Source organism: Drosophila ananassae, chromosome 2R (assembly GCF_017639315.1).
Source record: "Drosophila ananassae strain 14024-0371.13 chromosome 2R, ASM1763931v2, whole genome shotgun sequence".
NCBI lineage: Eukaryota > Metazoa > Arthropoda > Insecta > Diptera > Drosophilidae > Drosophila > Drosophila ananassae.
Window position 1 is genome coordinate 14828502 of NC_057928.1, and position 61083 is coordinate 14889584.

General features: G+C 41.4%; 3 protein-coding genes and 1 long non-coding RNA gene across 7 annotated transcripts; 3 read left to right on the forward strand and 1 right to left on the reverse strand.

Moving 5' to 3' along the window:
* Window positions 1-8176: 8176 nt before the first annotated feature.
* On the reverse strand, window positions 8177-9896 carry LOC116655869. The gene is made up of 3 exons (XR_004310948.2): window positions 9784-9896; window positions 8672-9721; window positions 8177-8609 (listed from the first exon to the last, which is right to left on the reverse strand). It is a non-coding gene; the product is annotated as an uncharacterized LOC116655869 (long non-coding RNA).
* A 171-nt stretch (window positions 9897-10067) lies between these two features.
* On the forward strand, window positions 10068-21987 carry LOC6506671 (UNC93-like protein). Of its 4 annotated transcripts, none has more exons than XM_001957407.4 (5): window positions 10068-10507; window positions 10673-11526; window positions 11586-11782; window positions 11830-12038; window positions 17942-21723. In XM_001957407.4, exons 2-5 carry the CDS (start codon window positions 11323-11325, stop codon window positions 17971-17973), a joined length of 642 nt encoding a protein of 213 aa, XP_001957443.2. In that variant the 5' UTR covers window positions 10068-10507; window positions 10673-11322; the 3' UTR covers window positions 17974-21723. The 4 variants fall into 4 exon arrangements, 3 of the variants coding, with proteins under 3 accessions (XP_001957443.2, XP_044570389.1, XP_032309983.1); XR_004310845.2 differs by having other exon boundaries at window positions 10068-11526; window positions 17942-21328; window positions 21382-21987; XM_044714454.1 differs by having other exon boundaries at window positions 10069-11526; window positions 20801-20838; window positions 21063-21723.
* Window positions 21988-34346: 12359 nt separating this feature from the next.
* On the forward strand, window positions 34347-34855 carry LOC6506672. Its single transcript, XM_001957405.3, has 2 exons — window positions 34347-34494; window positions 34543-34855. Exons 1-2 carry the CDS (start codon window positions 34471-34473, stop codon window positions 34765-34767), a joined length of 249 nt encoding a protein of 82 aa, XP_001957441.1. The 5' UTR covers window positions 34347-34470; the 3' UTR covers window positions 34768-34855.
* A 17049-nt stretch (window positions 34856-51904) lies between these two features.
* LOC6506673 lies at window positions 51905-57603 on the forward strand. Its single transcript, XM_001957404.4, has 9 exons — window positions 51905-52089; window positions 52145-52410; window positions 52471-53018; window positions 53223-54265; window positions 54327-56466; window positions 56545-56688; window positions 56747-57024; window positions 57088-57249; window positions 57323-57603. Exons 1-9 carry the CDS (start codon window positions 52067-52069, stop codon window positions 57501-57503), a joined length of 4785 nt encoding a protein of 1594 aa, XP_001957440.2. The 5' UTR covers window positions 51905-52066; the 3' UTR covers window positions 57504-57603.
* The last annotated feature ends 3480 nt before the right edge of the window (window positions 57604-61083 follow it).

The following is a 61083-nucleotide window of genomic DNA, read 5'->3' on the forward strand; positions in this document are numbered from 1 at the left end:
AAATGGCTTAAAAAAGGGGTTTTGGGAAGGTTTTAATTATGAAATTATATATTTTTGTTAAATATAAATACTATATTATTTAATAGTATTTTTTAAAACATTTATATCAATTTCCAAATGGCCAAAATATATACTTGAAAAGTGGCGATATTGCGCTGCCCAAAATGTTGCGCCAATTCCTCGAAATTCGTATGGCAGAAAATCTGAAGTACCAGGCGAACAGAAATCAGCAGAAGGTGGATTTCCACCACCCCCTCACCCTCACTTCGCCAGAAAAATGTCTCGATTATCCCTTCACTGGCCCCATGGGTTTAACATTCTAAGACCATTTTCGCAAGCAAAGCCTTATTAATACCCCAAGAAAAAAGCACAATACTGCTTCCTTTTTAAATTTCCAGCATTTTTAACTCGTTCTGTTTCATTGATGGGTTGTTTTTTCGTGAAGTGACATATTTATAACTTAAAATAAAGATTAAATAATGTTAAAGACAGGCGAAGGGTTAATATAGGTATTCTCTCATAAATTGAGAGAAAACGGTACTGAAATCCATGATGGCCGACAGTTCGCCAATCCCTGCATTCAAATTTCCAGTCCAGAACGGTAATTTTCACTTAATGATGGCAAAGTTAAAACGACACGCGTTGTTTTTCTGCGCGTGTCACGATTTGGGGCCAGCGTGAGCGAAAATTCATTGTTTTGTATGGGGGCTGTTGCCGCGTGCCGAGAAGTCGTGACAACCGTGGCTCCAAAACACTCAGTACTGCCATCCCCAAGAGAGCTTAATTTGTCAACCTGTCTCCCTCTTAGTGCATTGTCCCATTCCCCCCCATGAAGTCTAGGTTGGAGCCTCCATTGCATTAGGCGGAAAGGGAGGCCGTTACATATTTATATCTGTTTGTCCCGTTCCCCCCTTATGACCAGAAAATAATTATTGCTCTGACGTCACTGAACTGCTTGCACTGCTTGGTTTCGGCCACCTTCTGCTGGTTTCTGTTCGCCTAGTACTTCAGATTTTCTGCCATACGATTTCTAAGAAATTTGCGCCGCGTTTTGGCCGCCAAGGCGCTTCTTTCCGAGCTCATATCTCGGCTAATACTTAACGGATTTTGGAAAGGGATGTCATTTCGTAACCAGGGCATCATTATCCTTCGATCTGCATCAAAAGATTTTCAAAATGCGACAATAAAATTTTCGTCGATTTTTGCGAAAAATCCTGATGGTACCCCTTGCCAAAATCGCGAAAAACGGGTCGAAATTTATTTGCCCGATTTTCAAAATCTTGGGATGGGGATACAAGGATATCGAAGTCCTGATTCAGAAATGGTATCCCGTTCCGGAATCGGTTGCCAAATGGCCGAAATATGCGAAACCAAAAATTCGACAACCCAAAAATCGTTGCATATCGTGAGGGGCTACTCCTGGATTGGATGCGAGCCGGCAGTTTAGTTTAAAACTCCTGTTATGATTAAAAAACACCCTCAATAGAAACAGACTTTCGTTTTATATATTTTTGACTTTTATTTTATTTTTCTTCAGTTTTATCTTTTGGTTTTTCTTTCATAATTCTTTCTTTTCCTTGCCAAAATTGCGAAAATAGGGTCGAAAATTTAATCGCTCTATTTTCAATATCCTGGGATGCAGTTCGAAGGATATCGGAGAACCAATTGCGAAATGGAAATCGAAATCGAAACCCTTTTCCAAATCGGTTTCGTATTTACGAAGATATTTGTTTTTAAAATTGTCATAGATTCAAAAAATTGAGTTGAAATTAATTTGAACGATTTTTAGGAAACTAATAATGCACATCGAGGGACATTAAAGTCCTTATACCAAAAACGGATTGCGAAAGGGATGTCATTTTGTTATCATTACTCAGATATCCTTCGAACTGCATTCCAATATTTAAAAAAAAGGGGGAAAAAACTGTATTGCTAAAAAGTGTATTGTATGTATTTGTAATACATATTAGGTATTGCTCATATATTATTATCCTTAAGGATTATGGAAAGGGATGTCATTTCACAATCAGGACTCCCATATCCTTTGATCTGCATCCCAGAATTTTTTAAAATAGGGCGAAAAATATTTCGTTCCGATTTTCTCGATTTTGGCAAGAGGTTCTACTCATATCTCGGCTATTACTCAACGGATTTTGGAAAGGGATATTATTTCGCAATCAGGACTCCGATATCCTTCGAACTGCATCCCAGGAGTTTGAAACTAGGGCAAAAAAAAATTGACCAGATTTTCGCGATTTTGACAAGGGGTACCATCAGGATTTTTTGCAAAAATCGGCAAAAATTTTATTGTCGGATTTTGAAAAAATTTTGATGCAGATCGAAGGATATTGATGCCCTGGTTACGAAATGACATCCCTTTCCAAAATCCGTTAAGTGTTAGCCGAGATATGAGCTCGGAAAGAAGCGCCTTGGCGGCCAAAACGAGGCGCAAATTTCTTAGAAATCGTATGGCAGAAAATCTGAAAAACTAGGCGAACAGAAACCAGCAGAAGGTGGGCGAAACTAAGCAGTACAAGCAGTGCATAGCTTTTTTTCAGTTCTGAGGAAGGGAGACAACAGTAGTTTATGGCGCCATTTCGCCTCCCTTTCCCTCTTATGGTGAATATTCTTAAACTAAAATTCAAAAAACGGTACTAAAATCCATGATGGCCGACTGTTCCCCAATCCCTGCATCCCAATTTCCAGTCCAGAACGGTAATATTCACTTAATGATGGCAAAGTTAAAATGACACACGGAGTTTTTTTGCGCGTGTCACGATTTGGGGTTCGCGTGAGCGAAAATGCATTGGATCCTATGGGGATGGCGCTTCGTGCTGAGGTGGCGTGCCAAATGTCGTGCAAAATCACTCCTGCTCTCCCATCACTACAGCAGCCTAAAATGTCTACCCGTCCCCCTCGATCGCGTCATCTCGTTCCCCCCCATAGAGAATGATGCCGTGATCCCCATCCCATAAGGTGCAATGGGGGGGTAAGGTGCCACCATAGCTGCCTTCCTCCCTTTCCCACATATGGCGAAATGAGAAAAAATTGCTGGGAACTGCTTGAACTGCTTTCGCTTGGCAACCTTCTGCTGGCTTATGTTCGCCTGGTACTTCAAATCTGGCCACGGGCAAAATGCACTGAAATCGAGGAAAAATTTGATGAAGAGGCGTTTAAAAAATGGCTTAAAAAAGGGGTTTTGGGAAGGTTTTAATTATGAAATTATATATTTTTGTTAAATATAAATACTATATTATTTAATAGTATTTTTTAAAACATTTATATCAATTTCCAAATGGCCAAAATATATACTTGAAAAGTGGCGATATTGCGCTGCCCAAAATGTTGCGCCAATTCCTCGAAATTCGTATGGCAGAAAATCTGAAGTACCAGGCGAACAGAAATCAGCAGAAGGTGGATTTCCACCACCCCCTCACCCTCACTTCGCCAGAAAAATGTCTCGATTATCCCTTCACTGGCCCCATGGGTTTAACATTCTAAGACCATTTTCGCAAGCAAAGCCTTATTAATACCCCAAGAAAAAAGCACAATACTGCTTCCTTTTTAAATTTCCAGCATTTTTAACTCGTTCTGTTTCATTGATGGGTTGTTTTTTCGTGAAGTGACATATTTATAACTTAAAATAAAGATTAAATAATGTTAAAGACAGGCGAAGGGTTAATATAGGTATTCTCTCATAAATTGAGAGAAAACGGTACTGAAATCCATGATGGCCGACAGTTCGCCAATCCCTGCATTCAAATTTCCAGTCCAGAACGGTAATTTTCACTTAATGATGGCAAAGTTAAAACGACACGCGTTGTTTTTCTGCGCGTGTCACGATTTGGGGCCAGCGTGAGCGAAAATTCATTGTTTTGTATGGGGGCTGTTGCCGCGTGCCGAGAAGTCGTGACAACCGTGGCTCCAAAACACTCAGTACTGCCATCCCCAAGAGAGCTTAATTTGTCAACCTGTCTCCCTCTTAGTGCATTGTCCCATTCCCCCCCATGAAGTCTAGGTTGGAGCCTCCATTGCATTAGGCGGAAAGGGAGGCCGTTACATATTTATATCTGTTTGTCCCGTTCCCCCCTTATGACCAGAAAATAATTATTGCTCTGACGTCACTGAACTGCTTGCACTGCTTGGTTTCGGCCACCTTCTGCTGGTTTCTGTTCGCCTAGTACTTCAGATTTTCTGCCATACGATTTCTAAGAAATTTGCGCCGCGTTTTGGCCGCCAAGGCGCTTCTTTCCGAGCTCATATCTCGGCTAATACTTAACGGATTTTGGAAAGGGTCATTTCGTAACCAGGGCATCATTATCCTTCGATCTGCATCAAAAGATTTTCAAAATGCGACAATAAAATTTTCGTCGATTTTTGCGAAAAATCCTGATGGTACCCCTTGCCAAAATCGCGAAAAACGGGTCGAAATTTATTTGCCCGATTTTCAAAATCTTGGGATGGGGATACAAGGATATCGAAGTCCTGATTCAGAAATGGTATCCCGTTCCGGAATCGGTTGCCAAATGGCCGAAATATGCGAAACCAAAAATTCGACAACCCAAAAATCGTTGCATATCGTGAGGGGCTACTCCTGGATTGGATGCGAGCCGGCAGTTTAGTTTAAAACTCCTGTTATGATTAAAAAACACCCTCAATAGAAACAGACTTTCGTTTTATATATTTTTGACTTTTATTTTATTTTTCTTCAGTTTTATCTTTTGGTTTTTCTTTCATAATTCTTTCTTTTCCTTGCCAAAATTGCGAAAATAGGGTCGAAAATTTAATCGCTCTATTTTCAATATCCTGGGATGCAGTTCGAAGGATATCGGAGAACCAATTGCGAAATGGAAATCGAAATCGAAACCCTTTTCCAAATCGGTTTCGTATTTACGAAGATATTTGTTTTTAAAATTGTCATATATTCAAAAAATTGAGTTGAAATTAATTTGAACGATTTTTAGGAAACTAATAATGCACATCGAGGGACATTAAAGTCCTTATACCAAAAACGGATTGCGAAAGGGATGTCATTTTGTTATCATTACTCAGATATCCTTCGAACTGCATTCCAATATTTAAAAAAAAGGGGGAAAAAACTGTATTGCTAAAAAGTGTATTGTATGTATTTGTAATACATATTAGGTATTGCTCATATATTATTATCCTTAAGGATTATGGAAAGGGATGTCATTTCACAATCAGGACTCCCATATCCTTTGATCTGCATCCCAGAATTTTTTAAAATAGGGCGAAAAATATTTCGTTCCGATTTTCTCGATTTTGGCAAGAGGTTCTACTCATATCTCGGCTATTACTCAACGGATTTTGGAAAGGGATATTATTTCGCAATCAGGACTCCGATATCCTTCGAACTGCATCCCAGGAGTTTGAAACTAGGGCAAAAAAAAAATTGACCAGATTTTCGCGATTTTGACAAGGGGTACCATCAGGATTTTTCGCAAAAATCGGCAAAAATTTTATTGTCGGATTTTGAAAAAATTTTGATGCAGATCGAAGGATATTGATGCCCTGGTTACGAAATGACATCCCTTTCCAAAATCCGTTAAGTGTTAGCCGAGATATGAGCTCGGAAAGAAGCGCCTTGGCGGCCAAAACGCGGCGCAAATTTCTTAGAAATCGTATGGCAGAAAATCTGAAGTACTAGGCGAACAGAAACCAGCAGAAGGTGGGCGAAACTAAGCAGTACAAGCAGTGCATAGCTTTTTTTCAGTTCTGAGGAAGGGAGACAACAGTAGTTTATGGCGCCATTTCACCTCCCTTTCCCTCTTATGGTGAATATTCTTAAACTAAAATTCAAAAAACGGTACTAAAATCCATGATGGCCGACTGTTCCCCAATCCCTGCATCCCAATTTCCAGTCCAGAACGGTAATATTCACTTAATGATGGCAAAGTTAAAATGACACACGGTGTTTTTTTGCGCGTGTCACGATTTGGGGTTCGCGTGAGCGAAAATGCATTGGATCCTATGGGGATGGCGCTTCGTGCTGAGGTGGCGTGCCAAATGACGTGCAAAATCACTCCTGCTCTCCCATCACTACAGCAGCCTAAAATGTCTACCCGTCCCCCTCGATCGCGTCATCTCGTTCCCCCCCATAGAGAATGATGCCGTGATCCCCATCCCATAAGGTGCAATGGGGGGGTAAGGTGCCACCATAGCTGCCTTCCTCCCTTTCCCACATATGGCGAAATGAGAAAAAATTGCTGGGAACTGCTTGAACTGCTTTCGCTTGGCAACCTTCTGCTGGCTTATGTTCGCCTGGTACTTCAAATCTGGCCACGGGCAAAATTCACTGAAATCGAGGAAAAATTTGATGAAGAGGCGTTTAAAAAATGGCTTAAAAAAGGGGTTTTGAGAAGGTTTTAATTATGAAATTATATATTTTTGTTAAATATAAATACTATATTAATTAATAGTATTTTTTAAAACATTTATATCAATTTCCAAATGGCCAAAATATACTTCACAAGTGGCGATATTGCGCTGCCAAAAATGTTGCGCCAATTCCTCGAAATTCGTATGGCAGAAAATCTGAAGTACCAGGCGAACAGAAATCAGCAGAAGGTGGATTTCCACCACCCCCTCACCCTCACTTCGCCAGAAAAATGTCTCGATTATCCCTTCACTGGCCCCATGGGTTTACCATTCTAAGACCATTTTCGCAAGCAAAGCCTTATTAATACCGCAAGAAAAAAGCACAATACTGCTTCCTTTTTATAATTCCAGCATTTTTAACTCGTTCTGTTTCATTGATGGGTTGTTTTTTCGTGAAGTGACATATTTATAACTTAAAATAAAGATTAAATAATGTTAAAGACAGGCGAAGGGTTAATATAGGTATTCTCTCATAAATTGAGAGAAAACGGTACTGAAATCCATGATGGCCGACAGTTCGCCAATCCCTGCATTCAAATTTCCAGTCCAGAACGGTAATTTTCACTTAATGATGGCAAAGTTAAAACGACACGCGTTGTTTTTCTGCGCGTGTCACGATTTGGGGCCAGCGTGAGCGAAAATTCATTGTTTTGTATGGGGCTGTTGCCGCGTGCCGAGAAGTCGTGACAACCGTGGCTCCAAAACACTCAGTACTGCCATCCCCAAGAGAGCTTAATTTGTCAACCTGTCTCCCTCTTAGTGCATTGTCCCATTTCCCCCCATGAAGCCTAGGTTGGAGCCTCCATTGCATTAGGCGGAAAGGGAGGCCGTTACATATTTATATCTGTTTGTCCCGTTCCCCCCTTATGACCAGAAAATAATTATTGCTCTGACGTCACTACACTGCTTGCACTGCTTGGTTTCGGCCACCTTCTGCTGGTTTCTGTTCGCCTAGTACTTCAGATTTTCTGCCATACGATTTCTAAGAAATTTGCGCCGCGTTTTGGCCGCCAAGGCGCGATTTTCCAAGCTCATATCTCGGCTATTTCCTAACGGATTTTGGAAAGGGATGTCATTTCGTGATCAGGACATCCTTATCCTTCGATCTGCATCACAAGTTATTTAAAATCAAACAATAAAATTTTCGCCGACTTTTGCAAAAAATCCTGTCAAAATCTGATTGCCCTTATTTCCAAATCTTAGGATGCAGTTCGAAGGATATCGGTGTGCTGATAACAAAATGTTATCCCTTTTCGAAATCCGTCTAGAAATAGCCGAGATGTGAGCAGTACCCTTAGCCAAAATCGCGAATATCGGCCCGGAATTGGTTTGCCCTGTTTTCAAACATCCTATATCTTAAATAATAATAAGTAGCCAAGATAGTTACGATCCCCAATATGTTGATGTATCATGAGTGGGGGGCGTGGGGGGCATCCTTGAAGGCGTCCAGTGCCTTAGAGGATAGGAGGCTGATACCATTGCCACCAGGGCATAAAAAACAACTAACAATATATTTAAGTTATTCATTTTTGATCGGTAGTACACCATATCTTTTTTATATATTTATTATACTTCACGCTTAGATTATTAACGACCATTCGATATGCGGTGGAAATTATAGCTTTATGAACAATTTCTGTTTTTGACTAATTAAAATAGTGCAAATATTTTCCAAAGGATAACCTCTGTTTAGCATCGTCCACTCCAAAAAGGCCCCAAATTAAGCCGGCACCATTTGTGACCTTGATTAGATTAGATTATTCACGACCATTTAATATGCTGTGGAAATTATAGCTTTATTAACATAGCATCTACGCCACTAGAAAGCATTACGACACAATTTGTGTTTGTGACTAATTAAAATAGTACATCGAATTTTGAAATTTAAAATTTGTATACACTAATTTTTTCTCGATTTTATAGCTGAGTGCGATCGGATCTTTGGATATAATATTATTCCATTATTATTCCATATTATATTATTATAATATTATAAAATATTGGTTTTCTCGTAATCACTTTGATATGATTACCATTTTAAGATTTGAAGCCATTTTAAGTTGCGTTTCTCTCAGTGATTGAACGAATGTATAATTTTTTGAAGCAGCTCTACTAAAATTTTTCGATAACTATTTTCCAAGCATGTTATGCCTCTGGTTAGCATCGTCCACCCCACAAAGGGCCCAGATTAAGTCGGCACCACTTGTGACCTTGAAAAAAATAAAATTTTTTGATTATATCTTAAATAAAAATAAGTACCAAAGACAGTTACGAGCCGAAGTCATAGGACGCCACATCGGTCTCCATGGTGACAGTGTTTTAAGCCATGTCATACGTTCGGATGACACCATTGCCACCATTATGGCATAAGCCACAAGTAACAATATATTAAAATTCTTCATTCTTGATCGGAAGTATCATAATAGTTTGCTTTATATATTCCTTTTATTCTGGGATAGGATTATTCACGACTATTTGTCATGCTATGGCTATTATAGGACTGCTGCATTGGCGAACCAACTAGTTGGTAGATTTAAAAAGTTTCTTCGTTTTTGTTAGTTGTTACACTGATAGAAAAGTGGGTTTTAAATTTGACAACAGAAGAATTTTTTTCTTGAACTAACTATGCATGTACATTCTTGGTCGACTTCCAAGTGTGTTCGTACTTGGTTTAAGTACGAAATTCTTGGTTTTTTTCCGAGTGTAGTATTAGAAATTATAGCTTAAATATTCATCTTACCTCAGGCTAAGATTCTTCCCAACTATTTGACATGCTATGGATATACTAGCTTCGCTTCATTGACGATCAAATTATTTACATCAATGGGCTTATATAAGTTCAACATTTTTCAAAGTTTTAAGAAATTATTGCAAACGGCACTGCCAAAAATGACACTATTAGCTTAAGAAACCATAAAACAGCTTTCTTCGAAATAAGTTACAAACTGAATTGAATTGACAAAATTTGACAAAAAATATATTAAATTATTCCCCTCCAGATTTTGATGCAGATTTTCGCAAAATCGATCGACAAATCATTTAAGGTATGCCGCTCAAGAATCGGATGAGTATTGGCGAAGATATAGCCTTCGCAGTGGCTTAAATTGTCCTCCAGGCCTTTTCATAATTTTTCATCAAAAAGCGAATAAATAATAATTTGAAAAAGGTTGTATGTTGAATTGAATTTGCTAAAAGTTTTTTAAGTTGAGTTTACTCATAACAAATATAACTAAACATTTATTTAGGTTTTTTTGGTTAAAGGTAATAGCTCAGCATCTTTGCCACTTGAAAGCACCGCGACATAATCTGTGAGAAGTATGTCCTGCTTAAGAAAAACATTGTTATTAGAAGTATAATTGAAATATTTAATCTTAAAAATCTTACGGGGAAATGGGGGTGGAAGCGTTCTCGGGTGCCATACCATCAATACTGGGACGAAAGCAACGATATTAACTAAAACAAATAGTAGAACTTTCATTTTAGAGCTTTCATTCACTTATTTCCACTCCATTTTATACTTGAATGGGGCACGGATTAATTACCGGATTAAAATAATTTCAAGGTTCTAGTAATCACTTCGATATGATTGAGGGAACCATTTTGAAGTCTGTTTTTTCAAATTTTGGTCTAATATTAAACGAATTAGAATAAAAAATAATTATGAGGCATTTGAATCATATAGCGATATGATAAGTGTGACGGGAGCTTACAGAAGAGTTCGATTGTTCATTTATCCATTCAGTTTCAATCGCGTTGCTGAAGTAATGTATCTCCATTGGAGCCAAAGGGTATGGAAATCCCCAAAGCATTTTTGATTCCTCGCCAATGTAGACGAAAGAAGTGAAAGGCTGCAACTGTTTTTAAGCTCCGCGTTCGGGTCTTTGAATCGCAAACCTGATTTAATGGGTTAGAAAATCGATCACATCGTTTTCCCGCAGAACTAGGGACCTAGTTGGAAACCAGCCTTTCTTTAATTATGGAAAGTAAGGTCTATAAAGGTTCAAAATCTGATTTTACGGAATTCGCTTAAAATAATAGTAGAAATAAGAAAAATTAAGAAAAATTGGAACGGTACAAAAAAGTGCAACCTGTTTCTGGAATTCTACATGTAAGATTTTACATTTCACTAATGAAGCATACTTGTAGCATACTTTTTGGGTTAAAATTTCATATATGAACGATCCGGAAAGTATGCATAAGTATTTTGAATGCAGAAAAACTGGATATATTGCATATCTCTCGCTGACAATTAATCCAACAATTAATAATTCAGGATACCATATTGATTTGCATAGCTGACACATTTTCCACCGCGTTATCCCTTTTGCGAATCCTCAAAGCAGAGGACCGACTCTGCCTACTGCAGATTGCATGTGTGCACTCACACACACACAAATATGTATGTGTCTTTGCAATTAGCAGCGCTTTATTTGCTGGTGTTGCTGGGGCGTTGCTGTTTTTGCCGCTGCCACCAGCGGTGGCATGCTGCTGACAAATGGAAAGCCATATGAGGCAAACTGGCCTGTGTAGTCGTACAATGACCCACATTGCGATGCGCTTTTATTAGACACGCGAGGCGCAAAAACAAAGGGCTCGACAATGAGCCCAGGAATCCAAAGTCCGTATTCTGTATTCCGGATTCCGGACAATGGCCCAACAAGGAGACGAAGAGGAGAACAACGCCACGACGCCGTCATCGCCACGCAAACAAAACAAAGGCAATGGAAATGTGGCTCACACAGGACATTAAACCCGTTGTGGTAAAATATTAAACACATTTTCCCATGCAATTTTATGTCCTTTGAACTAATTCATATTCTCAAACTATTGAAATCAAAGTTGTTTCGTCACACCAGTCAATAAAAATCTCTTTTCTTTTTATTTATAATAACACATGTACACTGCCCAAAAACCTCCAAGAGGATGTCCTTAGAAAAAAGACGTTCTTCTAATAGGGTTGAAGTAATAGAGGTTGTGGTGCGGCCCAAAAAGTATTATCCAGTGGGTCGTGACCGAACCGAAGATGGCCGTGATAAAATTTTTGTCAGTAAATATGAAAAGTTTCGGATATTCAAAAATGTGATTATCCTTTCTCTGGCCATGATGACGCAATATGTGGCCTACCAGGTTGGTTGCCTATGACCTTCGAATGAAGTCCATTAATTTTTTGTGTTTTTCCCTGTCAGGGCACCCTCAACCTGCAGTCATCGCTTAATGCCGAAGATGGCTTGGGCACAATCGCGTGTTCCTGCATCTATTTGAGCATGGGACTATCCTGCTTGTTCCTTCCGACCCTCATGATCCGTCAGCTGACCTGCAAGGGGACCCTGGTGCTAGGAATGTTTTGTTTTCTTCCCTATATCGGCTTGCAACTCTTTTCAAGGTACGATTTTTCTTGGTACATAACTTCAATAAATTGTATTTATTCAGATTTTATACTTTGGTGCCGGCTGGCATTCTACTTGGTTTGGCCGCTGCCCCCATGTGGGCAGCTCAGGCCACCTACCTCACCCAGATCAGTCAGATATATGCCATTATCACCTCTTCAAGTGTGGACGCCGTGATAACTCTGTTCTTCGGAATATTTTTCTTTGCTTGGCAAAATGCCGATACCATAGGTAATCTGCTCTCCAGCTTAGGTAAGTTATTAGAGTTTGCTTATTAATTCATGAAATCTAATTCAAAAGGATGCCTGAGAACGTATATCCTTAGCCATATAACTTTCAGCATCTACCCCTCGACCCCAGCCAGGTCGATTCGAAAGGCCTCTATTCTGACCTTTATAATTGCATTCCTGATTAGTTGGGGTCCCTTAGGTTGGAGGTTTAATGAAACTTAGAAGCCAGGAGTTGCCGGGGATGATGTTAGGGGAGAAGCTAGCGCAGGACATTGCCCAAGCCCTTTTTAGCCAATGTGGCACTAGGCCAGTTGGAGTTAACCGCAGCAACAATCGTCGTCCCAGAATAATCAGCAGATGAGGGAGCCATGCCACAGAGCTCAACACTTGGCAACACCTGCAACAAAGTGGGCCAGTTTACACCTGCAGTTGCTCTGCGGCCGAAGAGTGGAGCAAGGAAAGGGGCAACTCAGATGAGGCAGGTTACAACTGCGCCGTGTTCCTTTCTGTGTAATTATTTGTAATTTGTTTGCTCAAGTGTAGGCAAGTGGAGACTTTGTTGTTGGCAATGCAAACCAATTGTTCTAGTGGGTCCAGGCATTCGCCCAGCCTTGCATACTCGGAAGTGCTTAACTACGGTTGTTATTGCACCTAATATAATATTGAGGCAGTGGGGACATGTTGGCTGTCGTAAATCGAAAATGCCAACAACCACTTAAAAGCCTTTCCATTTGAAATATTAGACAATGGCCCACGAAATGGGAGGCATTACGGAAGCTGTCACCATACTTATAGTTACGCAGATTGATGATGGCGACGACTGGCAGCGGAAACGGAAATGTCTGTTTCGCCTCCCAGACAGGCATTAAGAAATAATTAACCCGAAATAGCGAAAATCTGTAAGAAAGCCGAAAGCTCATTGCGTAATGGTCCATTCGATGTGACAAAGAAAAACAAAAGTACAAAGGATTCATAAATTATGGTTTTCTAAATGGAGTATAAAGAGAAAATAAATAGTTGAGGGTTTTTCGCAAAAAAAATGTAAAAACAGATGGACCTAAGCATAAGTTATATTATTTATTAGCCAATTAAAAGTATTTTTTTCTTAGTTATGTTATTCATAGTTATATTTTTGTCAAGTGTAGAGAGCGGGTCATTTCCTAAACCAATTCTGTGGGAGTTGCTTGGGATGAGCGAGAAACCCTTGGGACAATAACTATGTTCTGAGTCATCAGACCATCCATATTTCAATTACATCCCGAAACCAAAACGAACCACAAAAGAACCGAGACGAGGCCTGGGGCATGTGCTCAGGGCATGGTCTTCGAGTTGAATACATTTCGATTAATACAAATTTGCTTTTTCCCTCTTTGAATGCAAATCGAATTATGCGCGGAATTTAAGTGGAATTTCTTTTGGGGTGAGAAAGGGAATTCGGCGAAAATTTGCATCAATTTTTCTTGGTATTAACAACAGGACTTGTATAAAGCGATTGTGAAGGGGAATGTTGCTGCTGCCTTTGGTGTGCTATCTGTGCTATTATTGAGTTAATAAATCACATGCCAGCTTCAATTACCACTCCCGGCAAACGCTTACCTCAAAAATTCCGCTGACTGACAACTCAGAGCTTCGGTTAGTTGCGTTTCGGAATGCTCAAGGAGTCGAAATGTCATTACCAGGCCCTTGAAATATTCGATTTTCTATTCAGATGGTAAATTTGCGTAATAACTCAGCCGGTCCTGCGCCGATTCGTCTCAATATTCGCCAATCTGGGTCTGGATTCGCGCTTGTTTGCCATTTGGCTTGGAAAAAAGGGAAAGTGCGGGAAGTGGGCTTATCCTGAATGGATGGATGAATAGCGACTTGGATGGGCGTCTCGAGCATGTTGAGCTTAATGGAAATCGCTGTGGAATTGAATTAGACGAACGAGGGTGTCAGGCCAATGCTTGCCTCAGATTGTTGCATCAAGTGCAAACAAGGGGAGGAATTTGTTTTGGGGCTATATCCTCAACAACATTCTTAGTTCATATAAAAGAATTTCAACAGCAAAGGGCCGTTTTCGGGGCAAAAATTGAAATCACTAAGGAAGTATAAAGAAGACTTCACTTTATGTCTTAATTGTTAAGTTCTACTCACTTTAAGTCTTGCAACTGAACACTTCATTGAACCGCATTGAAAAGAGCGCCAAGAGGTCGGAAAGTTACCGAAATCGAAGTCCTTTGTAACCCTCGTGAATCGCCTGAAACACAGCACAGCGTGAACGTGCGAACAAACCGGATATCCGTTTATGGAGCGGATGTTGCCTGATTTCCGCCCCGTTGACAGGCCGACCAATATCCCAATGGGCAGCCAACCAGTCCACCATCCCGACAGACCGCCAGACAGAATTGTTTCCAATAATTTATCTTCAACTTGCATTAAATGACAAAAATTCTGTATTGTTGGGCCAGTCATCGGTCCGGTCACATAAATCAGAGATCAAAACCCAATTCCCGGGCACGGTAATTGCTGTGGAAATGCGGCCAAACTGGGTTAAGCTGAAATTAGTTGCTTAGAGTCGGACTAGCCGGCAAACATTTTTGATTTAGCTTTTCGATTGGCCGCTCTGCCGGCAATTGTAGTTCAGTTTCCAGTTGTTGGCATAAACTTTTTCACCATCCATACACAAACAACTGGCTCAAACAATATTTCAGAGCAGAGAAAAGTCGCATTGTAGGATGTACATGAATATCCTCTGTAAGAGTCTAACATATTATGGACTTTAAATGGATGTATCTTATCTAATGTTTAATATTTAGAGACTAAACTATTGTACGAAACTGAAGGTGTCAAAGTCTACCTATTGTAGGCTACCTATATTGTTTTTTTTTAAATGTATCATATTACGGAGTATCTTTAACTTCGGTTCCCTGAACTGACGGGCTTTCTTGTTCTGTCTCCGCTACTGGCTGGGTCTCTGGATTTGGTCCTGCTACTGCTTCTGGTCCTGGCATGGGCAACATGTACAGTAAATTTTCATTTGCAAGACAGTTGGTTGTGTTGAAGAGAGGAAGTGGGCGGTGCTGGACGGGGGGATATGCATTTAAATACGTGTTGAATTATTGTCCTGCAATTGCAGGAGCTGCAGAATGCGCCGAGGATGTGCTCCAGTTCCAGTTTCAGTTTCAGTTTCAGTTCCGCACAGTTCACACTCCGCCTGCTCGTATCTATTAAATAAAATTGCTTAATTTTCTGCAGCTGCAGACAACAGAGATATCGCGGAGGTTCCTGGAGGAGCATCAAACATTACAAAACTTTCATCATTGTGTGACATGAAATTATTTGTTAGCTCGTTCTTGCCATTCTGTAGCTTTTCTGTTGCCAGCTGCTGTTTTAGTTGCCTGGCAACATTCATTCCTGTTGTTTAGATTTTAGATGCAATGGCATTCTGTTTATGGTGGACTCCTCTGGTGTCGTCCTCGGGTAAGTTATGTTCGTGTAGTTGCTTGTACGTTTTCCAGTTCCGCTTATTGTTGTTCAGTTGGCCAGCATGACAATAATAGTAATAATAATTAAAATAAATGGACTGTTATTCGATGTCATGTGTAGTGGGAACTGCGGACTGGTTTTATAATCTCGAGAAAGGGGAAACTAAGACAGTTGAGCGGCAAAATTCAAGATATTTACGATTAAAACTAGAGTCCAAATAACAGAAAATGTTTTTAAGGATATATGGAATGAACAGCAAAGCAAGAGCTTATCTTCACTTAGTTAATGATTTTTATAATGTAAGATTTAAGGACATAAAATTCGAAGCTAAAGGCAATGCCATCACTCACCACCATGAAGACATCATACTGGCTTACCTTTATCGGGGTAATCATGGTCATCATTGGCACAGTCGGGCAGAGGAATCCTCGAATCCTTTTTCCACTTCCTGGCCACTGCCATTGGCAACCCTTAGACGTCGGAAACAGAACAACAGACCAACAGGAGGGAAGACGTCAGACGGCTGAACACAGAAGACAGACGAGACATCAGACGAGACGAGACGAGAGAAAACCCGGCAACATCGGACTCATAATTCATTAAGACTTTTTTGAGTTATGCACAAGTTTGTTCCTTCTTTTCCCGTTCGCACCGTTCCGTTTATGTTCCTTTTGCAAAAACTCTGTCTGTTGCCGGAGGACAAAACCGATAAGGACTGATGTCGGGGTAGCTGCTCTTCTGCTGCCGCTTGATAACTGGCTACCGTTAATTTTTCTTTTGCGCCCCGACACTCCCCATCCCCCAATAGCTTCCCAGGACATCTCTTTAAGGTGTTCACTCTGGAAGCCATAAACAAAGGCTTTGCTCACGCCTCCACACCACTCCACTCAGAGCTGGCCATTCTTCAGTTTTCACTCCCATTTTCTACTGCCTTTGCTGCTGCTACTGCTACTGCTACTGCTTCTTTAGCTGCGCTTTTGCTTGCACGCCTTGAAAACTGGTGCATTGTGTGCTAAAGTTAGCCCCAATTGGTAGGGACAGTGGGGGCTAAGGACGATTGTAAAAAAAATATATTTATTTTTGTTAAATATGTATTCTTAATTTGTTTTCCTAAAAATGTTTGGCTACTAGCATATTTTAGGGATTGAATTTTGCTTCGAGCTCGGAAGAGAACCACTGTGCAAGGTCCTTTGGTACTGGCCACGTTTACGGCTGTCAGCTTCTCTTTCCCCCAAACCAAACCAACCGGCAATAAGTTCAGGCAGCTGGCTGTGAACAAAATGAAATTGTTTTGCTCGAGTCGCCGGCAACGCTTTGCTTTTTTATTCGGCTTCTTTTTAGTATGCCGAACAGCAGCTGCTATTCTACAGATCCTGATTCAGCTGGGACCTGGGCGGCAGGGCGCCAAGAGCAGGGAGTAAAAAGGAGTGGCCGCCATGTCCTGGCTTTAACCCTTGTTTCCACTACTCACACACACTGTGTCCTGTACCGTTCTATTCTCGCGGCGCTGCACAGAATTTGTAATTGCAATGTCGGTTAATTAAATACAGTTTTACTTTATGTAGCCCGGTCGCTCGTTCGCACTCGGCTGCCGTTGTTTATCTTGTGTAGACGTCATTTTTCTCTATTTTTCACTTAGGGCTTGTTACGCTCTCCACTGAGCCTAGTCCTAGAGGCTGCTCCCTCGAAATTTATTGCCGCCACCGGGATGGGGAGCCTCAAAGGAGCAGCTTGCAAAAGGATTATGAGAGGGACACGGTCTCGAGTACGGCAACATCAACAACAGGAAATAAGTTGCTCTTTAAATGAAAAAAAATGAAAGCATTCTTTGGATATCAATATATAAATGCACATAATAAGTATTGAGTTGAATTGAAGTTTTTGTGGCCAATATACAGTATATTTTCTTGTAGCAGTTCAACGGACTATAACGAATAGTATCAGTTTTGCAATATCTGCCCTTTCTTTCTCGTTCTTCTTTATTTCTTTGGTATGTCCTTTATTTGCTCTGGAGACCCCGGGTTAAACTGCTATTGCAATTACTAGAGCATATGTTCAGCAATTAAAAAATGTTCCACATACGCACTGTGGGCTACTATCTCTTTTCTGATTTTTCTTGCTCTTCGTATACATTTTCTGATCTCTCCTGACTTTTTGTGGCCTTGGGTTGCTTTAAGATTAATAAATCTTAAGAACATTTTCAATTGATGTGAACTATTTCTTCTAACATTGATCCTTAAATTTGTACTAATTTTTGAAGAATATCAAAAGTCTAAACAATAGGAATTCTGGAGGAAGAGTGAGTTTTTCTTAGAGAGAAATCCGACCATTAGAATTCTAAACAGAAAGTTAAACAATAATTCAGTGGGCAAAATTATGGCCACACCGCACTCCCCCCTCGGAGTAATCAAATATTATTTATTTGCTGTTTACACATATAACATTTCTTCCTCATAGCCCCACCGACCCACTGGCCCTCCCACCACTGACTGGATAAATTTATGCAAATTGTGCGTGGTGTGAGATGCGAACGAACATGAGGCATAAATTGGCTTATTGCGCTATAAATTGTATTTATTTTGATGAAATTTACACAAGGCATGAACGAAACGCCATGAATCCATGTTTGCCCGTTCACATATATATTTATTCCAGCCGCTGCCCCATCAGATCTTAAAGCTCCGAGTCATATATTTAAGGTTCTTTATAATGAACCGCAATGCAGAAAACGCCTTGATAAGAAATTAAATATAAAATGCGTGGGAAAATGCTTCGGGTTTGCGACGAAAACGGAAATGAGATGCTTGTACATGTTTCTTTTTTTCTTTTTTTTATACACTTGGAAAAAAAATGTTTAAAAGTCAAAAGGAAACTCAATCTGTACAAGCAAATCTTCTTTTTTTGGATTAGAAGTTATTTGTTTCTAAAAATTTTTATTTTATTGCTCCTGGATAGCCTCAGATTATTTTTTTCCAGTGCATCGAATTCTCAGCTAAGCGACATTGATGTTTATGGATTTTGATTGCCCCCGCCTCATCATCTCACCATCGTCCTAGGGCCAGGAGCGATGCCAGGATAAGCACGCTTCCCTGCACAGGGGCCACATTGTCGCCTTGGCACGCCCCCTCGCCCCCACTGCGTCGCTCCCCGCGCTCCTCGGCCCCTCTTCCAACATCGCAACATTTAATGAATATCGAAATTGGCAATTTCAATATTAAAGCGATTTCGCCAGGCTATATGAGCTGTGCCATGCCCGATAAGATTAGACCGAGATGGCACCCCGTCCATATCCTTATTCGGATACATATATTAGTGCGTGTGCATATGTGTGGGTGGTGGTGGTGTGGTGGAGCTGGAGCTGGAGGGGCTGGATGTACTTAGTCGATTCGAAAGTCATTGGCGTGTAAATTACGCCAGTCATGATGTTTTCCATGCTTCGATTTGATGATGCGGAAAAGTAAAACCACAAAATCTGGTGCCCCATTGGAGCTCCAGCGTAAATCCCCCTTTAGTCCCGGACTCTGTGGCTCTGGATATGCAAATGACAATGCAGTTTCGGTTGTGTTTTCTTTTTCTAGAATTAATCAAGCAGCCAACCACTCGAACGAGTAAATTGTTATCCAGCCAGGGGATCCATTTCCCCTTCCTTGCCACCCCAAACTTTTCAATCTAATTGGCCAGCAGCTGCTGGGGACCCATATTCATCTCTCTGTGGCACGAACGGCGGAAGGGGGGATTCTTTAGTGTTTTGACTGCCATTTGTAGTTGAGCCAGAACTCATAAAATCCAGTCAAGAGTTGTTACTGTCTAGTTACATTCTGGGCAGACGAAGTCGGGCTAAGCCCTGGGGTTGGATGTGATTTTGGGGGACGGAGGCACTCCGGCCAGAGAGATTCGTGATGAAATTTGCAACCACCGGAATAAAAAGCATCAGTAGCCGGCTTCAATGTACATAAACGGGAATTAATTTCCAACAAAATGACAAGGCAAACGACTAACATCGGAAGGGTGGGGCCCCAACAAGCCAAACTCAACTGAAGGAATTCGAGGCATTGAAAGGGTTAAGGGTAAAACATCCTCAAATGGAATAAGGAAAACAACTGAGGTAGCACAGAAAACCCGCAAAAGATCCTTTAACAACTTAATTAATTAATGAAACGAAAACATTTACAAAATAAAGGGTGGGGATTCTTTTTATTTTAAATTCAAAAAAGGCTTACACAATCTCTAATTAAACTATCTGCATTGCCTGTTTTTTGCTGGTCGTATTACTCTAAAATGAATACTTTTTCTTACCCTTTATTATATAAATATAAATTCTTTAGGCCAACTTCCTCCATTTGGCTAAAGAGGAAAAAATCAATCAACGCAACTGCAATCACATTTCGCTCGTCGAGCAATCAACATCCGTTACATTAATTTGATGTTGCCCCTGCCACACTACCACGCACCATCGTCGGCTAACAATATTAAAATCCTTATCAAATCGAAATTAAAAACCAGTTGAAATTGCTTCCTTCGTCCTCCGTCTTCCACCGTTTCTGCACAATTTCCATTCCGGCAACAACTACAGTTCATCTGGCAGCAGGAACCAGAAATCACGGACCCCTTGGCCTGGCCCGGACCCATAAAACTTAAAATAAATATGCAGCGTGTGCCTCGGACTCTTCTGTGTCTCTGTGAGTGTGCGAGTATCTGCCTGCCTGTGTAACCGATAACATCATTATTGATGAAGCTTTGGCCAGAAGTCACATCCAGCCCAGCCAGCCAGCCAGCCATCCAGCCAACCAGCCAGCAAATGGCAGAAAAGCAGAAAGGCAACTCGAACAGATTGCAGAAATGTGCGCCCAAGGAGCGCCGCAGACTCACATTCAGAGATATAGATGGATATAGAGGTCACCATGCCACTCGCTGCTCCGGAACTTCCTCCTTTTCAAAGGACCTCATTCGGGGGTGGAAAGCAGTCTCGTTTAGAGATTGGAAATCGTAGACATCCTCGGCATCGGCATCGCCATCGCCACCACCGTTGCAGTGGCAGTCGTCGTCGTCGTAATAACTGTAATTGATTTTTGATTTGTGATTTAATTTAACACAGTTAAATGAATTGAAGTGGGAAGATGCCGGGGCTCAGGAATGCTATGGGGCTCAGGAAAAGGGCAGACCCAGGGAAATCGTCCTGGCCAGAGGTGGCAAGTTAAGCCAGGGGCTGGGCTCGAGTAAATAGGTGATGAAATGAAAAAGTCCTCTGAATCTATAAGGATTTGCGTTCTTGTCAGTTCTGAATTGGACAAATATTAATAATCATATTACTTTCAGATAGAAAAACGCAGATGACTTGACACTATGTTTTTGACGTGAGAATATGTTTTTAAGTTATCTGATTTATATATTTGTATATTTTTTAGAGATTTGATTTTTCATATAAAATTTATTCTAATGCTTTAATACTTTTCAGGAATTCAAAACTTCTCCATTTTCTTTACAGATCCAGCCTCTTGTCACAATTGCTCATTTCTTAAACCATTTTATTTTAACTCCCCAGTTTATGAATAAATATTATATTATTTTCTATCCACAGCAAGGAAACTATCGGGAACAGGAAAAATACGAACAACTGGCAAAGGACTTGGCGGCTGCTAAGGGAAATGAAAGGGACGCTAAGCTGGCCAAGGAGCATGCCGAAATATATAGCAAAAAAATTAAACAACAGGCCGAGGACTCCGACGGGGAAGATGACGACCTGGATCATGATGTGAGGGTGGAGGACAGAGCTAAGAGGATGTTCAAATGTTTCTTCTCTCGGAAAAAATGACATAGAACATAAAATATTATTAATACCGAGATGTAGATATATCCAAAAAGTTTAAATTTCTTCATGCATTCAGTATTTACTGTAGAGTTTTTTCGAACCACGCCTGCAAGGACAACGAAGGAGCCCTATAATTGCCACCCACAAAAAAACCCGAAAAAAATCCAGCACACGAGCGGGGGAGCTGCAATGGCAATTACTTGGCGTTGATGATGGCCCAAGATGCCTTCAGTTTTCACTGCATTCGCATCCTGGCATCGAAGCCGGGTGAGGAGAAGGTCGTGGGACCGTAAAAGGACAATGCTTTGATTGCCCTGTGGAAGATAAAGGAGAGACACGCCAGACGTTGTTAATGTCTGGTCATGAGTTAAACACTTCAATAAAACGTGAGCGTGTGTGTAAGAGTGCTCTGGCCAGGGCTATAAAACAATTGTTTCACCATATTTAGTCCTTGGGCGGAAACCGAATTATATTACACATACGACACGTTGGCATGTATAGAGGGGGCTTTCTCGCCTGCAAATAATAAAAATGAAAAGGAATTCAAGAAGTTTTTGCAGCCACCTTAACATTATCAAAAACTATTAAACTATAATTATTTTTTAAAGCCTCTCTTTCCTATAGTCTTCAGATTTAAAGCCATAGCCAATAAATCGTAAACATTTCCGTAACCAACACAAAGGAGCTAAACAAATAAGTTAGAGTGTATTTTATTTGACTAGTCCATGAGAAATGAGCTCTTCAAAGTTATTCAAAGGGGGCTAGAGGAGACTTTGGTCGGGTTATAAATTATTTCATTTCCGAACTGCCGTGCTGGGAGAAATCGATGCAATTAAAAATCAACAAAAGTCCCGCATTGCTCTTAAGGCCTGAAGGCGACCAATCAACAAAATGGGGAAAGGACGGCAAATTGGTAGGCATCGGACAAAGAGAATTCTCAAAATGTCCAAAAGGAATTTTTTAACTCTCTGGCTCCCTGATTCTCTGGCATCTGGGCTCTCCTTATTCAAATGGCCTGCAGCTGGCAATTTCCAATTTAACAAATGACAAAAATTGTTGAGCATATTGATTGCATTGCCTGGCGACATTGGAGAGGTGGCGAATTCTCAGCGTTCAGATCCGAGAACAAAAGGATTTGTCAAATATCTATTACTACAACCTCAACCACAAATAAATACTGAAGACACGATTTTGCAGAATATGTAGCTTAAATAGTTTTCGGTGAGTAATTGTAAGAAGGACTTTCAAACTTCTTATGTGCATCAACGATAAAGTGACGACAATGCGTCCAGACAGGCCATAAAAGGACCTTCCTGCCCGCAGCAATAACTTAGCCGACAATCATAATAAAAAAGCGAGAGAAAATATAAAAGGAAATCTAAAACGAACCGCGGCCGGAGAAAGTCAATTTGTTAAGCTGCAGTCAGGAGCATGATCTGGGGAAAAGGCAGAGCAAAGACCAAGGCAGGACAAAGGAAAAAGTGAAGAACTGGGACGCACTGCCTTCACTTAAAGAAAGGCTGAAAGTCTTGCATACACTGAAATAATACCATTCAAAAATGGGGCATAAGGTTTAAAAGAAAATTATGGAAATAAAAAAGTGGATTATAAAAATATAGTTTTCAAAGCATACCATTATAAAAGTACATTTTAGATATCAAAAATTGTTACAATACTAATATTTTCCATGTACGATAAAGCTAAAGAGGAAGCTAAGACTTTTTCCCCACTTATTTTATTAGAATTAAATTGATTTCTTGCGGCAGGCCCGGAGATGGCGAAGTTAGAGGGAAAAAACTGCGACGGCGACAGGCTTTGGCTGGCATCAAAATTAATATAAAATGAAAAGTTTTGAAATTTATTACAAATTGAATTGATTTATGCAGCGAATGGCTCTCGGGCTGGAAGGTGACAAAGTGAAAACTTTGCCTTGGTCCCCAGCAGAGCAAATTAAATCGGAATGAAGGGAGAGAATTTTTGTGCATCCAGCGCGTTAATCAGATAAAATGGTTCAACCTCAGAGCCATTTCCAGTTCGCTTTTTCCACCAGGAGTTTGCTTTTCCGGCCTCAAAGTTATGCGACCTCACGCAACAGTCCGTGCCATGCCTGTATGCCGCTCACAGGCAGCACCCTTTAGGCTTCCAGGACGTGTATGCATTACAGCAACAGTCGAGAGTAAATAACAGCAGGGGCGTGTGGCATGTGGCGTGTGGCGAGGGGACAGTGCGTTGAAATGTTGGACACGTTGCAGTTGCACGCAATTAAAATAACACTTGTTAAAATATTTATTATATGTGGAAAGGAGGCGGCTTGAAAAAATAGTTTGGCAAAAAATATGCGTATACGTATAGGATGTATCGAAAACGCTGACTCTGTGGCCATAAAAATGAATGGATTTTTTGATAATAAAGTCCTGTAAATGAATTATGCTGCTTAAGTTTTAGCTTTTTAAATTTTTCTTCTCCAAAAGCAATATTCTCTCAAAATGCCTTTGATTTTTTTTAAATACTTTATGTAAAACATCCTTTAGACTGTGAATTAATTTTTAATTAAAAAGCTAGAATTCTCTTTTGAAAGGCATTTAATGAAAATGTGAATGGCTATTACAGAGTTTATAACTTGAATAAACTTAAAAAGAAAAATAAAATAAATAGGTGGGAAGGAAAAAAATAAAGGGAATGGGAGAAGCAATCGTGTTTAATTGGCTACACCCAATGAAAATTTAAATAAAAGTTAATAAAATTGATTTCGATCAAATAGTTTGATGCCTGACTGGCAATGTTTTTGTGCCGAGCGCAACAGTACATCGCTGAATAATAATAAAATAATAATGATGGGCAACAAAGGGAATCTGAAATTCATTAAATTGAAATTGCTTTATTTGCTCACATACTTGCCGGGTCAAAACCGAGCCCAACAAAGCAAATACCAGAAAAAAGGACACTGGCAGGTGAATCAAACGAGTTTTGCTTAATTAATTGATTTTAAACATGCATAAAGCAATTTGTAGTATTTGTTTATGGCTACTGATTGAATGCTTTAAACGATTTGCAGAATAATATCCAACTAATAGTCTGCGAATCGTGTCAACAAATGCTCCTGTTTAAAGTTTCCAGCCCAGTAAGGCACAAGGATACTTCAGTTTCTGGCTCGTTCGCTCGAGAGGTTTTTGAGTCCCGACCGTAACAAACAGGAAATGAATACCCCGTTGATAGAGAGAAATTTACGGGGCGTAGTGGGGAGTGGAAAAAGTATATTTCGAACGGAAATATGTTCAATTTAAAAAATAGCACAAACACCGAAGCACAGACTTCGACGCGCCCATGGAACTCCACGCTGGCAAGTGACATATACACACTAAACAACAATGGCAGAAAGGACCTAGGATGGAAATCTGGGTTCTATAAGCCTGGGAGATACTCTTCCAGTCAAATGTAACTTGTTTCTTTTCTTTTTAAATGCAAAACTTAATGAAAAGTCTGAAAATTCTTCGCTTGAACTTTTTATAATTTAAAATAAAGTGCCATTCGAAACAGGGTATAGTCTTCCTTTTAGGGTACAACCAGAAATGGCAGCAGGTAACATCACGGCTAAAATGGCGCAATGGCAGCCAGCACAGCACAAAACAAACTGCAACAAAATATAACCAAAAAGGGGAAAGCTGCCGAAAAATAAAGAAAAAGAATATAGTTTGGACCAGAAACGCCGCACACGTCCACGAAAAGATGCAGCGCAGTGAGCACTAAAAGTTAACAAAAACACTGGCTTCGGCAGGGGGAAAGAATCCATGGATGGCAGGACCCGGTCGGGGCAAGGATAACAGCCACTATTGTTGGCCCTGACAGCGACCAGCCAAGTGGCGGTCATTGTGCGGCTGAGTTGGATGACTGGGCATCTGACCATTCTTCGTCCTTCGTCCTTGGCGCTTGACGGTCTACTCAGCGGACATTCGCATGAACGCCATTGCACGGGCAAGGGCATCCGGATCGGATCACCGTCTGTCCCCGCCCTCAAACTTGGCAACGGGATTGCCAATCGAATCATCTTCACCATTTCTGCCAATTGATCCCTGATTCTCGGGAAACGTCATTGTTATGCCACAGAAAGCAAGGCACAATTAGAAATTAAGAGTTCCCCTAACTTGTATAATAATTCTAACATACACTGCTGAACATTTTCCTCAGGAACAATCAAGGACCAATGTCAGGAGCACCTCAGATTGTCATTCATTATGCAACCAATATTGATTGCTTTACGCTTCACGGAAAATGCTAAAAAGTGACTTGTCAATTTTCACAACGTTCCCCAAAGGACCAACCTATTCAAGGGCCTGCTGTAAAAAAGAGTTCTCAATCAACTGAGAGTTGGTCTCGTCCGTGAAAACCGTGCTCACTTGGGCATTTTTCCAGGGTAGCAGCCGACTCGATACAAACACCATGATGCCCTCACTTTGACACTTTTCTCGCTGACATTTTTCAAGCTGTGTCGCGTACGCTGATTGATGAATGGAAAAACGAGTCAAGGTATGAATAAGAGAGCTTCTGCCGACCTGTCCGAATTTTTCATCCATAAAAATATACCAAATGGACAGGCCTTACGAAGTATTGAGCCCAAGATGGATAAAAGCGTGAAATAAATGACCCATTGAACAAGAGTTCAAAGTTGACTAGACAATTCATAAAAATTATAAGTAATAATACTTAAAAAAAGCTGAAATGTTGTTTAGAAAAATTGTACTATCCGCTTTATAGGCCTATTAATACTTGTATCTTACGTCCTTAAACGCAAAAACTTATACATTTTAGAGTTCGCTCCACTGATTTGATTTTTTTTGTCAGCCCCAGATGTCGCCAAACTTCATTCGCAGGTGCTACTGCTCTGCCCACTCCAGAGTTTTTGCATAAATATATTAAAACTAAAGGAATGATTTGACAGTTTTTACAGAGTTTATTGAACCTTTTTGATGGAAGTGTGAAGTATTCAATTCAATTGGAAATCCAAAGCATAGAACGATGCCTTTCCTAGGGGGGTTGGCGTCATCATTTAGTGTGACAGTTGACAAGATATCGCTACTAAACACAACACAACCCCGTCCGCAGAAATCTTGGTCCTGACAGCCACGTGATCCCGGACATGTGTCGGCTGTTCCCCTAGGGCTCCTGCCTAATTGAATTAAGTGGAGGCTTTCGGGCTACCCCCAATGTAAGCAGTCTCGATTAAGGGTTCTCAATGTTTGAGCTCCAATGTCTTAGCTGGTGTTTTAAATATTCGAGTTGCTTAGAAACTTAATACAATGTGTTCCTGTTCTGGATTAGCTGAAAAATAGAAAATATCAAGGGGCAAGGTTGTGGTTGAGGCAGGACAGCTAATGTAGGTGGAAAACTTTGCCTGGGGCGTAGATTTTCCCAGACCGCGTCACACTCTGTGAGATCTGCACTTTTCCCAGACCATCAGCATCCTGACTCGCAGCTTATCACTGCACTTCGAGATGGTCCAAGTCCGAGTCCGGACCCGGTCCGGGTCCTAGTCCGTTGAGTGCATTAATACGCTTGCATAATACTTTAATGTCGAAGCTGGCTTCCCCTCCGCTCCCTGACATCTGACAAACGGAAAAGCTTCTGCTGCTGCTGCTGCCACTGCTGATGATGATTCTAGAAGGCAAAGCTGGAAAAACTTTGGTCGAGCTGCAGGAAGTGCAAGAAAATTAAGAAAATACCCTTCGTTGGCAGCGCCCTCTGTTCGCCTGGGCTATTTACGACAGTGAGCATTGAAATTATACGCCCAGCTAGCGCTGCTCCACTTTACCAAAGTAAAAGTCAACATCCAGGGAGAGTGCCTCGGCCCAAAGACAGCCAAGTGGAGGAGCGAATGTCCGAAAGAAATTCCAAGTGTTGTAAAATAGCAACATGGATTGTTGAGCAATTTGCGCTGTGTATATGAGTGTGTGTGTGTATGGGGGCCCGAAAAAGTTTGGCCCACACACAAATGGCCAAATGCAAACTTTGCCACAAGCCAAAATCAGCCAAGCGATCCAGAAGTCTTCTTGAGATATGAGCACAATTAAAACTTGCCGCAAAGGACCAGTTGGCGTTGTCGTTGGCGGTTCTAGGATGTCGCAAAAGTGCCAGCTTTGAATGATAAGAAGAAATGCTCAAAAGGACTAGCAGGAAAAAAATAGCTTTGTGTTCAGTTGGATGTCAAAGAATAGAATACGGCATTCGGCATATCAAAAAACTATAACACAATCACTTTAGGCTTTCCTCTAAGTTATAGCCTTTAACATAAAATTTAGTCTTCGAAATAGTTATATTTTAAATTACTATATCCATTTTTAAACCAATCTTTTCCATTGGCCTTCCACTATTTTTAGAAAATAATTTTCTCCGCTTATACCCGAAACTGTTGCTTTACGATCAAATCAAAACTTTTGAAAATAGCCTGACGCCCCTGGCTAACAAAAAGAAGACTGACGAAATCAGGGCCATAAACAGAATCAATGAGCAGTAAAGCGGCAATAGATTTGAGTTATGGTTATTAATAATGCCGGGCGAGACTGGGTTCCGCCTGGGGCAGGGGAGGAGATAGCCTCGGAAACGAGACACAGGCCTTGGTGTGTACACTGTACATGCAGCAATGCAGACTTGTCTGGGTCCGAAAACACAATATAATATGGAGGCGGGGGCATCTCGGGTCTGGGTGGTACAGGATGCGACGATCCCAGTGCCGGAGCTCTGTTGGCCAGTCAAACAACAACAGGCAATGAACAAGAGTTAAGCTGGCTGGCATCCCTCACAAAACATTGCATCGTGTGAATCCAATATAGGAAGAGAGCTCTCCCATGGCCGCCGGAAATGCCTTTTGTCTGGCTTCATAATATTTTGCTCGTTACTTTTTAATATGACTCATAGCAACATCCGAGTTCACAGAGAGACAGACAAACTGTCGGGGGAAAGAATGGCGGGGACTCGTCCATCCAGTTCGAGGTATCATCCACACTAAAATAGACAATGCTAAAATCTATCATGGTATATATGCATGGCACATATCATTGCCAGGGTGTCGGAGGATAACGCATAAAGCTCCAATCTTTTGTCACCTTTCCATCAACCATCGCCTTTCCATCAACCATCAGACCACCAAAAGACCATCGCTTTAAGTATTTCGCGTTCCTATAACGCTAGAGATTGCACTATTTGCTTCAGATGTCATCAGACTTTAATCATGTGACACTAGTTTGCTCAAACACAGTAATCTTGCAGTTTAAATGAATGTACAAGCACATTCTAAAATTTTTTAGTATTACTAATTTTTATTTAACCTTTATCCAATGTGGGCTTGGAGCTGGTTAGATTCATTAACTATTATTGCTATTTATATACATTGTAAGATAACTTTATCGAAGCGCATAAGAAAATGCAATTTCATTTTTCTACGTTAAATATTTTATTTATTTATTTTTCTTTACTTTATGCATGGAGCAGAGGAGCAATGGAACAATTTTTGTTGCGCATATGTATTTTTCATAAACGGGAAATTTAGGTCATCACCTCGGGGTATACCGTGCAGCCGGTAAAATGACAGCGCCCAGGACCCAGGGCAGTGCTATTTGATATCAAACAAGCGATTCCCCAGCGGTCAATGTACCGGCGACGTCAAAGCGTCGTCAAAAATGAATAAGCGCATAGGATGCGGCGAAAATATTAAGCATACGCCGCGTGTGCCAGAGTTTCCTCTCCTGACGTCAAAAAGCTTGAGTTACATACATGGTCATGATGCAGGCAAGCTGACCCAGTGTTCATATAGGGTGTTCCAAGAATAGATATTTATAGTTAATATGTATAATTTAAGGTATATTCAATTATTCAATTAACTATAGCTAATTATTTGTATTTGGATTTCGTTTTGAAATTTTATGACAACGGCTAGTTGTGATAATCCTCTCGCAGGTATTCCCGTGACTAGTAAAGGCGAATCTGTTTTGTGGAACAGCCTTTCTGGCGCATATGTGGTGCTCCTTTCCATGGGTCTCTAAGGATCCAAAGTATGATTGCGTGCCTAAGCGCCATCTTACGGTTGATAGCTTCATTATAGTGCTGTGTTGCCGTTGCAGTTGCCGCTGCATGTTGCCACTTCAGCTGCCTGGTTGCTCTTGTTTTTCGCCATCGCTGATTATGGCCAGGAGGGCGAAAATCTTGAACGTTGTTGCTCCCATCTCCCCCATCGTTTGCGTTTTTCTAATTTTAGTTAAAGTGTTTTCCCGTCACCCCTTGCACCTTCATGCCTTAATTTTTAAATTGCCACGCGAAGTTCTGGCGCGGCCTCGTTTTGGTTGCGAGCGCGCCAAGTGAAAGTCCCTACTTGTGGTTGTGCCACCACTTGAGTTTTATGGAGCTGCTTAAGATTTAGAAATTATGATTGTAGCAGGAAGACCGTGCCACTCAAACAGCTAAAAAGGAAGCCAAAAGTGTGTGCCATTTAGGCTGAATGGTCAAGAATCGGAATTAATTCGCACAATCTGGTAAATGCTATTTAATCTACTGGTTACTCAGATCCACAGTAATGCCAAAAACTAGAAAAGGATCTTCGACAGGTTCACCTCATCCTGAATCCGTAAATAAAACAAACAGAATTAGAGTTCTCTGTGGACCAGACACTCCGATGTGCATAAATTTCAATAGTAAGTCCATAGCTTTCCAGACAGCGGAAGTTGTTGAGATTTATGGGTACTGGGCTCCAAAAGGCTACGCCATATTTATTTGAAAATAGGTTGTGCCCAGCATCGGGAGGACCTTGCCGCTAGCAAAACGGAGAACTGTTTATAAACCCCAAAGGGATATTACATATCCTGTTCCTAGTCGTGTAAATGCCATTATAGATTGAATATTTGCTCGGAGCGGAGCATTCCGAAAGCCTTTCTCCTGTTTGATTTACGTTTTCCATGCATCCGTTTCTATTTTGTTTTCGTTTGAATCGGATAGGGCTTTCTTAAAAAAAAAACTTTGCACTGCATTTTAATTTTGTTTGCAAAAATGTGGCAAATATTTTACCAACAACTTTTTACTCCTGAAAATAAATGGTTGACCGAACCTTTTCCCTGTTTTAGCGCTTATATCCTTGGCCTTGGTCTTGATCTTGGGGCAGGGAGCTCATCCTGGTTGGGTTTCTGTATTGGAGTGCAAAATATGAGGCTATTAGAGGCTTAAGTCCTGCGCTCATACGTGCAAGCTGCGCTTTTTCACACACTCTGCCCGCCATTCTCCCGAACACGTCCTGCGCCAGGACTACAGTACTCCAGGATACCACCACGCTGGCATCATCATTATTATTATCCAACAGCTCATGGCTGCGGCCATTATAGGGTCGGGAGCAGCTGGAAGTGAAAACGAAAGGCGTGCGAGTCCCTATGGCTCTGTGGAGCATCCCCGCCTCCTGCGATTTCGTCTCGAGTGACTATTCTCTGTTGAAGATTTATTGAATGTGCGCGATGCTCCTTCGGCCCTTTCTTCTTTCCTTTCCCAGAACCGACACCGCCCCCGCCCCCGCCAGCATACCACTCTCCGACCACGCCTCCTTGGAGTCTGTGCCTGAAAGTTGGCTATGTCTGCTCTTTGGCATTGGTATTGAGTGTTTATTTATTTTCAAGCATCATAAAAAATACACAGAACCAGACAGAGACCAGGCAAAAGGACCACCAATGCCTGAAATGTTCCCATTTTCCTTTTCATTGGTAAAAAAAAAAGAAGAAAAAGTAATCTTTTATTAAGTTTGTAAATAATTTTATAATAATAATAATAAGTTTGTAAAAAATTGTAAATAAATTAAATAAGATATTGTCCACTTTTGAATAAACGACTTTGTTAATTGTTTCCTAGAAAAGTGTGAAAGTGTAAGTCGGAATGGTGTGCTTTTCTGGAACTCGCAGACAGGAGGCAAGGACATTCAATAATTTTGGTCGCTTTCGAGTGGCAGAAACAGCTGCAATTTTTACGCCATTTTGTGCTGCCAAACCAAAGTGTAATTTGTGGCCTGGGAACTTTGTCTATTGCCCTGATGTGGAGGGTCCTTTCACCCTCGTCCTCGTCCTTGCCCTTCCTGCAAATGGCTGTCTATTTAGATGTTTTTGTTGCTGTTGTTGTTGGCACTGTTAAATGAAGCATTCGCTGGCAAAGTTGAAGATGTTTGCAATTTTTATTTCATTTGCCGGTCAATGAACATTGGAAATGTGTTAAGTGCCACCCACTCCACGGTGCTCAACTTGTCTTTAATTGTCTACAAGTTGCCGGAATGGCTTTTAATGAAGTGTTAAACGATACTCCAGCATTGGTGTGGCCTTAGTCTTCTTGGTTTATTAGTTGAGACGCCCTGAAATATTAATTTCAATTCCGCGAGCTGACGCATTCACAGCTTGAGTTGAATAATTCTCTGCCATTTTGTTGACACGGCTAATTACCATCGATTAGGCCCAGAGAAAATCAAGGTAACAGAAACTTAAGCCTCTTTAAATTCGAAATGGTTTTGCACTTCACAGTATTGATAACATATGATTTATTGCTTTGAAGTACACATATTTGGATGCCTAATTTTCCAAATGATTGGATTAAGTTTGCAATTCTTCTTTAAAACTATGAAATAGGATCAAGTTTGAGCCAAATAACATCAATCTAAAATCCGGCCTTTTAAAATTCTCTCCTTCTGAAACCGTTTTGTTTCTCAATCTAGTTTCCTGTTCTCTTTTGAGAAGAATGTCACATAATATGGACAGTCAGTAACCACGCAAGTGTTAAACAAACAAAACGAGTCGAATACACTCGCTCAGCCTGCCCCATTTCACCCTATTCACAGCCTTTCACCAAAAATTTGCCAGCAAATCCTATTTTCGAATAAGAGAAGCACGCCCAATGGAAAGAGGAGGAGGACATCTAAAACACACGAGCTTCAGGCGGTTCAATACTAGCCCACTTTCTTTTTTTTGTTCTTTTTTTTTGGGCCACCATCCCGAGCACACATCAATCTCGCTCCCCAACTTTTCCCCGATACGAATCTTTCATTTTCGAATTTCCGTTCAAAAATTTGTGTAACTGAACTGGAACTTTGGAAAAAAGAAGCTAAAAAATGGAATTTTACTTCCCATAGACAGATACGAATGGTTTCCTACTAAGGAAAATGGGTATGATAAGTTTTAGGTACCACTTGTGGTACCACTTTTTGAAACTTACGCCTAAATTACCTAAATAATTACCTTAAAAACTAAAGAAAATTTATTTTTGAAAGTTTCTATTTGAATTCTATTACAGGGTAACAAAGGTTGGCATAATTTCGATCGTCTGATTGCCTCGTTGGTATAAAATTTAAATTTCTTCATTTGCCTTCCAGAGTCTATGAGCAAGTTCAAGTTTTTCGTCTGGGCTCCAGCTCCTGCGGCCTCCTATCCCCTCCTGATGGAAAATTCAGGTCATGTGCGACCAAAAGTAAGTGGATGCGCTCTTATCAGCGCATACAAATGTTTTATCTCGACCGACGCGTGTGCAATCGGAATTACACGGTTAAAAAATGGTGACATATTACTTTAAATTAAAATTTATTAAAATATAAAACCAAAATAAAAGTACTTCTAGATACTGTAGTGGAATTTAAGCTTATTATTTTTTTTCTAATCCTTTTATAGAGTGAACTCTTTAAAATTATTTGAAGTTGATCTTTTCAGTGTATTCTTCGTCTTGGCAGTAGTAGCCTACGGTTGGCCTGTCTATCTGTATGTAAGAGTGTTTTGTTTTGCCAATTGTCGGAAGTGCCTGTAGGGGAACTTGCAGAACTCATACACCCACTCACACACCCACATAGAACACACAGATATGGAGATGCGCAGCCAGTTAGACACTTTCTTTTGCTACTCGAGCTTCCGTTTCCGCTCGCCTGACCCTATCCACTCCGTCTGGCTTATTTACTTATGCATGGCATATAACCTTAAACATAATTTTGTTTGCCTTTTGTATTGTGTCCTCGTGCAATTCTATTTGCTGCCGCTCCACTTATTCCAAAAAAGCCAGCCCATTCTCCTATCTTTGCTTGAAATTTCTATCAAGCGCTGAACTTTATCTCTTTGACTCGTGCTAAGGGTTAAAAAAATGAAAACCCCACCCTTAAAGTATTAAATATATCTTTGCTCTATTTAAACCATTGCGGCTAAAAAATGCAAGTGTCAAAATTTGCACTTGAAATTATAATGGCCATAACAAAGAAACCGGCTGCACCACCTCCTCCCCACATAATACGAGCCACCACCCGCCCGAGGGCCAAACATTCGCACAATGTCAGTCGAGTCGAGTTCTGTGAGGATTAAACAACAAGAATTTTGAATGAAATGCATGCACCATTGACATATGGGTGGGCGTGGCCGGATACCAGTGGGCGAGTCGGGTCGGTCGGTCGGTCGTGATGAGAAAATGGCAACTGCATGCAGCCACATGATATGGGAGATGCCACCCACTCTGCCACTCACCCAGAATTGTGATGCCACATGCACCCCATGGTTCTCTCTCTCTGTGCGTTGATTGTTCGATTCAAACATTTTGGCATGTTTTGGGCAGCTGGACCACTTTTTGCTTTCCTCCACCCAGAGACAGTGGATCAGAGGGTTTTTAATTCACAAATCATAAAAATTTGTTTTACGTTTTAGGTAATTTCAAATGATACTTTATAGAAATTTTGATAGAATGCATTTCGAATTTCGAAAATATCATTCTTTAAATTATAAGCTTTTTTTTTAGAAAAAAGTGTCGTAATGGGCTTTAAAATTTCCACAAAAGCCAGTACATCCACCACGGTATTGGCCAAGGCTGAAATGTGCTAAATCCGCTATAAAAGCGGTTAACCGAGTAAACTGAAATGCAAAATGCGGTTCATTTCGGTTCTGCTGGGCTCTTGCCCGGCTTGGCTCTTGCCAACTCGAAATGGCCTGGCCTATTCCCTGACCATATTAAAAGCCAGGCCAAAGTGTTGATGGGTCAGTTTCGACCGCACGCTGTGATGTTTTCGTCAATGCAGCAATCATTTTTACCATTTTCAGTTCCACGGCACTAAGTGTGTCAGCACAAGTTTGTCAGAATAGTCAATACACCAAATAGCCCAGTTACGATAAATTTTTAGATAATTGTTAAGAAAATCCATAAAGCGATAATGGCCTCACAAGAGGAGGAAGAGGTGAGCGTCGAATAGTCTTATGGGTATTTGACTAAATCTCAATTCTAGATCTACACAGAGGATGAGACTAATCAGGCAATGTCCTTGCTTAAGGAGAATCAACTGCCCATGTCGGAGCTTCTCACGGCCCTCAAATATGTGCGCATCCTGAATGATTCACTGAACCCGGGACACGGGATCCAAGATCCACCGATTGTGCCAGTCCCGGAGGTGGCGCCACCGCCATTCGACTGGGACGAGAAGGAGGACCAGCCCATGATCAGACAGTTGTGAAGTTGTACATATTTTACCAGTTGCATTTTAATTTTTCCGACTGCAACTAAAGAATGGGGCTACCAGCCCCCGAATGTTTTATCTCAAAGGCGAACGGACTTTTGTTTTTTATCCCCTTTCCAGAGGGAGACAGTAGGGGTAACCTTTTGTAAGTCTCCTTGGCTGGTGCATTCAACACCTTTGAGTCACTCAGAGTTCGACTGTAATTCCAAGCAATCCGCGACGAGTTGGACAATTTTTAATTGTCAAGCGCAGTCTGGTGACAAATGAAGGCAACGGCAACGGCAACTTGGCCAAAAGGAGTTGCACCGGAGAAGCCTTAATGACAGCTGATAATTTATTCAGCGAGTGCAACAGCTGAGAGACGGTTGCGAATTGTTTTCCAGCAGTCATGAAATATTTACACGGAATAAAGGACGAGTCCTGCTCTCCAGAGTCCTGAGATGAAATACATCCGCTTGTCATTGTCAGGACGGAGTGTCCAGATCTGCTGTAAAATGCAAATGAATTGCTCTGCCATTTTCCACCCTCGGAAAGAAAGAGACTTGCATTTAATTAGGCATTAATATGGATGGGGGTTGCTTCTGAAGGGCTTCTTTGGCTCTTCCGACATCTGCGGTTAAGTGAAAGTTGGGCTTACGATTAAGCCGTCTAAGCCACCTAAGCCGCGACTAACTTTAATGTCCCAACTCGAAACACTCAATTTGCATTTTGCATTCCCCCAAAACTGAAAGCTTTCTGTTTTTTTCTTACCAATTAGTTCGGGGACGACCGAGCCAGACGACGAGGGTTGGCAACACCCCGAAATCCGGTGATAAATTTATTGTTTCAAACGCATTTCGAGGCGCCCCAAATTCGATTACTGGTAATTGCCTATTGCCAATCCCCGTGGCTGGTGGTTGCGGCACAAAGCCGGGCTTAATTGAATTAAAAAGGCATTGCCAGTTTAAAAGCATCACTGATGAAGCTTTTTAAAGCGTTAACTGACTAATCACCGGAACTGTAGATAGATCCCAGAGGAAAGTATACTTTGGAAAAGGAAGAGAAGTACCTGGTAGCATATAGCTTTAAGCTTGCACATGCTTTTCTTTCATTTTATTTAACAATCCAAAACAAAACACTCATTTAGGCCTCAAATAAGAGAAGAAAGCCCCCTGTCTCTATCCGAGGTCAGTGGGGTTCACGCTATGAACACCCATTTGATGGGTTTATTATTGGATAAATAAATTAAAATTGTTTACCTTTCAACGGCGTCGAACTCTGTGCCCGAAAGAGAGCCAGCAAATGGCATCTGTCTCTGCCGGTCTCTGTCTGTGTTTATTTGCTGTTTCTCTTTATTTTGTATTATTATTATTATTATTTTTGCCCAGTTCAATTGCGGTTACGTGAGTATGCGTATGTTGCGGCAACTTTATTTGCACAAATTAATGGATAAATGTTCACGCGCACGATAATGGAAGCGAGCGACATGGTAATGGGTTGCCATCAGCATATGAAAATAAATAGAATTATGAGAAATGTATAGCCGTATAAAAAATATACCGAAATAAACTGTATAAACCGAAATAAATGTTTTTTTTTTCAATTAATTGGCAAACAAACAAAAGCTGCAAAGGTAATTAGAAAAGATGCATGTCTGTCATATATTTTGGAGTTATCAATACCAAAAATATACCTTTTAAACTTTCCTACCACCGCTACAAGTTTGCTGGTTACACCTTTTGGCCTGAAATATCCGTATCTCATTTCCATTGCCTGGCAGCCAACTAGTATCCAACTCCACTTAAAGTTTTCTTTGCCCAAGTAACCAAACTCGCAATTCTTATCCTGCAACCCGAGTGCCATAAATGTCAATAGACCGAGAACCATTATGCATAATAATACCCTACTTGAATCGGTGCAGCGTTGCAGCTGCTGCAACTCCGAGGGAGCCCAGGGAGTCCCGCCCCGCTACATCCTTTGTCGTTTGTCCCCTTTGTCCTTTGTCCGCTGTCAGCATTGTCTGTTCCCGCTCCTCGACTTCTGTTCGCATGCTAAACAATATTTCTCCATTACGAAACAATGGGACGAGGTGCCAGTCCCCGACAAGTAGCACCTTTTACTTGTGGCATCAGTTAAAAGTTTTGCTTTTTATGTTAGCGCGTTGCAGTGGCAACTTCCCCTGTCCGCTGTCCCCGATCCCCTTTTCTCTGTCCCCTGTCTCCATGCAACTATCTCAAGTCGTTGGGCAACTTTTGTTGCCTACTTTTGTGGATCCGCTTTTGCTCTTGGGGGCTAGTGTATGTGTGTGTGTGTGAGAGTGCCTGTGTGGCAAGTTTTTGCTTTCGCTTATTGTCCGGCTTGGAAAAAAGTTTGGTTTTGTTGCTAAATTGAATGCGACTTGCGTTTCCTTTGCCACTGTCTCTGGTGCTGCCGCGTCCTTGCGGCAAACGTCGTGTTGACGTCCAGCTAAAAGTCCTTGAAGGTGCAAATTGTAAAACAAACAAAGACATGCGACCTTCTCGCCGAGTTGACAGAAACCACGTACTAAACGGATACCAACTTTCAGATTGGTTGAAATTAGCTCTACATTTAGTCAGCTTAATTTTAAAAATATTTCACTTAATGCCTTTTAAATTGTTCGCTCACTCTTGCCATTTTAGAGTAATCCAATTAGTTTTTAAATAAACAACTCCCAATCCATCCATTTCGTCAACAAAACCAATTTAATCATGTTCTGCCATCAGTTTTGAAAGTATTGTAGTTGCCAATTACCCTGCTCGAACCGTATAAATCGCAGTCATTATCTTTAACGGCTTAATTCCGGCAACAATAATGACCAGGACACAGGATACAGGACACAGAGTGACAAACACACGATCCCCCCCATTCACACTCAAACATATGACAACTGCGACGACCACTCTAATCGCTTGGAATCTAAAAAGTTGCGGCCGAGTCTATTGCACTATCATAGAATATTTATTCAATTTAATTTTACCAATTAACTGGAACTGGAACTGGACGACCAGTTGCCAGGCAGTTGGCAACAAACAGTGGGGAAAGAATGTCCTAAATGCTGACAACGATTAGATGGGGAGAACGTTTCGCAGGCCACCGCCGCTTTTGAATAATAAATGCATAATTCGTAGATGGAAAAGCGCGTTCCATAAATATTGCATGATAAATTATAGAAAAGCTATTAGGACAACAAACGACCCGACCATAGAACTCTGGCTCTGGCTCCGGCTTTAGTCCTGCTCCTACTCCTAGCCACGGCCTAGGCTCTTTTGTTGAGTGTGGAAAAATAGGCGACCCATTAAATGCCAGACTGGGGAGTGGGCAGGTCCTTTTTTCTGTGTTTGACATTTTTCAAATGAGGTTAGCTCGACCACTGGACAGTGGACAATGGACGTGGGCCGCTACTGCGTCTACTTATTTATGTAAATTTGCGTAAATTACTATGAAAATATTTACGGTAAATAGAGCATTTGAAAATTTTATAATATAAATGGACAGGGGCAGGCTTTTCACTGTCTGGGCAAGTCAATGGGGGCTGGGTGTGGAAATTTTCAACTACCACCAGCTGTGCACGAAGCTTCAATAGTTCTCAAAGAAACTTGCCGGGTTCCAAATTTTTCTGTTTAACACGGAAGTGCAAACTTTCCGAAGGCGGAAGTGAATGTAACCTAACTGCCAATGATATGAAGAATGTTAAAATAACGTGACAAAAAATATTAATTTAAGAAATAATATTTAAATACTCTTATTAATAAGTTCAAGGCAAGTATAAAATAATTATAATAGTTTTTATTTAAATATTACTACCATATAAAGACATATGTTACCTTATTAACCTAAACACATATTGTAAGTGAATATCTTTGAAAACTATTCCATAGGACCCTTGAAAAAAGACACTTCCTGAGTGAGTACTTGTAGAGTAGAACCAAAATCAAATGCATATGCTCGACATGTGTGCTAGGCTTGGAAATGGTCTTGCATTTCCCCCGAAGCTGGTATATCAGTTAAATTAAATATTCTTGTCAACTGCAGTCAGCGAGTCAGGCGAAGAAGAAACACAAGAAACGTTGCCTCGACAATTTCAAATATTTGCACCGCACTTTATAGATTTTAGGCTTTTAAATAATAAAACACAGTGCCAGCAGGGAGGAGCCTAAAACTGAAAGCTCCAACAGGACGAGGCGGAACCAGTGCTCTTCCTTCTTTGCCAGATTCGACTGCAAAATGTCCTTTATTTCATTTTTTTTTATTTGATGGGAATGTTGAAAGTGCTCTTGAGTTCTATATACGTCTGGGTAAGGGAAATTGTGTAAATGTGTGTCGGTGCTCTATAAAACATTTGCTTTTGGAGTACGTACTTAAATTGCATTCAAGCTGAGCAGCCGCTTGCTGCTCGAGTAATGTACAAGGATACGTACAGGACTTGTTCGCTTTGGGTCCAAGTTGTTAAATAAGTTGGCCGAAACGTGTGAATGAGTGTCTAAATATGTGTCGAATTTTCGGATAGCAGCCAGGCAGTCAACTCAATTGAGAAATGAAGGAAAATAAATCGTTCGTGGGTGGTGCAGTCGGATGATGTAAGTTGTGGGCATGTTCTGATCAATATCGCCACGAAACTAACCATTAAATTGCTAGTATATGATATATAGGAGCCATTAAAAGTATATATTTATAAATAGGCTTCGTTGAACATATTAGTATAAATCACGTTATAATGACATTAGCATAACACAAAAGAGTCAGGCAATGTTTGGTTCGGGGCTCCTCGGGCTGCCAACAAGATGATTTGATAGCCCTAAAAGGCAATTAAACTGGAATCCCAGCCCCCAGAGCCCCCAAAGCTCCAATCTCCATTCCCGGGGCAACCAACTACATTACATTAGCCAACCCAAAAAGGCATTAAGCGATAAAAACTGATGCGGCCATTAAAAAAATTGGTAGCCAAGGGAGGCGGTTAGGCGTTAGCTTATTTAATTAACGGAAAGCGCCTACGGAAATAAAACTAAATGCCTTGTGTACATTAAAATTAACCAAGCAAAAGAATGATAAAAATAAGCATAGCATTTTTTGGGGCGAGAAACCCTTTCAGCTTTCAGCATTCAGCTTTGGACGCCATGGCAATGAAATATGTACATACTGGTCAAAGGCCAAGTCACAATTAGCCCTTGGGTTCAATACAAAAAAGGAACAAAGGCGAATTGTTTCTTTAGGGGCTGAATAAGAGCAGGACTCGCATCCTGGAGCGAGGTCCTCCAACAATTTCTCGCATTACTTCCGCTAAATTAATACCGACTGCGGCTGGACAGGCCCGGTCTGGCGTCGCAACGTCGCCAAGTTGACCGGACTGGAACCAGAAACAAAAAAATATATAAAAGCCAACAAAACAATATCTCAAAATAAGAGTACAGTGGAAGTAGTGCTTAGTATATTAATTAATTAAATAGCATCTCAAGTAAAGATGGTTTTAATCAAGAGATTAAAATATTAACTTTCATTATTTCAGCTTAAAAACAAACAAGTATTTCAGACTCTTAACTTTATATTTTATTTTTTATAAAAACATTTAAGCAATAATTAAAATCCCACTGTGTGCTGTACTGCCGAAAGGACAACCCGCTGTGGCGGCACTTTGCTTAAATTTCTCTTTTTGGTTTATGCGGCGTCTGTCGTGTTGCGTGTATCTTGCTCCTTTGCCTCGCCCCTCCCCATCCCTATTCCCATCCCCCCTGTGCAAGTGTCCTCGAATTAAAATTCATGGCAGCGCATTTAACTCGGCTGTGGCAAAATACAAGAAAAAAATGTATAAAGAACGTCGAAAAAATTACTGAAAATGTGTAAAGAAACGCACCCAAAACACAGTTCTCTTAGTCCAGAGTTCAGAGTGCAGAGTTCACGAACCCGTGGCTTGCACATAATTTCAGTTATTTATGGCAACCATAAAGAATGAGGTCAGATGCGACGTCAATTCCTGGGCGGCGACTTTGCCTTAATTAAAGTCGTTAAATCGCATCGTCCTGTGGCAAGCGAAAGGCTCTCCTCAGGTGCGTTCCAAATCAAATTAATGAATGGGTCAGGTGGGCGAAGGTCCGCTCGCCAGCTCATAGATTTAAATGGGCCGAGACTGAAGTTCGGGTAGGAGTTGCCGTCGAAACCATAAAGAAAACAGTTTAGCCAAGGCGGTGAGAAAAATTACACTGCAAGTTGTATTTCGAGGAAAGTTTAGTTTTCTTGTAGAACGAAACTTACAGTGTGCTTCAAAGTAAAGGGCTTGCTGGCACGAAAAGAGATTATTAAATAAACTTCCCCGCATTCATGTGCCTCTTACTTAACTATAGCTTGAGACAAAAGCAAATTCCGGCAGTGTTAATCGGCTTATAAACAATTACTTAACATTATAACACAATTTGCAACTCAAGTTCTGCACAATTGCAGGCGGGGGCAAAGGTTAAGCGGCTGCAGCGATTACAATGGGGGTCAGCATGGGTCAGGGCATGTAATGAACGACAGCAGAACAGTTCAAATAATATCAATTAACTGCAACTTTACGTGCTTCGGCTAATTATCTCGCTTAATAAAGCGCCTAATGAGTGGAAACAGCTGCCAACGCCCATTGCTATTACCGACCAACTGAGACGGAGAGTCCTCAGAAAACGAGAGGTGAGGAACAGGAAGGTATGGGGCCTCAAGAATTCATTATTCGTCCCACACTTCTTCAGGATTTCATCCTTCTTTCGAACTTTGGCACCCCGTTTTTTTGTTCCTTCTTCCAGGCTGTAAAAAATAATTATGCTGAAATTACTTGGCGGTTTATGAATTTTAATTGTTATGTCCAACAGGAAATCCCCGTTCTCCTTTTATGAGAAAAGGTGTGGTGGTGTCTGCTGAAGCTGGCCCTAAGATGTTTAACTTTTTCTTGTTTTTCCGAGATGATTATTTTCCAAATTTTAGGCAGGGAATGTGTGTTTATAAAGGATACCTAATTCTCCTGTGATATTTGTCTTCCACTTGGTCTCACTAGCCTGAAGTATAAGCTTATTATATAGTCAGTTTTAGACTATTTAGATACCAATCCCCATAGTTTTAAAATATGATAATTGGCTGTAAATAATCTAAATATATTAATATTTGCAAGAAGCAGTAAACAGTTCATTATTAATTCTGATTTTCCGCACTGCCTAAAATTTATTAATAAATAATATACATATAACATCAGACAAACTGAAGCTATATCTTAAATTCTAAACTGTTTGTTTTAAAATGTGAAACAGCCTTAACCCAATTTTCCACTCCTTTGGCAGGTGCCGGCGACTTGGTTTGCTTTTGATGCCGACATCCCCCCAAATGCCTTCTCCTTTCACCAAATTGTTTCTTTACTTTTGGATGCACTTGCTGAATGGGCGTGGACGTGGCGGTGGTCGTGGTAGTGAGTGTGTGCGAGGGCGGGGCTGTGGTTGGTGCTGGGAAATGGTGACGCAACGGGGTATAACGAGAAAAACTCGTATGACAAATAGCCTGCGGCTTTATCCACAACGCTGAGAAGCTGTCATTGTCTAAATTCATGTTGCTTTTCCTTCACGTTTGTTGGCTGAATGTTGCCAGCATTTCTCCAGCAGTCCTTTTTATATGTTTTTTGTGTATTGGACGTGTGTGTTTTTCTTTCACTAACTACTTGCTCAGGTTTGTTGTGGTTTAAGTTCTGCTTGGCTCCGGCTGTTCAAGGGCACATCCCTGCAGCGACGGTGCTGGATCCAGGGCGAGTGCCACTAAAATGCACCCAAGGCTGTTGATTGGTAAAGGAAAAGTGTAACATGTGGCTTAACCAAACTATTACTGAACGCTTGGGGGAAGGGACATGGGTGCTGAAAGCACTTTGTTTAAAATTCTTACACCTGTACAAAAAAGGCCAAGCAGGACAATGTAAGTAATCTGGATTAAGGACTATACCTAGACTATTTAGTAAACAGCTCAAGAATATCAGAGAAGTAATTCGTTTTTATGTCACATTTCTTATTCCACCCGTCAATGAAATTCTTAGATTTAGTGTCTGGAAAAGCATGAAAACTAAATGATTCTAAATTCGGGCTGGAGGCCATGCTTTGAAATTTGATAGAACTGTCTGTCAATGGCAGGCAGCCAAATTACATTAATTTTCAACGAGGCCCCTGCCGCCACGCCCCGTCACCGGCCACTACCGCCCTCCGAAGGCTGGAAAGAACCGAGAAACCAGCACCGAGCTCCGAGGATGACGATGACGCATTGCGTATGCATCTGTCATGAGTATGACAGCACCGCGTTTAAATAAATTTCGCAAAACCAACCCGGCATTTAAGAAATGCCTACCAAGAGCCAGCGTCCAGGGGCTGCCGGCGGTAGGGGGCATTTTGGGAGCTTAGTGGTTTCGTGGAGAGGGGAAACAGGGGGAGGGGCCGTCAGTCAAACAGCCAAGTCAGTGACGACAGAGCCAGGACTGGGTTCGGCCAGTTGGCCAGCAAATGACAGCGTTGATGGACAGTTTTGAGCAATTGCATTGCATATGGTTAGGCGCAGTGCCAGTGACAGCCACGCCCACTTCAGCCCAGAGGCTCATCATCATCAGCTCGATGGGGGGGTTCAGCATTGTGGGGCAGGGCTGGGCAGGGGGTGTAGAAAGCTCAGCCAAATGATATGCAAATGCAGCAAACCCAATGGAGAAAAATCCTGGCGTCTATTTAAAGTTACATGAAACTGAATATTACACCCATTAACCCACTGACATGTACAAGAATTAATTATTCTATTATACAAATATGTAATTTAATATTTGAGATGATAACTAAAACCCTAAAGCTAACTCACATTGAAAACCCAAATATTTTTTACAAAAAAACAAACTAAAAATTTTTGAAAAATATGTTCTCTTTTGGGAGATTTTATTATTGCCTTACTCGAGGGCCCTCGGACAGTAATGGGTTAATTAGCTGCGCTGCAGAAATTGCAGTGGCCAACGCAACGGCGAAAACCGCGAGATATCAGACCAATTTAGTGTTATTGCAGTCGCATAACTCCAGAGATTGCCCACAGGACACTGAACGACAGAGAGCTGGCCGGGAGATGGTCGGGGGATGTGGGGATGCTGAGAGGACCCAGAACGCAGGATGCAGGACTCAAACAAAAGGCAAATGCGACAGCGGCAACTGCACAATTAGCACTCGGAAATAACTCTGAGATGAGCGGGACAAAAAACGGAGTCCGGGGCAAAGAAGTTGAGGGGAAATAATAATGTCGACGCAACGGAAATGTAACTGGGAATTATTTAATTTGCAAACTACAATGCCCAGAGCAATCCTGCGAGCTGCACTTCGCATTACCCACCCACTTCCTACCTCCAACGGCATACCTCCTCGCCCAAATCCCTCGCCCACTCCACGGAGCTTCATTGTTTTATGGCATTGTTTGAGGAGGACTCCTTTTCCTTCTGTTCCCATTTGGTGCACTTCGGATTGCCATTGTCTATGCTACATAATTGTTATGATAACTGCCTCCCTTTATGGTTGCATCTGGGGAGTAACTTAAGTAAATGTCAGTTTTCCGAGTTCATGGAATGGGCTTTCATGACATTTCCCGCTGCATGGACCCTAGTGATGGCCATACACCGATAGTGTTGTCAGATTTTCTCTTCCCAATTCCATTTAAATTTTCTAATATGCTGAAAATTTTTTGTTTTTCTTGCCAAATGAATCACCTTCGCTAAATTTCCAGCCCAGACATCTTGAAGGCCGTAAATTAAGATCCCAACCCGCCTCTTCATTGTCCCCACCTGAAGGCATTTATCAGATGCAGACATCAACCATCCAAAAGACCGAAAAAAAAAGACGGCTTTGACTTGGCCGAAAACAAAACCCAACCGAAAAAAACTGAACAAAAAGCCGCTGTTCAGTCAGGTGAGCTTTGTTTTGTCTGCCACCATCTCGACTTGACATTTTTCGGAAAACCCCCAATGACAAGTTAATGAAAGTCTGCAATCGCTTTGATAGTCAGACCTGCCATGGTACAGAAGCGTCGAAATTCAGTCTTAAAGGATGTGAGAAAAAGCGATTTCCGGGCTATCTATAAGAAATTATTTTATTATCGCTTAGGAAAAATAAAAATATTACTCAGTTACTTAAATAAAAATGAATTTTCTTAATAATTTTATTATTATTGGACATTCCGACCATTAACCCCTATGGAACACTTTAAACAGCCTGGCTTACCTTTTTAAACTGTTAAACTGCCATCATAGCCATCATCATCATCGTCGTGGCAGCATCTATTTTGCATATTTTCCCAAGCCCAGATTCGCCAGCAAGGCCAATGGCAATGCCAAGAGCAAATGAAGAGCCATTTACCGAAAAACACAGACATGCTAATTAATGCTAACGGAAATTGTAATTAGAATTGGTTTGTCAAGCTCTGGCAGGAGCTGAAGGAGGCGCGGATTAGGCCAGGAGTTAGGGCAACTTGGCGCTGATATGATTATAACTTTTAGCCACAAATTTAACAAAACTTTTCGACTAAGTCGCCACAATCGCAGTGGAAGTCGCTGCAAGGCCCTAACTGTCTCTGCCTCGGCATCGGCCGCGGGCTCCTTTCCACTCCAGACACTAATACATACATACATATGCTCGGGGGCGGAAAAGTTTTGTGCATACGCCGAGATAGTTTATAATTTAGGGCGGCGACGACGGCGCCGTGTTAAGCACACAAATCATTATGTTGGTGATACCAAAGCCCGCGGCAGACTTTTTAAAACACGGGGCCACGCCACAGACACACCGAAACAAAAATCCAAAACAAACTGAGTAGCGAGGGCCAGAGACAGTCAAATCCTTTTTAACGCCATAAATTAACTTCATTTCCGTGCCAGACGCAACACGACAGCCAGCAAACGTGTGTGGTGAGCTTTCGAATGGCAGAAGGATTCAAGGAGTTTGGGTGAAGGATCTGGACTGGGGTTATATAGGATTTTGGTATTGGACTTTGAGCTCAAAACAATGATTAAAGTGGATGAACTGCTGGAGATAAAGTTTGTTGAAATAAAGCCATTTACTTTTCGTCTTAAGTCTATCCTTTATTTTATAATCAGTTGCAAGAAACACAGACCGGACTCTAAATTAAATGAATTCTTTCTCATTTTGTGCCAACATGGCGTATGCGTTATATTCAGAGATGCGAGCACGTAACTCATACGCACACACATAAAAACGAGGCGGAGACCAGCGGAACTATCAGACTGAAGAGAGTGAGAGCGCCGGGAAGAGAGTGATGGCGGGGGAGAGTGAATGCCTTCACACATATTTGCATGCTATAAATGCGACAACACACACACACACGCACATACTCACACTTATGGGGAGGACAAACACGCACAAGCGCCTACATATTACGCAAATTCCATGCTCAATTTCAGATTTGAGCAAACGGCATACCTGAGCAGCCTATTCGAAATACCCAGACGAGTCCCGCCCCCGTTATCTCTCCCCTCGTGCCCCGACGCCCCGCAGAAATCAGGTCTGCTTACGTGTCCCAATGATAACGTGTATTTTGCAGTCGAATAAATCGAGCCGAGCTTGGGAATGGGATGGGAATAGGATGTGTCGGTGTCCGGGAGCTCCTAAGTTCAGTTCTATCCCCCAGGTGCGTATCTGAAAGATTCAGTTGAAAGCAAATTATGCTGATGAAAACAACAAGAAATCCAACAACATCCAATATAGGAGCAGGCACATTGGCAATTGAGAAAAACGTGCCAGAAGTTGACAACATTCTGGGCTGGAACGATGCCGATCGACGGTATTTGGCATTTATTTTTTTTCTCAGCACAGCGTTATGACTCATTGATGAATTTTGAATGATTTTCTTGATGAAGAGAAGTGAAGTGATTTGTTTAATGAACAGAAGGAGTCAGAGGACGGTTGGCCCTTAGGGGGAGAAGGAGATTAGCTTGCTCTGATAAGAAGCTAGATATCTTAGATCTTGGCTCTTTGAGTTCTATCATCTGGAATTAAAAACTGTCAACAAAAATTGTCAATCATTTTTCGCCAAATATTCTCTTAGAAGTGTATCAAAAGTTAAGATTTTGGTCAAATAGAAATTAGCCAAAACATTGCTCCCATTTTTAACATTTTCTTGATGGAAAAATGTTCATAACTTGGGTAATACTTGGCAGATCCTGAAATGTTATACATTTCCTTCTTAATTGGAAAATGCACATCTAATGCTTATGTTATGCCCTCACCAACCATAGTCCTTCGAACATAATTCCCAATGAACATCCCATTTTTGTATAATTAATATATTATAAACTGTCATCAAAAATTGTGAAACATTTTTCGCCAAATATTCTCTTAGAAGTGTATCAAAAGTTAATATTTTGGTCAAATAGAAATTAGCCAAGACATTGCTTCCATTTTTAACATTTTCTTGATGGAAAAATGTTCATAACTTGGGTAATACTTGGCAGATCCTGAAATGTTATACATTTCCTTCTTAATTGGAAAATGCACATCTAATGCTTATGTTATGCCCTCACCAACCATAGTCCTTCGAGTAACATAATTCCCAATGAACATCCCATTTTTGTATAATTAATATATTATAAACTGTCATCAAAAATTGTGAAACATTTTTCGCCAAATATTCTCTTAGAAGTGTATCAAAAGTTAAGATTTTGGTCAAATAGAAATTAGCCAAAACATTGCTTCCATTTTTAACATTTTCTTGATGGAAAAATGTTCATAACTTGGGTAATACTTGGCAGATCCTGAAATGTTATACATTTCCTTCTTAATTGGAAAATGCACATCTAATGCTTATGTTATGCCCTCAACAATCATAGTCCTTCGAGTAACATAATTCCCAATGAACATCCCATTTTTGTATAATTAATATATTATAAAGTTTCATGTTCACACTTTCTTGCAAGTATCTTGTGTCATAATTCTTGGTAGATCATTTTTCAAATCATGTTATACCCAGAGTAAAAATCACTATCACTTAATAGCCTGCGTGTGCATGACTCGGACTTACATTCAATAACCTACTACCATAGTTCTCGGCTTATCCACAAACAGATTCCCCATTTGAGAACTCAAACACATTGCATGTGATTTATGGCTAGCACATTTGAATTACTTCGCCCACTTCTCTTCGCAGAAATCTGTGTCTTTGGGTAATTGTGCCTCCAAGCCAGATCGTATATCATTGTGTAGTGGTCTTGCATATGCCAGAGGCAGTTTAAATAACAAGACTCTCTCTCTGATTTTGTCATTGACATATATTCCACGCCTCGTGGCAGATACGCGGCTCAAGCTTTAGCCACTAAATGTATCCACAAGACACAAGATAAGACAAGGGGCTGCCAGACACTTAAGTGCCCCATGCACACATTTCAAATCTATCACACTTGTGATAGCATAAACTTCCCCACTAGATACATTTTCAATATTATTTTATTTTGAGAGCCAATAACCAATATTGCGTAAATTGTCCAAGCTAAATCAAGTTGAAGGAGAATATTTTTCAATAAATATTCCACAATGTTGCAGCTCATAAGATTGCCAATAATACGTCAATCACACGCACTGCTGGCTGGCAGCTCTGGAAAAGAGAAACCAAAACTTTAACAATTCACTATCCTCAACAAGAAAACCCAGCATATGAAAACAAAGCCAAATCACAAACTACTACCCACCCTTTTTTTTCATGCACACTTTGAATAATTAAAATAAACGTTGCCAGTGATAACAAACCGGTGGGAAAACACTCGATTAAAAGACATCATCAATAAATTGCTTTTGTATTATAAACAATTCAATTTTTACGGCGACCCCTACTCCCTCATAATGTTAAAATGAATTGAAAACACATATGGAATATGTGTGTATGTTTAATGCAATTTTTATATATGCATGTTCCTGTGGGTTAAAAGCCCGGGGCATGTGGAGTTTAATGGTTACACATATTGGCATGAAAGTGCTTTGGAGAGCTCTTTACGGCCCGACGGCGCTCGGTTTTTATGGGTCTGGGCAATTGTGCTCTGGCCAAAAAGGCGGTGACGACCGCTCTGGGCCCCGTCAGATGGGTAATTTCCATTGTTTTTGACAACTTTGAAGCTTTCAACTTGGACCGGACCAAGCTGAAGCCCAGATGGCCTCACCAAAAAGGATTTAAGCCTTTAATACACTTTATAATAAACTATCATGCCCGACTATTAAAATCTAGACTATGGAGTCCTAGTAACTTATCAGATTCTCCCTACAATTCTTACGTTGAATGACGAAAAATGTGCAGGACCTTCTGTGTCATTCTTTCGCCTTGAATCGTAAAAAAAGTGTTTACATTTCATTCATAAAATATCAATTACGGACATGTGTGACAGCCAAGGGAATGAGCATGTGGATGGGTGTGGGTTTTGTGAGTCAAATCGATATTATACAAATACGTGAGGACATCAGAGTTCATTGCTTCAGCTTCCTCCTCGGGCTCTGTGACATTTAGGGCCAATATGCTGCACGCACACTGATGGAAATTTAACGAGTTGCGCGACAACAACCTCGTCAACAGGAACAACAAAGGATGCTCTTATAATGCAGAGCGGCAAATAATAATCAGCTGCCCGTTGTTCAGACCAAACCAAAAAAGAAGCGAGCAATGTCGACCCGAACTGCTCATAAACAACTCATTGACAGCAGAAATATTTCATTTTAAGTTGCAGAGAGTAAAATATTTTAAATTTCATCCAGGAGCTGAATTGAATCATGTTCAAACATTCTAAAAGATTTCGAAAACCCTTATAAATGAATCTATAATTTATGTCATGCGGTAAGTTTAAAAGACTTTCCTAAATACTTTCTATTTATTATCAGTTCAAACTTTTCATGAAACTAAATCATCTGAAAGCCTGTATTTATTGAAAAAATCTTAGAAAGAGAAACAAATTCCATAAATTTCCGCCTTAATTTAATGCAATGTTCTTTATTTAAGTATTTAAGTAAATGCAGCCCACAGCATTCGCATAACCAAGTAGCTTGCAACCCGCCCGGCTCCTAAGCCCTCTGTCTATCACACTGCCACCTACTCAATACAGACTCACACACACCACTCAGAACCAACCAAACCACCCACCCACCCACTCATCCCCATCCTATTTAACATCCGCTGGCCGTACCTGCTGTCTGCAGTTTGCAGTGTGCACTTTGCTGCCTACTTTGGGGCGCCACTCAATTATTTATGCGCCCCTGCAGTGTTGCGGAGAAGTGTCTTCTCATATGAGGGGCAAACTTTTTTCGCCTATATGCATCCGGGTGGCGCCACCCCAGCACCCCACTGAAAACATGGAATGTCTTTAATGTTAATGACTTGAATGCAGCAGAACTTTTCCGAGCGCTTAAGGCGGCTTTGTGGCAAGAAGACGACGACGCCGACACTGACGATGCCGGCAACTTTCCCATTGTGCGGCTGGAAATCTCAAATCTCTGGTGACAAGTTTCCGCTGCACACAACTTTTTATTATAACATGCAGACTCTCATTAAAAACGCATTAACTATGCATTGTAAATCATTATCGTGCCATAAGTGGCACTCCCCCTTTTCGATTTTCTGTTCCAGGCATCGACAACCATTGCTACATCATCTGATAATATTTTGAAATTTTACATATAAAAAAGTCGGAGGTCTAAAAATGTTTACAAATTATACATCATATGTATACCCTATTTAAAGCTTTTAGTAATTTTATAACAATTTTCAGTTGACGTATTAAACATGTTAATAACCCCACCTGGGCGCAGGACCATACCAAAGACGACGCAGGAAGACGACCAGTTGCCATTGGGGTGGCAGTAATAAATATTTTATAAAGGCCAGACGACGTCAACAACAAAAGGGCGATGGGATTGTGGAGCATCCGCCACAGGTAGCGGCCATCATAAAAAAGGCAACTTTGTAGAAAAAGATTGCGCCGATGTGCTGAAAATTCCTTCCTTCCGTCAACAACAACAAGGACGACAGCAGCAGGATAGGCCACACAATTGGCTGGCGAATGGCTAACAGGCTGGGAAGAAACAGCAACAATGCGAGGTTGTCCTTTTGACCCGGCAAGTCCCACCCGACTCCTGTCACACTCGAGACCCTTTTAGCCACCCACCGTGTGTGTGTGTTTGAGGCCCATTTCTTTATTCATTAGCATTTCGACGGGTGGGCACTTCGTGAAAGGGAAATCCCAACATTAATATTAAATTTCATTGGGTCTTCGGTGCCGGTTTTCAGCCTAATTTGTTAGAGTGCGGAATGTTTAGCGAATTTAAATAGCAAACACGGCAAATTAGTTTCTATATGGCCAGCAAACAAATCTGGACCACCGCCGACCATAGAGCAGCGACCAGAGGCGTAAAGACCATTTCCGTTATTAGCCCCATTTAACATGCATTCTATTTGTTTTCGGCCATTAGTTGTCGGTGTTGAGCCGGGCTTTGCGATTTTATTTAAACATATTTTAAGCTTTTAATTAAATTTATGGGCTCATGTAAATGAAAATCTGCCCCGCAATGAATTTAACTGCTCAGTGTAACGAATAAATCGATAATAAAGCGATTCAATTTATGGGCGTTTAAGCCTATTTTGCTAATTTAGCTCAAATTTGTTTGTTTATCTTTTTTCTAATTGTATTTTCAATATGCGGAATTGGCAGTGGGGATTTTAATATTTTTAAATCTACGAGTTACGGCTTCTAACTCTGAATGTATCAGGAGCCGGGTAATTGTTTCAAATTTAATAACAGCCACAAATGCAATCAACGACACCCATGTGGCTCCTAAAAAAATTACCTATCACCGGTTAGAGCCAGCCAGCAAAAAAAAGTAGGGCATTAACCATAACGCTTGGGCAATAAAAATAACAAGCCGCATCCAATTTTAAAGTAACGTTCAGCCAGGGAAAAAAACCAAAACAAATTTAATTTGGCCAAACTTAGACTTGCTTTTGTCATTCATTTATATTTTGCCAAATTGGTGAGGGCAATGGAGCCTTGGGAAATTTTATTTTGGAAAATATTTACGAAAAACTTTATCATTACATTGAGACTTGAGTAAAATATTAAGTTTCCTACTGAGGTATTTGAAATTGTTTCGTCGGTTGTCCGGGGAGACGAAGCAAACTTCAACAAGTAAATAGTAAACATAGCAACCCAAATAAACATTGTTGACTTTCAAAGGACTAAACTGTGTCCTAAACGAATCGGACAAAAGGACTAAACAATCCGCAGGCTTAGAATAGGATCAACATGAATATTACCTCAGCAGTTTGGTAAGTTTGGCCAATGTCAAAAGAACCCGATCGTATTGAACCCTCTTTGGTGCAGTTGGTACAACATCTGGGACAAGAACACCATCATGAGTGTTGGTCCCGATGTGTTGTGTGTGAGGAACGGTAACACCGCCAAGTTCATCAACATGCAAACCAAGGCCGTGAGTTACTTCAAGGCGGAGACGGTGAGCACTGGTCTCAATATTGGTTCATTTACGGGTCACAACCGCTTTCCGCTGTTCGCATTCTCGGAGGTCACCCTACGACCCAGCATCTACATATATCGCTATCCGGATATGACCAAGTTCTCCACTATTCCCCGTAAGTTGACAAGAGAAACTAGAGTCCATTATGATACGATAATTTATCCCAACCTCACAGCCCACTCTCTGAGCTACTCAGACATCCGTTTCACGGAATTCGATCAGTTGATCTGCATTGGCAGCTACCCCGAGTACCCCCTTTATGTCTACAACTACCGCACCGCCACCCTAATCGTGGAACAGCAAACCATGGTGCCCTCGGTGAACCGCAGCCTGGTGGTGAGCTTCAACAGTCTGCCGAGCATGGTTATATTCCACAAGCGGGAGATGACCATCCTCTGCTATGAGATCTGCACCATCGAGAAGGAGTCCTTCCTGCACAAGGTCTCCGAGGTGGAGGTGAGCAAGGACTACCTCAAGTCGTGTGACCAATTCCTCTCCTTCGGCGACGATAACAACCTCTATGCGACCAATGACTTTGGGCATCTCGTCCTCGTGGACGTTGCCTGTTTTGCCCTCAAGCCCCAGTGGCAGCCCACCTGCACGAGCAACTCTGAACTCGTCGAGATACACCGAGCGCACTCCCTCACCTGCCACAGGTCCGGCTTTCTCATCGCCAACAGCACAAATGGCTTCTATGTGAAGAAAAAAGCGGGAGCATTTCAGGTAACAACGACTCTTTAAACAGATCCACCTACCTTTCATATTTTCACCTTTAGAATACCATTAGAATACATCGCCTAAAATTATATTAATTTTACTTTTAAAACCTACTCTCATCCCGTGCGATCAGTGCGCCTTAAAAATTTACTATATTTTTTTCTGTTTAATGAAATTATTTTTCAAACCTAAATATTCATATTCTCAAAGGTCGAATGGACTCTGGAGGGCAGTCTGCGGGGTGTCAGTCGCTATTTGAGCAACACCAACGGAGAGATTTACGCCCAACAGGATCCGGGCCACATCGAACAGGTGGTGGTGGACAAGAATGGAATGGCGACGCTCCAGCGGGTAGCTCCAGCGGGCAGTCCGGTGATCACCTTTCGGATACTCCAGGGTCTCAAGGACGAGTGCGTGCTTCTGCTGCATAGTGACAAAGTGGCCATGATGGACCTGTCCAAGGGCAACACCCTGTGCGAGGTGCCCGTGCCGGATGCGAGTGCCATGTGCAACCACCGGAGTCTGGCCATAGTGGCCGTGGGAACCATGGACGGTCGTCTGGTGCTCATCCAGTTCGAGCGAGCCACTGTTCCGCACGTGTTGTGCGACTTGAATTGCGACACTCCGGCCATAGTCGCACTGGAATTCAACGACACTTGGATAGTGTTTCAGGATCACACCAAGATGCTCCACATTGTGCAGGTCGACAACCGGCCGCACAAGCTGACCCACTACTTTGAGATGAACCAGCCGGAGATAGCCAAAGTCTTCATACACTCCTTCCTGCTGGCCGACGGACCTCGGCTAATGGTCTACATAAACCGGAATCGTCAAACGAAGCGCCCCGGCTCTGCTACGGAGCTCTGGCTCTGCAGCTGGGGCAAGGACAGACGGCTGCACCGACGCGAGTACATTTTGCCAAAGGAGTACAGCTTCTTCTGTGTCCAGCCACCGGTGGGCAGGTGGGCCCTTATCGAGATCGTGGCCATTGAACACAACAGTTACAATTACGACCAATTCGCGCTCAACGAAAAGGACGAGCTGCAGTGGATCGCCTCCTCCAAGTCAGCCCATTATAGCTACATCCTCGGCGCAGGAATGACCAAACACCTGGTTACCTGGAGTCTCGCGGGCGTCCTGGTGCACTTTAAACAGCACAAGCGGGCGAAAAAGCCGTACATGATATGTCGCTTCCTGAACTTGGCCTTTGAAACAGAATACCTGCTAAGAGTCAGGGAGTGCTTCAACTCCAAGTAAGTCTTGAACTTTATTCTCTATCGGATGTATAATACAGGCATGTTTATTTCCCATCAGGTATCTGATTATTCTGCTAGCCAACAAGAGCCTAAGGGTGATGAGGCTACCGTCCCTGGCGGACTTTGTGAGGGAGAATGTGTACATAAAGCTTCCCGTGGAGGAGGGTGTGCCTCTATTTATTGAGCAAAAGACCCACAAGGTGGATATGTTCGTTCCACTCAGCATGCGGCAGGAGGTGAAGGAGGAGTTCACCAGGGCCGACTTTTTGAAGCGCGACAAGCTCTTTGCGATGATCAAGGAATTTGCCGCCAAGGTGACGGCCCTGATCGACTATGACATCTCCAAGACGGGCAAGACGAAGGGCATCTTCAAGAAGTTCTGTTTCCACTACAAGTGGCTGGACGCCCTCACCGAGGAGGCGCGTAAGCTGTGCGCTTTGGAGCGCGCCTCCCTGGAGCGGGCGGCCGAGGATCAGGCCCGCATCCGCGACTGGATCATCCGGCTGGTGACCCGCGATGCCGTCAGCATCAACTACCGAGTGCGTTCGATATTTGCGGACGCCAACTTCGAGAGTTTCTCTACGCGGCGCAAAATGGATATGGTTGAGTTTGACAAGTACAGATTCTATGACATCGAGGACCACCTGCGCCTCTCTCTAGGCTCTTTCGAGGAGGAGGAGGAACACCTACCGGCGGCAGCGGAACACGGTGGGCCACACGGAGGCAGAGAAGACATGGAAATGGGCGAAGAGGAGGAGGAGGTGGAAGGTCCAATGGGCCTGAAGGAATACAAGCCTTTTGTGGTGGAGACCCCCACCGTGTACGAGCACATTATGGCGCCGGTTTTCCAACTCCAGGACAAGAACTTGGTCACCTCGAACCAGTTGTTCAACCACAACTGCAAGATACGATACTACTTGACCGATCCGCTGAAGCAGGAATTCAACAAGCTCTTCCACGAAGCTCAGCAGCTCAAGCAGGACACCATCGACAATGTCATGCATACAAACGAAGTGCTGAACAAGATCTACGACAACATGAACATAATGCTGCGTTTGCTCAACATGGACCAGTTCAAGCTGCCGGAGCTCACGGTGCCCACACTGGCGCAGGACGAGGTGATCAAACGGATCATGGAAGTGGACGACTCCGAAGTAAAGGCGATCAACCGCCGGAAGCCAAAGACGATCGATACGGGCGGAAAGAAGGGCCGTCTTCTTCTCTGGAGCCCCGAGTTCTGGGCCAGGGCACTCATTGTGATGATGGACGGCGTGCTGGAGAAGCTATGGGAGGAGGAGATCAAAAAGGACATTCCTGAGCCAGAGTTCGTGGCTAAGAAGCAGCCGCACGAGTACAACCTGGAGGAGCAAAGGATCTATCGGGCCTACGAGGAGGCAGTGCGTCTGCTGGAGCTCGATCGCCGGAAGTACCTGCGCATCCTGCATGAAAACGAGGAAAAAACTTTGGCCCTGAAGGCCAGCCAGATCCAAAAGCTAAACCAGCGAGTGGCTGAGCTAATGATTATGAAACTAAGATACGACTTTGCCTTGAAGCAGGGCCAGTTGCGCCTTCTTACGCTTGAGTTGATGAACTTTGGACGTGTTCAGCTGCGAAAACGCGTCCAGATGTTCCGCAAGGACATAAATAAGCTTAACGAATATATAACGCGTTACGGATACTTGTTGGACTTCTGGGAAAAGGCTCTGGTCGATGTAAAGTCACGCCTGGAGGCGCAACAAACCCGTGACCGGACCGTAGAGCGTCAGTTTCGCAGTCAGTTCCTGCCCCTGGTGCCACATGCCACCCACGAAATGACCAAGCTCTTCAAGAAGCGCCCCAAACTGCCGCCCAAGATCTTCAACTCGGTACTTATATGCATGGAGGCCTCCAACAAGCTAAGCGGTAAGACCAGCGCTCGTACTCCCTTTCCACTGCCCGGGGACGTATTGGACTTCCTCACCGCCCTGGCGGAGCATGACCTGCCAAAGAACTGCCCACCCCAGGTGGATGCCAAGACCTGGGAGACCTTTACCAAGGTGCGACGCCAAAAGATGGAGAGCGAACTGAGGCTCAAGGGCATCCAATACCAGTTGTTAGACAGTCAGGGCTACCTGAACATGCTCCATAAGGACATGTCGGCGCTCAGGGACTCAAAGGTCCTTACTCAGCGCAACGCAGAGGAGAGTATTCAGTTATACGTGAGTTTCTTCCTCCCACATCCTTCTCTCTGCTCATTAAATATTATGTTCTACGATTCCTCTGGTATTGTCCTTTAGTTGGAAAAGATGAGGAACATGTCACTCCAGTTGACTCTTACCCTGGGCCAAGTGGAGGTGTCTATATTGGGCCACGTCACGAACCTTTCAAATGCCGTTCTAATGCACATCGAGGATATAAACGAAGTCAATCGACAAATTCAGGTGGGTGTTACGATCTCCATTGATGTTCCTTCTATATTTTAATTTGAAAATTCTTTAGGATGCTGGCAACCAAAAAATTAGGGCAATGCAAAGGGTGGCCATCTTCCGCCGCCAGGTGATCTTCAAGGAGTGGGAACACAAGCTCTACAAGGCCAATATCGCTTACCTCAAGTACATGCTGGATGCCATTGAGAAATGCAAGGTGTCGATGGAATTTCTGAACATTTTGCGAAACTGGGACAAGGTCAAAACTGACCGTCAGAAGTACATAGCTGGCGCCATCGAAAAAGTTATTGAGCAAAAAATTGCCGCCTTCAGGAAGCACATTGAACGCATGTAAGCAAAGCCAAATTTCTCACCTTTTACACTCCATAAATCTTTTTTATATTCTTCATACAGAAATATCAAAATAGACGCTGTTAAAGCTGAGACATTGGAAATGAAGCGCAGCAATCATGCGATTGATTCCAAAATTGAGAAAATAAAAGTGGATGTCACCTTCCAGCACACCCTGCGAGACACCATGATGGAGGAGAAACGAGATCGGGAGCAGCGCGAGAGGTGATTTGAGTCCTTACTTTAAAAATACATATTCTTAAAAATAAAATTATTGCCTGGCTATTCCCGCCATTAGAATGCAACAGATCAAGACTCATCGCCAGCTGATGGAGAATGTGCGCCGACACTACGCCCATGTCCTGGAGTTACAGACCATACTAGAGCTGCTGCGTCTGCGTACCTATCCGACTCTGGCCCCGCCTCTGCCCCAATGCCATCCGCCGGTGCCGCAGCATATACTAAGCTCAGTTCCCTAGAAAAATAGTTGTTTAGTTAGTTTATCTGCCATACACTTGAAAGAATTTCAATGAAGTATTTTAAATGATTCCTTTAAAAAATGAAATATTTTGGTGAAAATCCTCTTTTGATTGCGCTGTTTACCTGTCGACGACATGATAATGATGTGTCATTTTATGGGGAATGGAAAACCTTATGATATGAGTTGTATAAAATTTAGATGTAAAATGTAGGATGTTTCCTACAGCTTACTCTTCATCATACCCCTTTTTTTTATTGAAGAAGTCTTTGCGATTTTATTCTCAATCGCTTGCATTCTGAACAATATAATATATTTGCAAATATGGGGCACCTTATCAGGACTTGAAAGTATAGTGCATGTCAGCATGAGACCTTTGGCCACGTGCTGTTACCAACCGATGCTGTCATTGACCTTATCAATCAAAAAGCTAGACTTAAATCATTCTAAAATGGGAGACTTTCCGAGAGCCGACATTTATATGCTCTTTTTAATGCTTTATTCAAATCAGATAAAAGCTAATTGTTTAAAATTTATGTATACAGTCCTTTTAAGAAATATAAAATAGAACATTTCACATTATTTGAAAAATAAATTTTTGTACTGCACATTTTTAATAATAATAATTAGTAAAAAAAAATATATTTCAAACTTTAAAAATTTTGATTGAAATTGCAAAGAAACGAATTTCATCAAATACCAATATTTATATTATTTTGTAACTTGCTAACATGTAAGCAGACTTATTAATCTAAGTATATGTCGCGTATGGCTGCTTATCAGGGTTCAGTTCCGTCATAATAAAGCACTTGACCTTCACAAATGCAGTGCCGAGTCTGGATTTAAGTTGCTGCAAGTCTTGCTGCGACGCAAAACGAAGTGATGTAAAGAGTAGTTTTGCAAACTCTCAATCATTACTCGCGACGACGTTCTCTAGTTCAGACCTCTAAAGTAAAACCAACAATCCAAAATGGCCAAATTTGCTGTGATCTTCCTTTTGTTCGCTCTATTTGCCGTAAGTTAACTTAACGGACTATTGCCAGGATGATATCTGACCAAGGAAATTCCTTTTTAGATCGCCATGAGTGGTCGCATCGCCCGCGAGGAACCCAAAGAATCGAACCCAGCTCTGGACACATTGAATAAGATTTTTGAGGATATACAGAAGGCCATCAAAGAACACACCACTCCCGAAAAGCTTGAGGTAAGCTATACATTTTTTATATAATTTAGAGACTGTAATTTACGGTTCAGAGTTCAGATATTTAAATTAAGGTACCTAACGAATAGTTTATTGTATTATATTTCATATGGCCCTTGAAACCAATAGATTACGTTGCTTGAAGCTAATAAATACTAATAATAATTTTAGTGAAAGTGCAACAGAATATAGGGAAATATATACATAAATTTTAAAGTAGCAATACATACATACGTATTTACACAAAACGAAGTGATGTAATGAGTAGTTTTCACGACGGCGTGAATACTTGATTTATCTCTGGTAAAAATCAATTATGACTTTTCGGTTGGCTTATTTAAAGGTAATCCTTAAAACTCATGAAACTCATAGCGAGCTAAAACATAAATCGATTTTTTTTAACTAAATAATATTTTAATCAATTTTAAACACTTTTCACAATTTGCAGGAGATGAAGAACAAAATTAACGATATTGGAAAAAATTTTGTTGAATCATTGAAGACTGGATCTGAAGCAGTTAACAAGGAGATCCAGAACATCACGCCTAAATAGATGATCAATAAGTTTTAGTAAATTTTGAATTCTCAATAAATAAAAAAATTTGTCCAGCAAAATCAGCAATTATGGACGCCGCTCGATGGTAATGTTATATGTCTGGATTTGGGCCGACAAATAGCTGCGAAAAGGTGACATCTGTGAAATATTTGTCAGTTATTTTGCACACCTGTCTGAGCAGCATTATTTTTCGGAGGGGCAGGGGGATGGTAAGCCGTGAGCCATGGCTTCGAACATGAATAATGTAATGGCATCACATCCCTAAGGAGCCCCCTCGACTCCGCCAATGGAGCCTCGCACGATTGCATAATATCAAAGTGGATTTTTTCTTCGGCATTGGAGCGTATCGGGTGTTGGGGACAAGTATCACAGCGTACAAACGGAAGTTGCCAGACACGGGTAATGCCAAATTGTTGCTTAGACACAATTTATAGGACAAACATTTGAACACACACTTACGATTACCCGTATATATAGTGTGTGTGTGTTCTCATCAATCGGAATCTTTTGTGCGATTTCAATGGAATTGTTGTGTGAAATTTATAAATGTTTTCGTTGCTTTTTCCCATTCAAATGCGTCAAGGATTACCCGTTCTGCAGAGACCCATACGATCTTTGATGTTATTGCATGCGAAGCGGAAGTACGGTTTCAGGGAAATTTGTTTTAAAATCCAATTGTAGGATTTATTCAAAATAGTGCGTAAAAGCACAATTAAGCAACATTTCCTTGATATTCCCTCTGTTTCCAATGTTTCCAAATAAATAAATTATTTACTAGTAAAATTATGCAAAAAGCTCTAATATAATTTGAAAGTGTTTAAAGTTCAAAGTTCAAAGATTTCAACAGAAAGAATAGTAGAAATAAACTATAGCATGGACCAATAAAATTCAGGTATTGCATGCACACCATTTCCTTTTTATTTCATCCTTGCTAAAAATTTAATTTTTGGATGGATTAACCATTGTGCAAATTTTCTTTTCTCCCGATATGCATATCTCTGCCAAATTGTATCCGATAACGAAATAATGTACTATTCTGTAATCAGCAAAACTTCTGCCACTTTTGCTTATTCAAAGTTTTGCTTAAATCTCATTTTGAAAATTTTAAATTTTTTTCAAGGGGTCCCTCTATAAAATGGCGAAACACCGAACTTACCCCCAAGATGGATACTTTCCCTCCTTCCGATAAGCATAGCTCTGCCAATTTGTATCCGATCAAGAAACAACCAACCGTTCTGTAATCAGCGAACCTTCTGCAACTTTTCCTTATTCAAAGTTTAGCTTTAATGTCATTTTCAAAATTTTGCATTTTTTTCAAGGGGTCCCTCTATAAAATAGCGAAAAACCGACCCTTCCCCCAAGATGGATACTTTCTCTCCTTCCGATAGGCATATCTCTGCCAATTTGTATCCGATCAAGAAACAACCAACCATTCTGTAATCAGCGAACCTTCTGCCACTTTTCCTTATTCAAAGTTTAGCTTAAATGTCATTTTCAAAATTTTGCATTTTTTTCAAGGGGTCCCTCTATAAAATCGCGAAAAAGCGACCCTTCCTCCATGTTGGATACTTTCTCTCCTTCCGATAGGCATAGCTCTGCCAATTTGTATCCGATCAAGAAACAACCAACCGTTCTGTAATCAGCGAACCTTCTGCCACTTTTCCTTATTCAAAGTTTAGCTTAAATGTCATCTTCAAAATTTTGCATTATTTTCAACGGGTCCCTCTATAAAATCGCGAAAAACCGACCCTTCCCCCAAGATGGATACTTTCTCTCCATCCGATGGGCATAGCTCTGCCAATTTGTATCCGATCAAGAAAAAAC

What these genes read in the sequence shown, in the direction of transcription:
- LOC6506672 (XM_001957405.3), top strand. Translation starts at nt 34,471, where the DNA reads ATGGCCTCACAAGAGGAGGAAGAG. An exon ending in CCTCACAAGAGGAGGAAGAG is followed by an intron (nt 34,495 to 34,542) that starts GTGAGCGTCGAA and finishes TCTCAATTCTAG; the next exon opens with ATCTACACAGAGGATGAGAC.
- LOC6506673 (XM_001957404.4), top strand. Translation starts at nt 52,067, where the DNA reads ATGAATATTACCTCAGCAGTTTG. An exon ending in CAAGTTCTCCACTATTCCCC is followed by an intron (nt 52,411 to 52,470) that starts GTAAGTTGACAA and finishes CCAACCTCACAG; the next exon opens with CCCACTCTCTGAGCTACTCA. An exon ending in AAGTCAATCGACAAATTCAG is followed by an intron (nt 56,689 to 56,746) that starts GTGGGTGTTACG and finishes AAAATTCTTTAG; the next exon opens with GATGCTGGCAACCAAAAAAT.
- LOC6506671 (XM_001957407.4), top strand. Translation starts at nt 11,323, where the DNA reads ATGTCCTTAGAAAAAAGACGTTCTTCTAATAGGGTTGAAGTAATAGAG. An exon ending in CGCAATATGTGGCCTACCAG is followed by an intron (nt 11,527 to 11,585) that starts GTTGGTTGCCTA and finishes TTTCCCTGTCAG; the next exon opens with GGCACCCTCAACCTGCAGTC. An exon ending in TAATCTGCTCTCCAGCTTAG is followed by an intron (nt 12,039 to 17,941) that starts GTAAGTTATTAG and finishes TCTTCCTCATAG; the next exon opens with CCCCACCGACCCACTGGCCC.